The 72089-nt window shown below is 36.1% G+C and overlaps 2 protein-coding genes and 2 long non-coding RNA genes across 8 annotated transcripts; 2 read left to right on the top strand and 2 right to left on the bottom strand.

Moving 5' to 3' along the window:
• Nucleotides 1-14185: 14185 nt before the first annotated feature.
• LOC130051018 (uncharacterized) lies at nt 14186-16980 on the bottom strand. Its single transcript, XR_008799403.1, has 2 exons — nt 16898-16980; nt 14186-14267 (listed from the first exon to the last, which is right to left on the bottom strand). It is a non-coding gene; the product is annotated as an uncharacterized LOC130051018 (long non-coding RNA).
• LOC125664356 (E3 ubiquitin-protein ligase TRIM71-like) lies at nt 15437-18188 on the top strand. The gene is made up of 2 exons (XM_056152149.1): nt 15437-15628; nt 15744-18188. Exon 2 carries the CDS (start codon nt 15771-15773, stop codon nt 17430-17432), a length of 1662 nt encoding a protein of 553 aa, XP_056008124.1. The 5' UTR covers nt 15437-15628; nt 15744-15770; the 3' UTR covers nt 17433-18188.
• A 1562-nt stretch (nt 18189-19750) lies between these two features.
• On the bottom strand, nt 19751-30973 carry LOC125664357 (uncharacterized). Of its 5 annotated transcripts, none has more exons than XR_007365850.2 (5): nt 30882-30973; nt 27422-28736; nt 27213-27316; nt 26411-26609; nt 19823-19862 (listed from the first exon to the last, which is right to left on the bottom strand). It is a non-coding gene; the product is annotated as an uncharacterized LOC125664357 (long non-coding RNA). The 5 variants fall into 5 exon arrangements; XR_008799399.1 differs by lacking the exon at nt 30882-30973 and adding an exon at nt 30783-30870; XR_008799396.1 differs by lacking the exon at nt 30882-30973 and adding an exon at nt 29268-29506.
• A 10542-nt stretch (nt 30974-41515) lies between these two features.
• LOC125664358 (LHFPL tetraspan subfamily member 2a protein-like) lies at nt 41516-71345 on the top strand. Its single transcript, XM_048897073.2, has 3 exons — nt 41516-41922; nt 59713-60119; nt 71025-71345. The coding sequence occupies exons 2-3, from the start codon at nt 59747-59749 to the stop codon at nt 71234-71236; spliced, it is 585 nt and encodes a 194-aa protein (XP_048753030.1). The 5' UTR covers nt 41516-41922; nt 59713-59746; the 3' UTR covers nt 71237-71345.
• Nucleotides 71346-72089: the final 744 nt, after the last annotated feature.

Genomic DNA, 72089 nt, shown 5'->3' with positions numbered 1-72089 from the left:
AGCAATTTTACATTCTTTATTTGTCTTATGATGTATCTAACGACAGCTAGAATATGAATCCAGTTCCCCCTATCTCCTTTGTGTTCATATAAATACTCTATCTAATACTGCTTACTGAAGACCTGCATTCAATCTATATCACATTTAACTAATGTATAAAATTTTCATCTTATTTTTTAGATAAACAGTATAAATATTAGATCGTAGTATCAGTTCCAAAGCAACTTGTAAAAGTTTTCTAAGCTTTAATTCTTGAATTTGGACGTTGTAAAAAACGCCGATGAAATTGTAAGAGAGTGCACTAGTACTGGTGGCCGGTATAAACAGGTTTGACTGTATCTGCAGCGTATCATTGTGGGGGTTATATAATGACCTTATTTCATTGAATAAAATGCAATACTAAAATGCTGGAGATGTATACATCGACTCCAATTAAACAAAGGAAGCAAAACCTTACTTAGTATGATAAAAATAGAGAAAGCACGATCCTACTTGGTGTGATAAAAACACGGCTTTACTAAGTATGATAGGAACACAGAATAGAGAGGATATTTAGAATACAGTTGTTATAGGTCACACACGTGTCTACGTATATAAACATCCCGATGTTGATTAAAAGCAAATAGATTCGTGTGTCCTAATAAATTACGGAAAACACATGACATGAAATATATATTTCTACGGTCACCTGATAAAGTATCACAAAACACCCTGTAGACAGCCCAGTCAATACAACTGGATGACAAAAATGTAGTTTAGTTCTGAGGTTTTTCCAAATGACCTCACTTCCGGGTCATTCATGGATGAAGGACCAGAACACGAAAACGATAAACTATGTTTGTGTCAAGGATAAACTTCCCATGCCAATCTACTGCTGCAAAAGATGTGTCCCGGGCAGTAGGATGTAGCTAAGATAATTATTTCTACTTTCATTTACTTTGGCCCTGACCATATGTCTTTAGTACCGAATTAGGAGAAATCCTCTGCTTATAGTCCACTTTTGGTCTAGTTATGATATTTCTATATGTCCTTGAAATAAAGTTGATAAATACCTGGAACTCCATTTTTAAGTTTTAAAATGTTGACATCGGTTCAGGGTCATGACCAACTTTCTTGTCACAGGCCAAGTATGAGCTGAAGTTTCGGGAGTAAGGAATATTTCTGCTGACTAAAACATCAACTTTCTAGCCATAGGCCAGGTATGAGCTGAAGTTTCGGGTATAGGAATATTTCTGTACACTCAACATTTTCAATTTACAAGCCAAACAATACCACTACGGACTGAAACCTCTGGCCCCGAGGTTATAATTCTGGGAGAGGACTTGTAGTTCATATTAGCTATGAATACATAATGGGAGATATACAACGTAAGGCTTGTACAGAAATCAAGATTAACATCCATAATGAGATATACGGTTTGTACAGAAATCAAGATTAAACAAATTCAAAATTTCGTTTGAGATAAATATATTACTCATGTAAAACTTATACGGTACCAATTTTGATGTACCAGATGTGCATTTCGACAAATAATGTCTCTTCAGTGATGCTCAACCCAAATGTTTGAAATCCGAAATCACAATGAAGTTTTAGAGCTATTATAGCCAAAAACAGCGTGACAAAAAGTGGAGTCAAATTCGCCTAAGGATAAGAGCTGTGCATGAGGGAGATAATCCTTAATTTTGAAATGAATTTCTAAATTTTATAACAGCAATTAAATATACATCCGTATTCTCAAGCTAGTAAAGAAGTACTTAGCTACTGGGCTGTAGAGACCCTCGGGGACTAACAGTCCACCAGCAGAGGCCTTGACCCAGGGGTCATAACATGTTTGCTATTTGAAACAGTTTGGTATATCCATATAAATTCTGGATGCCCTGAAAAAACAAAATTCGGGTCTAATAATAATACAGACGTTATTTGTACACTTTATCTGACCTTGACCTACAAACTTGTGGAGAGAATTGAAATTACTGATCAAGCCAAACTTGTAAAAAGCGGAGAAACAACTGAATCAAGTTTTACGTCATTACACGAAGTTTATCACCGACATCTGACGTTTTGGACCCACGCTCCCTTCGATCCTCCCCTCTGTAATGTATAAACAAAACTAATAAGAAATACTTCATGGAAAATCGTGGATTCTTTGTCGGTTTATCTATTTAATTTTTAATTCCTAAATGTTATTTTGCGCTTTTACAGGACGACGAGAAACAAATTAATGTAAACAATCAAAGACTTTAAATTCAACATAAATAACACAGGCACTTGTTTTTGTAAATAGCTTACGACCTATGTATACCAATAATAACACAGGCAATTGTTTCTGTAAATAACTTACGACCTCTGTATACTAATAATAACACAGGTAATTGTTTCTGTAAATAACTTACGACCTCTGTATACTAATAATAACACAGGCAATTGTTTCTGTAAATAACTTACGACCTCTGTATACTAATAATAACACAGGCAATTGTTTCTGTAAACAACTTACGACCTCTGTATGCTAATAATAACACAGGCAATTGTTTCTGTAAATAACTTACGACCTCTGTATACTAATAATAGCACAGACACTTGTTTCTGTAAATAGCGTACAACCTCTGTATACTAATAATAGCACAGACACTTGTTTCTGTAAATAACTTACGACCTCTATGTACTAATAATAACACAATCACTTGTTTCTATAAATAACTTATGACCTCTTTATACTAATTACTTACGACCTCTGTATACTAATAATAACACAGACACTTGTTTCTGTAAATAACTTACGACCTCTTTATACTAATTACTTACGACCTCTGTGTACTAATAATAATACATACATTTGTTTCTGTAAATAACGTACTACCTCTGTATACTAATAATAACACAGGTACTTGTTTCTATAAATGACTTATGACCTCTGTATACCAACGATAACACAAGATACCTAGCTTCAAATGACTCCGAATGGCACCCCCTGAGAATGTCGGTCTTTTGAGCTTCCAGGGAATATGCTATGTAAATGTACTTACTACCGTTCTCTTGTACAATCATTCAATTAAAAAATATACATGTATGGCATGATTGCAATCATTGACTATTATAATTATCCGAAAACTGCAACAAAACATGGTGTCTACAGCTCGATTTTCTGTTTTATATACCACGAAGTGCTTAAAAATAAAGTTTCATTGTTCAATTATTACAATGAATTGATACGATGTTTATTACCAAAACAATTTCTTGAAAATATTACTTTGTTAACAAAATAAAACTTTTGAATTGAAGACGCTGTACGCTATTTTTAGTTACTGAAAAAAGCCAATTAAGCTATTCGTACGTTTCGGGATTTTACATCTTGTCAGAAGATAGAAGCTAAGACTTCCCGAATGGATAATTAAAAATATTTTGGGTGGGAATCATTTCTGATGAAGATGATAATGGAATTATGACTTACTGAAAATACAACTTCGTTAACTAGTATGAACAAGATGTGTTGTGAAACACAAATGCCCCCGATAATGGCCAATTCCGAAGATGGCCAAGGTCACAAGGGCAAATATCTTGGTACCAGTAGAAAGATCTTGTCAAAAGAAATGCTCATGTACAATATAAAAGCTCTAATATTTACCATTTAGAAGTTATGACCAATGTAAAAAAAAAAATTAAAAGTAGGTCAAATGTCAAGGTCAAAAGGTTTAATACCAATGGAAAGGTCTTGTAACAAGGAATACTCATGTGAAATATCAAAGCTCTATCTCTTACTGTTCAAAAGTTATTAGCAAGGTTAAAGTTTTCAAAAAGTAGGTCAAACTCCAAGGTCAAGGTCACGGGGTCAAAAACGTTGGTACCCACGGAAAGGTCTTATCACAAGGAATACTCATGTGAAATATCAAAGCTCTATCTCTTATTGGTCAAAAGTTATTAGCAAGGTTAAAGTTTCAGACAGAATGACAGACAGGACAAAAACAATATCCCCCCCCCCCCCCCCCCCCCGATTTTCGATCTCGGGGGCACAAAAATATTTCTGCCAATTGCATATATCATGTAGATCTATGGAAAATCAGTGAAAATGCAGATCAAAGATTATTTGGAAGTATGCAAAATAGAACAAGAAAAGTTTTTATTGATGGTTATTGACTTTGTGGTATGTATTGATGTGACAAGTACCGAAGTCTTATGAAACCCACCACAAAAACAAAGAACGCTGCAGGCACATAAAAATGTTTTTCGAAGGGAACTGCTCCGGCTACCCTTTTAATTGACAATGAACATTACCTGCTATTTTCATATATGCATATGAAGATATATTGCGAGACTGGCCCCTCCAATATTTTCTAATAGTACTGCGTAGTAGTGAATGAGAAGATATTAATACATGTGTAAACTTGAAAGTTATAATTTGAAGCCCTGTAGCAAAGGATGAACCACCCCCTCCCAGTCTGAGGGAAACTTTTTTAACCCACAGCAATGACGAACACTATAACACCCCCACTGATAAAAGTTCTGAAGATCTTTATCAGGACTATTATATTTTTATTATTGCCTGTCAGGAAAAAAAAAAGGCAGGGGCAACTTCCAATTTCTCCGGTGCTCCCCTCCCTAATTTTACGGAAATGTGCCGATATGGAAAAATTCACAAGCATCTGAAGTATGGACACCACAACCCCTTTCTGATTTTTTTGGGCAGCGATTATTTCTCCGAAATGTGTGGATTCCTAATTTGGATTTATGTAATCGTGAACACGCTTTTTGTAAGCCGTATACATGTTTATAAATCTGAGCATTTTATAATACCAGTCCAGTAGAAGGCCAATTTCTAAAACTTATAAAAAGCGTGAAACGACTACATCAATCGAAAGTGGGATGAGACAGAAAAGGAATCAACATAATTTGAAAAAATTGTCACCGCAAAAAAAAAAAAAATAATAAATTAGAAGGGGTTAGTTGTATCTACATGTGTATATATCAGGTGTCTGTAGAAAAAATGGGGGTGGGGCGGGGGGTGGAGCCCCTTTTATATTTTGAAGCATTTCTCCCATAACGTTAGTAACTAAATAATTTAAAATACATGTAACACCCATTGTGGTCAATGGTCACCATTAAAACTATCCAAAAGCTGTTATCTTCAATTCATCTTTCTATAAATACATGTAACTCTAAAGGATTCCAAACTGAATTTTAGAAGAGCGTGCTAACCAGTCAAAATCGCGCACTTCAGTATAAAGCACTTCGTGGTATGAATCGGAAAATCGAGCTGCAGACCCATGTTTTGTTGCAGTTTTCGGCGATAATAGGCAATGAATGCAGTAATGTCATACATGCTTTTTTAGTTGAATGATTGTACTAGAGAACGGTAGTAAGTACATTTACATAACATATTCCCTGGAAGCTCAAAAGGCCGACATTCTGAGGGGGGGGGGGGGTGATATTCGGTGTCATTTGAAGCTAGGTACCTTGTGTTATTATTAATATACAGAGGTCATAAGTTATTTACAGAAACAGGTGCCTGTGGTAAATAAACTTCGATATACAAATTTCCGGTCAACAGAAAGTCACAGGGATGTAGCTTGATTGGTCTGTGGTTATTAATATTAATCAGTAGCTCTTTGGTCTATCCCCTTTATATCCCAGAGAGCTACAGTCTGCACTGCCAGGGGCGGATCCAATAATTGCGGTTTCGGGGGCGCCACTTTATACAAATTTCATAGAGCTTGAAATATGTCCCCTATTTAGTCATTTGGATTATTTTCCATCATAAATAAGATGAAATTAATAAAATGACGCTAATTTTAAGGCTTTTGGATGATATATACATTTATTTAGCAATATTCCATTATCACCTGCATATGGTGTTTATATATCTCAACTGATTCGATATGCAAGAGCTTGTTCTGGGTATAGTCAGTTTTTAAATCGAGGTAAGCTACTGACAAACAAGTTGATGGTACAGGGATTTCAACAGTCTTGATTGAAGTCAGCATTTCGCAAATTCTATGGTCGTTATAACGATCTAGTTCGTCAATACAACCTCGCATTGGGTCAAATGCTGTCTGACGTGTTTCATACCGATTGTTAAGGCGTTCTTGGCACACTGATTTGACTGCGGATAACTCCGTTTACCTGATCAGGATATGGGGCTCACGGCGGGTGTGACCGGTCAACAGGGGATGCTTACTCCTCCTAGACACCTGATCCCACCTCTGGTGTGTCCAGGGGTCCGTGTTTGCCCAACTATCTATTTTGTATTGCTTGTAGGAGTTATGAGATTGATCACTGTTCGTTATCTTCACCTTGCACAGACTAAATGTATAGTTAAAGAAAGAAGACAGCTATATTTCATGACTGATATGTTTATCAATATGATTTCACAGCAATTAATTTAATTCAAGCACAGCTGTGATTCTTGGCTTCTTTTCGTATGTAATTCTAAAATTGTATATTTGTATTTCAGAAAATGAGAAAGATACATCCAATGAGATTAAAGTAACTGAAGCAATATTTGTCGACTCACTGGAATCTATAACCAAGGAAAATGATGGTAATTATTATCTTAAAATATCGTGTATGGTGCGCACCATCAGTATTTGATGCGCAAATGTAATCCTATGTATCGTAGACATCCACAAAATAACGCAATGAATAAAAAATCACGGTCAAAATGCTACAGAATAAATGAAAACTTTCCTCATTTTTTGCATTTGTAAACACACTTGTGGTGATGGTAATAACAATGAAAGCTATGTCTCTACTGCATTATTTCTATTTGTAATAAATGTTCAATGAAAGCTATGTATCTACTGCATTAGTCTATTTGTAATAAATGTTCAATGAAAGCTATGTCTGTACTGCATTATTTCTATTTGTAATAAAATGTGACGATATTTAGATTAGAATCTATGTACAAAGGAAACACTAAATATATCATGTGTTTCAAAATGGTAATAGACATTTAGTTGTTTGACCTGTTATGTTTCTACCAAAAACATAAAGAATTATTTTCATGCAGCTGAATTACGTTAAAACATTACTAACATTCCTTGAATTATGTCACAAAAGATTTACATTGAAAAGAAAGTGCTGCTAGGAGATTGGTTCCTCAGGTCGTGAGTTCAACCCCGGGTAGGGGCGGAAGTGGGTATTCAAATAAAGTTAAATTTCCTGTGCTTTATATCCAATATTTCTTCACTTTCGATTCAATATTTTGATAAATGGCTAGGCTCCGTAGAACTAAGATTAAAGATGGATACCTTCACAATTGGTACCGTATAAGTTTTACATGGAGACGCTTCGTGTCGTTGCTAAGTGAATCATCGCGCGGCTCAGTTGACTTGTATTTTTCCGATTTTATCACAACTTTATGTACATTTTGATAATCGAAGGTTAGCATCTTTGTCTCTTGTATTGAATTATAAGGAATGACTTTAAATTCTGGGGCAAGTTATACGAGTATAACCTGGTTTGGGTCAATTTACGCTTTTTTATAATCCGCTTCGGTTAGGAATCATTATAAAACGTACAGTGTACATAAAGAGGGTTTTCTTGGGGGGGGGGGGGGGGGGGGGGGGGGTTACCATATCAGAGAAAATGGGGTTTGGATCAAGCTAAAGAAGTTTATTAGACGGAATAAAGCCCTTCTGCATAACTTACGCGTTGTTCGTGTTGATTTTCGTAAAGCAGTGATTTTACTGTGGAGTTCTAGAGAAGGGCTTTATCCCGTCTAATAAACTTCTCTAGCTTGGGCCCCCAAAAGAAACCAAGTCTCATTTTCTCTGATACGATACCCCCCAAAAAACCCTCTTTCCGGGGAAACTTCCCCTTTATATACATTTTACATGTATATTGATTCTTAAACGAGGAAATACGAATCATCGCCCTATATTTGCCCATGGTATTTGCAACGCTCTATAAGATAATCGGTGATTTTACTGTGGAGCGTTGCATGCAACGCGTGAGTTATGGAGAGGGGCTTTATTCCGTCTAGTAAACTTATAAAGCTTGATCCACCCCAAATAAACCAAGCCCCGTTTCCTTTGATATGGTATCCCCCCCTCCCCAAGAAAACCCACTCCCCGGGGAAATTTCCCCTTTATGTACATGTTGTATCGATTCTTAAACGAGGAAATAAGAATCGTCGCCCTATATATACTCCTGTTATTTGCAACGCTGTACGGGGAAATCGCAATCTGATTAAAATCAGCTCCTCGATCCGCTCCTTTATTTCTTTTGATTTGTCGCTCCTCGAGTAGCGACAAATCAAAAGAAATAAAGGAGCGGATCGAGGAGCTGATTAGCGACAAATCAAAAGAAATAAAGGAGCGGATCGAGGAGCTGATTAGCGACAAATCAAAAGAAATAAAGGAGCGGATCGAGGAGCTGATTTTAATCAGATTGGGGAAATCGGGGATTTTAATGTGCAGTGTTGCCTGCAACGTCTTGGTGTTAAATGCTGGTGTGTCCAGAGGTCTGTGTTAGCCCAACTATCTATTTTGTATTGCTTATAGGAGTTATGAGATTGATCACTGTTCGTTATCTTCATCTTTCATCCTATAATAGCATGATGGTAATGTTTCAATTTTGTAAATAATATTTATAATAATTAGGGCACATGTTTTGTTAAAATGTTGATATCGACATGTACATTTGAAAGAAAAAAAAAAGAATTGAAAGAGAAATTGTACAACGGAATAAGCCGCTTGAAGCATACGATATTGTTCATAAATCTTTCTATATTTTAGACAATTTCCTTGATATTCATAGAATTATTTTTTTGTCAGTTTATTCTTTTATACAGAGAGTACGAACTCGATGTATATTTTGGTATCGTAATCTTCTCGGGATTTTAATACCCCAAAACGTATACGCAACGAGTTGCAGATAATAGTATATAGCCTAAAGTATATAATAAGAAATATTGATTGATTGTATCTTGCTTAACGTCTCGCTCGATAATTTTTCACTCATATGGAGACGTCAAACATTTTAAAAGAAAAAGAACAAGAAAAAAATAAATAAATAAACAAATGGACCAACTCATAAAAAATGAAAAAAGTCTAGAAAATCGAATCAACATCAGACATTCCCGTACTGATCATGTCTAGGGTAGATGTGTAAAAATAACAACATAGAATCACGGAAACTAATGAATGGGTTTTACGCATAAGGAATTGGTTATGAAGGTCACCGCAAAAGAGTATCACAATTGATTGCCCTAAAAACCTGTCTTCGGTGTAAATAGGTTTGTCGATTTAGTGTAGCTACGCCTATGTCTACGTTGCAAACTTTAGTAACATTATTCTGTAGTTTATGTTTTGATATTATTCTCTGTTAATATTGACTACATTATCTAATTCTCTTTGTTTGTCCAGAAAAAGGGACAGGTCATCCCGAAAATTTGACAATCTGCTGGTTTGTATCGTTGGTCATTGTAGTGCTTTGTAAAAAAAAAACCAACAACATGCATTTGACCTTGTATTCACATTATGGATCTATATATATCAATCAATCAATCTATCTATCTATAATTAAATAAAATAGCAGGAAAATATGCAGTTCCAAAATATATTCAAATGAAAAGTGAATATATTTTGGAGCTAGTAATTTGAATATAATTTGGAGCTAGTGATTTAAATATACATGTATTTTGGGACTACATATTTTCCTGCTTTTTTCTTTAATTATTTTGCACTCTTTCTATTTGGATTATATATATACTCGTGTGCCAAAGTGCGATTGTCTAATACGCCATAGTGCGATGGTGTGACACGCCAAAGTCCATTGGTCTGTAAACGACACAGTGTTTTGGTACAGACTGAGCCAACCCCGTGTTCTTTTCCACATTAAAATATCAGTGAACAAGAGGCCCATGGGCCACATCACTCACCTGAGAAAAAGAGTGTTTATGTTTTAAACCCAACATGGCAGGTGTGACCAGAAAATCAATAGGGGGTCATACACGTTGTAAATATGTGCATTAAGTGTGTAATTATAACAATTGAATGCCCTTCAGTCAAAGATTTTTGGTGCCAAGATTAATGATATTCACCAAGTTGTTCAAAAGGAATCAACGGCGAGTTTTCTTCTTCTTAATTTATAAATGAAGACAAAAATGAAATTATATCACTAGATTTATTTGGATGCAAAATTAACAAGAGAAGAAAAGATTGAAAATTTATCTACATTTTTTCCTATATATTCCCATGTAAAATTTCTTAAACACTCCTCCTTATATATTCCCATGTAAAAAAAAAAAAAAAAAAAAAAAAATCAAAAAAAAAAAAATCGATCTTCTATGTGGCCCCAACCTTCGCCAGGGGACCATGAATTCCACAAATTTTAATCTGCACTACCTGATAATGCTTTTACATTAAAATGACTAATCATTACTATGCTCTTCTTGAGATGAAGATTTTTGAACATATATTTTTTTAAATATTTCAATGTCAAACTTTGAACCCCTATTGTGGCCCCTCCCTACCCCCTGGGGGCATGACTTGAGCAAACTTGAATTTACACTACCTGAAGATGCTTCCATATAAATATGATTAATCACAGCTTTGCTATTCTTGAGAAGAAGATTTTTAAAGATTTTCCCTATATATTTGTGTGTAAAACTTTGATCCCCCCTTGGGGCCCCATCTTATCCCCGGGGGCCAGGATTTGAACAAACTTGAATCTGCACTATGTCAGAAAGTTTTCATGTAAAAATCAGCTTTTCTGGCTCAGTGGTTCTTGAGAAGAAGATTTTTAAAGATTTTTCCTATATATTTGTATGTAAAACTTTGATCCCCTATTGTGGCCCCATCCAACCCCAGGCGCCCATGATTTGAACAAACTTGAATCTGCATTATGTCAGGAAGCTTTCATGTAAATCTCAGCTTTTCTGGCTTAGTGGTTCTTGAGAAGAAGATTTTTAAAGTTTTTCCCTATATATTTGTGTGCAAAACTTTGATCCCCCCTTGGGGCCCCATCCAACCCCAGGGGCCCATGATTTGAACAAACTTGAATCTGTATTATGTTAGGAAGCTTTCATGTAAATCTCAGGTTTTCTTTCTCAGTGGTTCTTGAGAAGATTTTAAAGTTTTTCCCTATATATTTGTATGTAAAACTTTGATCCCCCCTTGTGGTCCCATCCTACCACCGGGGGCCATGATTTGAACAAACTTGAATCTGCAATATGTCAGGAAGCTTTCAGGTAAATTTCAGCTCTTCTGGCCCAGTGGTTCTTGAGATTTTTAAATGACCCCACCCTATTTTTGTGATTATCTCCCCTTTGAAAGGGACATGGCCCTTCATTTGAACAAACTTGAAAGCCCTTCACCCAAGGATGCTTTTGGCCAAGTTAGGTTGAAATTGGCCCCAGTGGTTCTGGAGAAGAAGTCGAAAATGTGAAAAGTTTACAGACAGACGGACAGACGGACGCCGGACAAAATGTGATCAGAATAGCTCACTTGAACCTTCGGTTCAGGTGAGCTAAAAATCCATGCACAAAAATAAAAAAAGGATAAGGACATATTTCATTACCATTTAGATGTAATATTATTTAACACAAAATTTTCCAACACGCAATCGTATAGACTGTTTTGTATTATAGCATACCCCCGGAATTTATTACGTGTACGTCAAAGTAATAAAAGATCGTGAATTAAAGAATGTTTGGGCGATGTAGATAGTTCAACAACAAATGTACTTTGCAGTTCTCACTATCTTCAACAGTATAAACCTTGCCGTTGCTGTCATCTATGTTGCATTTCTTCGGTTTTAATTTGAAAGAAGTTAAGAATTACGACACAATTACGTGACGTCAAAAACGTTTCTGAACCCCGCACCATCGCACCTTGGCGTCCGTAACGTTAACAAACCATCACATTTTGGCGCAGACCATCGTACTTTAGAGTCTTGCATATATATATCTCCAAATTGTGTTTTAAAAAATCACAGTGCCCGGTATAAAATATTAAAAGAAATAGAATAAACAGTACACAAAGTTAAAATTTTAACGCAAGCGCTTTCATTTTATAATCCTCAGGATATTTAGAGTTACACGGATATATCTGATAAAGAATTGTGCAATCCTTATCTAGAATACAGAGACGTTTGTTCAAATTATGATCCTATTTTTAAAAGTTCTCCCAATGAAGTACTTCAAGAAAACATTTTGTCGTTTATTTCTATAGGAGTGGAAGAAATCATTGCCTCTTTTATCGTTTAGTACATTTTTCTAAACATACCACGATTTACGTTAAATTTGAAAATTTTAGGGGGCGCGCGCCGGCTGAGCCTCCTCTTCAATCCGCCCCTGACTACTCCACGTACCTGACAGTCGGAACCAGGCATGTAGTAACGGGAAAAGCTGTGTACTTCGTTACTAGCTTGAAAATACGGATGTATATTTAATTGCTGTGAAATTCATTTCAAAATTAAGGATTATCTCCCTCATGCATAGCTCTTATCCTTAGAGTTCTTACTCGTTTATTGTCATTTCGGCTTGAGCATCGCTGAAGAGACATTGTTTGTCGAAATGTGCATCTGATGAATCAAAATTGGTACCATATAAGTTTTACATTATAATTATTATTATTTTATTCATTTATAAAGCGCAAAATTACATATAGTTTCTATGCGCTGTACAATGTTTATGGTAATAATCATTGATAATATACTAATAAAAGACCTGCAAGAGTTATAAAGAAAATGATAAAACAATAGAAAGAATTAAAATAAAACATGGTAGTAAAATGACGAAGTAGTTGACTTTGACAAGATACAATTGGCATACATGTATTCGTATGCTGGATCTTGCAAGAGATTGCACATGGAATCCTTGATATTACACCGAATTTTACATTCACAGGGCATATTCACGCTTGAACAAGAGTGTTTTATAAATAAATAAATTTATACATTATAAACAATGTCTTATAATGGACTGAGAAACAAGACAAAACTATATTAATCTCACTTTAGATCTCAAACTAGTACATGTAATATAGGCCAGTGAACATTTAAGTTCGAACCCTGATAGATCCCCCCCCCCCCCCATCTCTCTGAGGGAGAATGCTATGTACCTGTTTAAGTATCATGCAAAATTTAATTATCTAATAGACTTTCTCCCAAGCAGAGTTCTCGAATTTTCCATGGCCAATGCGCATTCAAGTACGACTAGTCCCCACTATCTTAACAGTAACATGAGGGATACAAAATTATCGCATGATCTGTAGTTGGAAGGTATTTTGAAGTTTTAATTTCTTTAAAGAATATCAAGATTTTTATACACAGAGAAAGCTGCATAAAAAACCCGAATACAATACAATATTTTAACATGATTATGATAGACCATGACACAAAAAGAGCGTGTCTGTTTATAAAAGAAGTAGTTTTCTAGCCACATGAAATATACACCCCGAGGTTTTGTTTCAATATTCTGACAGCATGCTTTCGTTTCAGAAATACGTGTTGATAGAGAAACTAACGCTATATCAACTTTCAAAAACGTGTGATCTTGTGTAACGTACATTTCAAGTGTGAATTTACTTGCTAGAGGGTGCTTATGTTTGACATTGTGTAAAAATAAAACAAACGACAATTACATGCAGATAATTATATTTCTCTCTCCTGCAGCAATTATTTGGCTATATGAAAAAGTACAAAAGGGCAGTTCGGGAATTCTTTATTTTTTCAGCAAATAGATTTGTGAATTGTCAACATTAACTGAGAATGGGTGTATAGCAATAGCATATTGTACTGAGTTTTCAAAACTAGCATAGGCCAGTGAAAATTCAAGTTCGAACCCTGATGGATTAATACCCCCCCCCTTTTTTTTTTTAGGATCTGAAGGTTTTGATTCCTTTTATTTTACCTTATCAATTTTTTCAGACCCCCCCCCTCCTTCTTCCCGAAAAAGGATGTTATGTACCTGCTTAAAGTACAATGCAAAAATTATCTAGACTTTTCTCTAAGTAGGGTTTTTGAATTACTTATGGCCAATGCATTTTGGTACACTATGAACCAAACGTTTGTGCGTTGATGTTTCAGAGGATGGTTGTCTTCGCCGAGTATTTGTAATTCATCCCATGTCTCCATTGTTTTTATACCCTCATTATACAAACAACCGAGTATTAAATATCGTTGTTCTAATTCACCAGTTCTAGAGAACATAAAACTCAAACACATAACATACAATTAGCTCGCATGCGCGAGTGAAACAAAATTTTAATCATACACGCTGTATGTACATAAAATATCTGGATGTTCATTGTCCCAGTCAACCCAATCTACAACAAAAACAAAAAATATTGTTATATTACGTTACAAATTTCATATATTTCTAGCGTTATTTAGTGATACAAATCGTTAAAACAGTTTCTGGTTTGTTGCACTGTCGGCAAAGTCTCTGATACATGTATAGGGAACAAAACCGATCGCATGTGTAAAGCCGAATATCCTTCCGTAATCACTTGTAAAAACAAACAAAACCAAAAAAAAAAAAAAAAAAAACCAAACCAAAATACCCTTACATAATCACCTGTAAAAACCTAAAGCAGAATATCCTTACGTAATCACCTGTAAAAACGTAAAACAGAATATCCTTACATAATCACCTGTAAAAACCTAAAGCAGAATATCCTTACGTAATCACCTGTAAAAACGTAAAGCAGAATATCCTTACATAATCACCTGTAAAAACCTAAAGCAGAATATCCTTACGTAATCACCTGTAAAAACGTAAAGCAGAATTTCCTTACCTGATCACCTGTAAAAACGTAAAGCAGAATATCCTTACCTAATCAGCTGTAAAAACGTAAAGCAGAATACCCTTACTTAATCACCTGTAAAATCGGAACAGTCCATGATTTCTCCGTAACTTATATCAATATGAATGAAGACATTCTATTGAGAGTGATTACACAGGGTGGGTTAGAGTATCGCGCTCAAAATCACACGGCCTCTCACCTCTAGTCGGCTCCCGCTCGCACCGGTAAGTGAGAAAAGTTTCCCAGTTTACTTTCGGAAGGTCGGTGGTCTCTTCCCAGGTACATTGTATTCCACCAATAAAAACTGGGCTCCACCATATAACTGAAAATTTGTTGAGTGTGGCGGAAAACATCAATCAATCACAGGGTGCAAGGGACATTACATTATATAGTGTATATACAAGAAGAAAAAAGTGGTGGGGGGCTTTTTATTCTTTATTTTTTTTCTTACACAATTTATCATTAAAATTATCTGATGATGTTTCTCTGTCCTTCTTGAAATTGTATTTGTTTTGAAACGATAAAATCAATAGACAGAGAATATTGGTATGATTTTAATTTTGGTCTCTGAAGGTAAACAAGTATGTACACTGGGACAATTTAAAGTTTAAATCTTATCTAGATGGCGTATACAAACTGTCGCCGCGCATTGAAATCACATCGCCGCGCATTGAAATCACAGGACTAAACCTGTAGACGGAAGGTCGAAATATCGGGGAGGCCATATTGGATTTACGGGTGTGACAAACATTGCAGTGCCGTAAAATTGTTAAAACTGAATAAGATAGTTGTTTAAATGATCAAAATATAATTAATGTGAAAGATCTGCTCTCACTGATCATAATGTATGCAGTTTAGATGAAGGAGGGGCTGTATCTTTGGTATGTATTACTGATCATGTTTTCATTGTATTTAAGAAAATTAGATTTATCACGTTGTAATTATAACTTGTATATTGTTTAACCTGTCGACATGTTCAATTTTTTACATTGACAGTGAACTTGTGCGAGTCAGATACTAGAAATGCTGCACCCCCGGCGCAGTGCCCAGACCGTCCTACTGTGTGACCTCTGTGAAACTGTCGACCTACATAGTCACTGTGAACTTTGTAATGTACACTTATGTAAGGCCTGTGTTGAGGAACACCTTTCTGATTCATCTAAAAAACACAATGTCGTGTACTTTTTACACAGAAAGTCTACTCCTAGCTACTCAAAATGTCCGACACACGCGGATAAACATAGCGAACTTTACTGTGAGGAATGTGACGTTCCTGTCTGTTCTACCTGTGTCTCAAAAAAACATAGAGGGCACAATTTATGTGATGTTCTGGAAAAATTCAGCTCTAAAACGGAAAATTTACAAAAAGATTTAGAAGAACTAGAGAGCAGAATTTGTCCCCGATATGAAGAAATGGCGTCCGATGTCCAAACTGAGAAATCCGAGTTACAAACGAAATACGGGAAACTGACGACAGATGCCGACCAACAAGGAGAAGTCTTACACCGGGAGGTCACCGCCATTGTCAACCAGCGGAAATCCGACATCCAGGAGATGAAAACTAAACATATGGCCGCTCTAGATAAAAACACAGATGAAATTACACAGAGAATTACAGAACTTAGAAAGATCATTGAGGACCTGAAGAAAATACTGAACACCAAGGACGTCTCTCTAACGTCTACTTACAAATCTAGGAATGGCGAGTTCCGACAATTACCTCCTAAAGTCCGAGTCACATTACCGAGTTTATCTCCTCAGAAAATAAACACAGAAAAGCTCCGTGAAATGTTTGGTTCTCTGTCGCCATTATCCATTAACACAGAACAAGGCGACACAATGAAGTCAGCAGAAGCTGTATCGTCTCCTCCAGTCAAACCACTGCTTGATGAACCGCGCGTCACCGCCACCATAGACACTGGGTATGGTATGTGCAGACTATTCAGTGTTAGCTGTCTGAGTGAAGATCAAGTCTGGACACGCGGGGATAACGACACCATGAAGCTGCTCAACCTCCAGAGTAAACTACTGACATCAATACAAACCAAGTCAGGGAAACAACCACAGGACATAGCAGTGACACGGGACGGAGATCTTGTTTATACTGATAGTAACAATATAAACTTAGTTAAGAATAAACAGATACAGACCGTGATCACACTACAGGGGTGGAGACCTGGCGGTGTCTGCTGTACCGCGGGTAACGACCTCCTGGTTATCATGTACAGTGATGATGGAGAACAATCCAAAGTCGTGCGTTACTCCGGCTCCACAGAGACACAAAGCATTCAGTTTGATGATCAGGGTCGTCCTCTCTACTCATCTGATGTTTTATATAAATACCTCAGTGAGAACAGGAACCTGGATATCTGTGTGGCTGACTGGGACGCTAGTGCAGTAGTGGTGGTCAATCAGTCAGGAAAACTCCGATTTAGATACACTGGTCATCCCTCTGATACCGAGCAATCATTTGATCCACGCGGCATCACTACAGACAGCCAGAGTCACATCCTGACAGCAGACATTGACAATCACCGTATCCACATCCTAGATCAGGACGGACAGTTCCTCCGTTACATTCACTGTGGTTTACGCGCTCCATGGGGTTTATGTGTGGACATCAGAGACAACCTCTTTGTGGCTGAGTGTGGCACTGCTAAAGTGAAGAAAATCCAATATCTATAAACACAGTGTTAATTACACAGCTCTACAGTGTTAATTACATCTACCAACACAGTGTTAATTACATCTACCAACACAGTGTTAATTACATCTACCAACACAGTGTTAATTACATCTAGAAAATCTGTCAATTACATCTCTAAACACAGTGTTAATTACAGTCGTGTGTTGATTACAGCCCTGTGTTAATTACAGCAGTGTGTTAATTACAGTTCAGTGTGTTAATTACAGCAGAGTTTGTGATGTGTAACTAACCTGTGTATTGACACAGTAGATTTGTGGTGGTTTAATTGTGTCTGATTGAACATTTATCTGTTTGTTAATTATGACTTTTATTGTTTGATCATGTTTTATTGTATATATAATAGATAAACATTATTCTGTGTGTTAATGATGTCTTTTATTGTTTGATCATGTTTTATTGTATATATAATAGATAAACATTATTCTGTGTGTTAATTATGTATTTTATTGTTTGATCATGTTTTATTGTATATATAATAGATAAACAGTATTCTGTGTGTTAATGATGTTTTTTATTGTTTGATCATGTTTTATTGTATATATAATAGATAAACATTATTATTATACTTTCATTTAAAAGACTCGAATCTGATTGGTCGAGAAGCATTTGAAAAAACATATTGTTACCCCCTGAGAACAGAAAGAACGCGCCCCAGGGTGATAGTATCTAGCAATGGGTAACAGTACTTGACAACGGGTGATATTATAAAAAATTATCACATGCGTCAAATTCATGCGCGTACGGTTCGCCGTAGATTGTTAGACGACGTCGTTTGAGAGTTTGTAATAAACAGGAATACCTGCATCGATATACGAAATGTTGTATGACAGTGATTGATCAAATGTCAACAGACGTAAGTTTGTCTGCTTTCCTGTTTACATAACATTCAGTATAATAAAACAAATATTGCATGTAGTTGAGGGTAACATTGAAATTTTCACCCCTCAAGAAACCATTGTCAACCTTGGCTACGCCTCGATTGACAAAGGTTTTCGCAGGGTGAAAATTTTCAATGTTAACCTCAACTACATGCAATATTTAGATCTATATATTCTGTGTGTTAATGATGTCTTTTATTGTTTGATCATGTTTTATTGTATATATAATAGATAAACATTATTCTGTGTGTTAATGATGTCTTTTATTGTTTGATGATGTTTTATTGTATATATAATAGATAAACATTATTCTGTGTGTTAATGATGTCTTTTATTGTTTGATCATGTTTTATTGTATATATAATAGATAAACATTATTCTGTGTGTTAATGATGTCTTTTATTGTTTGATCATGTTTTATTGTATATATAATAGATAAACATTATTCTGTGTTAATGATGTCTTTAATTGTTTTATCATGTTTGATTGTATATATAAGGCCAATGCAACTTAATTAGTAGATTATCATCCAGGGTCAGCAAAAAGTATGGGGCAGGTGGGAGGATTTTATTTTTTAATCTTTATTTTCTGAGAAAAATATTAAAGACAAACGAGTTTTTTTCCCCCCAACAGATCCGCATCATTTAATGGCAGATGGATATCAATCTATGCTATTTTCATGCACTAATTCCAGGTTAAGCTTTAATTTAAGGATATAACAGAAATATTCCTAACTTCTTCAATATTTACGTCTGTAAGAACGCGAGAAAGTAAGAAAACCATATAAATCTATTTTCTGCACGTGACTTTTCACGTTCCTATACCGGAAATGTAAACAAGAAGTGTAAATACCGGAGTCGGACATGAAAATATTCCGGAAATCGCAAGTTTCGCAAAATTAAAAAAATTCGGGGCGGGCCAATTTTTGAGGGGCGGGCGGGGATGATAATCTATCAATTAAGTTGAATTGGCCTAATAGATAAACATTATTCTGTGTGTTAATGATGTCTTTTATTGTTTGATCATGTTTTATTGTATATATAATAGATAAACATTATTCTGTGTTATAATGATGTCTTTTATTGTTTTATCATACTTTATTGTATATAATAGATAAACATTATTCTGTGTGTTAATTATGACTTTTATTGTTTTATCATGTTTTATTGTATATATAATAGATAAACATTATTCTGTGTGTTAATGATGTCTTTTATTGTTTGATCATGTTTTATTGTATATATAATAGATGAACATTATTCTGTGTGTTAATGATGTCTTTTATTGTTTGATCATGTTTTATTGTATATATAATAGATAAACATTATTCTGTGTGATAATTATCTGTTAGTTTCAATGTATATACTATTCATAAACATGATTTAGAGCACAGTCTTACATTATTATTAAGTACTTACTTAGATTTGTAGTACAGAAGAGATAATGGCCCCAGTGTCCATTGTTCATCATAGATCTTCAGACTCAGGGTCGTTCATCATCAATACCATCACTGCTTGTATCGAAATATTCCTACAACATCAACACAGATAAATAGAAATCATGCTAAACAAAGTTGTCAAGAATTGTCTGCAGTTAAGGATTTATTTATATTATTAAGCCAACTTTGTATTTAGACTTATTGTTTTATGTGCCTTTGAAAATTTTTCACTCAAATTGAGACATCACCAGCTGTAGGTGAAGTAACACAAATTTAGACCTATGCTTAGCGCTCAGGGTTGTATTAGTGAGGGTTCTTTATCGTGTCAACGCCTGCCATGACACGAAAACGCCATTGTTAAGACCTTCGAAATGTCAAGCATTTGGGAAAGGTTCAATTACTCTCTATCTTCACATTTTCGCTTTGACTCGGCCAGGGGTGGGAGGTGAGGGTGGGGCACTAAAAATACAATCTCACGGTTACGAAGCGAACACTCTACCACTGGCCTACCGCAACCAGTTGTAGAGACTAGAATTAGTCATTCTATAATTAATGCCAAAATCATGAATTGTAGGAAATATCATAATTTTGGGCATTTTCTTTTTTGCATTCGTTTTTCTTTTATATTTGTGAGGGATGGATAATCTACAGAATTAAGTAGATGCTGTCACAAGATAGAAATACCCACATGCAAGTGTTTGCCTTTATATATATACTCTATACCTATATATATATATATATATATATATATATACACACACATTCTTGCTGCATATGTCAAGATGTATTCTGTTAGAGAATTCCTCTAGGGTTATCCCTAACCCTATACTATAATTATTGAAATATACTTTAAACTCGTGAGGTTCTGACCACTAAACCAAACATGTATATCATATTCCTGCTGTACATATCAAAATGCATTAAGTATCATGACAGGCAAGTACCTAGGAGTCATCCCAACCCCCAGGGTCATCCCAACCGGACCCCCATCATTTTTAAGTCAATCGAGTAAACTCAGGTGACCTATTGCAATTGGGAGTTGTGCGTTAACAATATATTGAACATTTTTAACTTCTTGATAACTACTATATATTCCATTCTTTTCAAATATGGTGTGAAGAATCTTTTGGACAATGGGAACACATCGTAAATTTCAGAACTCCTGCATCCCTGGGGCCCTAGGAGTGGGGCAAAAACTGTCCAAAATTGACCAATTTTCAAAAATCTTCTTCTGTAGAACCGTACATGTTTAAGAAAAACTAAATGTTTAGTGATGTAGAGCAGAAAGACCTTTACCAAAATTGTAAATTTTATGATCTGCGGGGTAGGGGTTCTGACGCCAGGGTGGGGCCAAACTTGGTATATACTGTTTATGTATAAAACACTTATATAACATCTTCTTTGGAGTTATTGGTACTAAATTAAAACAACATGGATATTTACAAAGAACAGGCAGTCCTTTACAAAAATTGTAAATTTGATGATCCCAGGGATAGGGGTTTTAATATCAGGGTGGGGCCAAAATTATTATAGTGATTATTGTCTTTATCACTTGAAGGACTTCTTTAAATTTGACGATACAGTATAAAAACTAAATGCAAATTTAGGAAAAGGAGAAAAGGATGTACAAAACAAGAGGCTTATGGGCCGCATCGATCACATGAATCACCTTAGCCCTACAATTGATCAGCTGTTGCGATTTTTAAAAGATTTTTTTATTAATCTTTATTCCCATGAAAAATTTTGATCCCATATTGTGACCTCAACCTAGCCCAAAAGGATCACAACATAACTGAAAATGAATTCACATAACACAGAAATGCCTTAAAACTAATATGACTAATATGATCTTACTGTTCTGGACAAGACCAAGGTCACAGATCATGGCATAATACAAAATTTATACACAAATATGAAAGCTTTAACTAAACTAGTAGAAGAGACATTGAATTGTCAGATTTTTATTAAAAGTAGGTCAAATTTCCAGGTCAAAGTCAAACCTCACAAAATATTGTCTTGCCATAGAGATCCACCGTATATACTCGCCCATAAGTCGGATTTTTGGGAGTCAATTTTTGGTCCAAAACTCTATGTCCGACTTATAGGCGCGTTTTTAGAAGATTGGTATTTTTCTGGGCGGCGTAATGTAGTGTTTTTATTATTTTAAACAACTCCGACGATTATCATGGACTACCACACAAAATGAATGATTATCTAGACATATTGTATTGTTTATGTATTTTAATATTATGTATAAATACAGGTATTTGCATATTTTTATCTAATTAAAAATTATTTACATACCGCTATGATTAATACTTTCAATATTCAACTAATCTATCGTTTACCGGTAAAATTGAATTACGAACCCGATTTAATATTGATTTAATATTGAAATATTCATACCGGTATGCATACCGGCTGAAATATATTTCATAAAAAAATGAATATTGTTAACAGATAATTTAGATCATCATTCTTGACTCTTAAAATTGTTGATACAATTAATTATACCGGAATCCCACGATAACAGTTTTCGCGAGGCACGTGCCACTAAGTAAACACAGTGTCAGGTACTGGTAATTAGGGGCTTAGGTAAACAAGGGATCATTGCCCATAATAGATCAAGGGTTTCGTTGAAACCCCAAACAGGTATGGCTTGGATATTAATTATTAATTTCTCAAATTATTTTTTGAAACATAGGTAAAAACACTACAGCATTGACTTGAAATTGTCGACCGACTCTGACAAAAATTTGTACCGACTTATAAGCGGGTCAATGGCAAATTCCTACAAAATAACCTTAAAAAATACAACCGACTTAAAGGCGGACCGACTTATAGGCAAGTATATACGGTATACACAAAAAATGAAAGTCTGCCTAAAATATCTCTTGAGTTATATCTAATTTGAAAAGAATTGGACTGGTAGTTATTAAGAAGAAGTTAAAAAGGTTCAATTGTTAATGCACGAAGAGATGACAACCAATTGCAATAGGTCACCTAAGTTTACTCAGATGACCTAAAAATGAAAGCCTGTTTTAAATAGCTCAGGTTTTATCTAATAGGTTGTGTTTTCTCAAAAGTAGTCAAACTCCGAGTTCAAGGTCAGACGTCATGAAATGAAATTAGCTGTCTTACCATAAAAAATGTACATACAAAATATGAAAGATCTATACCTACAGAATATATTGAGATTTTTTTTTAAAGTAGGTCAAACTTTCAGATCAAGGTCACATGATCACACACCATTGCATCATATAAAAGGTCTTTCCGTAAAGAATGTATATGCAAAATATGAAAGTCCAAGCTTAAATAGTTCAAGATATGTTTTTAAAGATTTTTGTTATATATCAGCTTTCAACACCCTGATCCCCCATTATCACCCCACTCTAACCCCAGGGACTATGAATTGCACAAACTTGGTGGATCTACTCTATGTCAGGAAGCTTTCATGTAAATTTCCACTTTTCTGGCCCTGTGATTTCTGAAAAACAGATTTCCCCTTTATGCTCGTGTGTAAAACTATTATGGCCCCACCTTACCTTAGGGGGCCATCAGTTTTACAAACTTGAATTTGTACTATATCAGAAAGCTTTCAGGTAAATTTGAACTTTTCTGGCCTAGTGGTTCTTGAGAAGATTTTAAAAAGATTTTTCCTATATTTTCCCATGTAAATCTGATCCTCTATTGTAGCCCCACCCTACGCCTGGAGGCTATGGTTTTAGCAAACCTGAATTTGCATGTTGTCAGAGAGCTCTCATGTAAATTTAAACTATCCTGTCCTAGTGGTTCTTGAGAAGAAGATTTTCCCTATATGTATATTTGTACGTAAAATTTTGATCTCCTATTGTCGCCTTACACTACCCTCTGAGGCCATGATTTTAACAATCTTGAATCTGCACTACATCAGGAGTTTGGCATGTAAATGTAAACTTTTCTGGCCCAGTGATTCTGGAGAAGAAGATTTTTAAGATGTTCCCTATATATTTGTATGTATAACTTCGATCCCCTATTATGGCCCAACCCTATCCCCGGGGGCCATGGTTTTAACAAACTAGAATCTGCACTATGCCATGAAGCTGGCATGTAAACTTTTCTGGCCCAGTGGTTCTAAGGAAAAAATATTTTCCAGATATATTTGTATGTAAAATTTTGATACCCTATTGTGGCCCAATCGTACGCCCGGGGACCATGATTTTAACAAACTTAAATCTGCAAAATGTCAGAAAGCTTTCGTGTGAATTTGAAGTTTCCTGACCCAGTGGTTCTTGAGAAGATTTTTAAATGACCCCATTATCTTCCCTTTGAAGGGGACATGGCCCTTCATTTAAAAAAACCTTGAATCCCTTTCACTCGTGGATGATTTGTACCAGGTTTAGTTGATAATGACCCAGTGGTTCTGAAGAAGATGAAAATGTGAAAAGTTTACGGACAGACAGACGGATGGAGATGACAGACAAAAGGTGATCAGAATATCTCACTCGAGTTTTCAACTGATCCCGCTCCTGGTATATCCAGGGGTCCGTGAATGCTCAACTCTCTATTTTGTATTGCTTATAGGAGTTGTGAGACTGATTACAGTTCGTTATCTTCACCTTTCATCAGTACATGCACTTTTGAGGGCATCAAAGTTTTAAGATTACATCGTGTTTTACATTGTTGCTAAATAATAGAATTTAGCTTATATATTCAGAACAGGATTTTTTTTCTCTAGATTTTATAGCCCGTGGGAGTAGTGATACTTTTAACTAGTACTCAGGTGTCCGATAAGGCCTGTGGGCCTCTGGTTGATTTTTCATCTACAGTACAATCCGTCTATACCGGCTATGTGTGGTTCTAAAGAAATCAGCTGGTTTACGCAGAGTTCAAAGTGCAGAATGTTTGCAAGTACAAGAGTTACTCCCCTTGTATTTTTATTTTAAACTGATCATGACTCATCGCTATTCTAACTCTTCTAATTACTTGAGGCTCCCCTTGAGACACCCTCTCAGTCTGTGTATACTGCGTGTCGAGAAGTTTAGGTCATCGTGGATTAGATTACGAACAGTTTGGATCTCAGGTAAACTGAATACGATGGACCATGAAAATTAGTTAGGGTGTCATCGAGTGGCAGTTTACGCAGGATAATTAAAGTTAATAGATAGTAAATGGGACTGTGCAAGCCGGCCAATATACAGAATACACAGTATCCAGAGTACAGGGAATTGTTGATAAAGGATTTGTTAAAGAAAATGTCAGGGACTATATTTTGTGGCGGGAATTGACAGAACACCGGAGTACTCAGAGGCCAGTTTGGACAAATTATTCCGTATCTTTTAAAATGGTTAAGATTCCAACCTTTAAAGCAAATATATTCTTGTTGCACATGACAAAATGCACTAAGCACTGTTCATCAATTCTCCACTCCATTTGCCCCTCAAGGCGAAAAAGAAAATTCTTAAAACTAATTGCACATTGGCTACAGAATAAAATGTAAGAGGAATTCTGGGAACCAGGATTTTCTATCAACTTCAGTTTTTGACCCCCTTTTGGCCCCCAGGGTGAAAATTGAAAATTTGAAACCTTAGTGCATCTATAGGATACCAACAATTATCTTCCAAAAGATGATTTGCATTAAATGTAAGAGGAGTTCTGAGAATGTTTTATTTGTTGAGGAAAAAAACCCCATTGTTTTTTACCCCCATTTTGGGCAAAGGATGAAAATGAAATATCCACAAACTTATTGCTCATCTAAAGGACACCATCAATCATCTTCCAAAACATGATTTGACTACTGCGTAAAATAGGAAATCTGGGAACCGAGTTCTTATAGAAAAAAAAATCTTGTTTTATTTACCCGCATTTTGCCATGAGTTGTACCAAGTTTGATTGAAATAGACCCAGTGATTCTGGAGGAGAAGATGGAAATGTGAAAAGTTTACAGACAGACAGATAAAAGGCAATCAGAATAGCGCTGACACTTGAGCTCGCAGATCTGGTGAGCTAAACTTATTGCTCATCTACAAGACATCATCAACTTTCCAAATATAATTTGCCTACTACGTAAAACGTAAGAGGAGTTCTGGGAATCAAAATTTTGCAGGAAAACATTGTCTTTTTTACCCGCATTTGATCCCCAGGGCGAAATTGAAAGTTCCAAAACCTTATTGCACATCTACAGGATACTACCTATCATATCCAAAAGATAAGTTAGACTTGGTTACTGCTTAAAATCAAAGAGGAGTGTGAGAAAGGAGAAAGTGTGACAGACAGATGGACGGACCAGGATAACAATAATGTACCTGAGATTTCTTTAGAAAGTGCTGGTATAACAAATCAACAAACAGCAAAGTCATCTGACATAGTTGATAACTAAAGCTGTCCTATAGTTCAAATAAAATGCAGTATAGCAATTTTTTTCCACGGGTTCAAAATTTGGCGATTTTCTGGCTCAAAGGTATACTAATAATTTTACCGGAATAAATTTTGGAGGGCAGAGAAGAGTTATCTCTCTTACATATACCGAAGTAACAGTTGGGTATATATTTAGAGAGTTAAATTTTGGCGGAAAGCTATCTAACCGCTAAAATAAGCCAAATTTATCACCTCGCGAAAAAAAAACCACTATACGGTATAAAACTCCTAATTGTAAGACTACCCAATCACTTGGCTGGTCCATACTGTTCATCAGTGATTTGGTATGTGGTCGAATAGGCAGGGCATTAAATACTACCAGCATGAATCAGTTGGAAGTCCAGCAGTATGGGTCCTGGGATTTGCGAAGAACTGCAACTTCAATCACCTTACACTTTTACTTTGTTCTTCATGCAGTCCAGTTTGACCACAATCCTTCACATCTATCAAAAGAAAAATTGTTCACTGTATCACTTGTCATATAAGATCTTGTAATGTCAAAATTTCGAACACAATTTAAGACTTTTTTTTAAAAATGTGAGGTTTTGAAGATGTCCCTGGACTTAAACAAATATTATTCTAAAACAAATTCAAATAAATCATTGTGATTTGAACAAACTTGAGTCTGCACTATGTCAGGAAGCTTTTATGTAAATGTCAGCTCCTCTGGCCAGTGGTTATTAAGAATATTTCTAAATGACCCTACCCTAATTTTGCATTTCTGTGATTATCTCCCCTTTGAAGGGGGCTTGGCCATTCATTTGAATAAACATGCAAGCCCTTCACACAAGGATGCTTTTTGGCCAAGTTTGGTTGAAATTGACTCAGTGGTTCTGGAGAAAAAGATGAAAATGTGAAAAATTTGCACTGACAACGCCGACGACACCAACAGACAACGGACAAATTTTAATCCGAAAAGCTCACTTGAACCTTTGGCTCAGGTGAGCTAATAATACACAGACTTCCTCAGTTGGAGACAGTCATTCTTAGACAACATCAAGTTCCTACTGCACGTTAATGGGAGGGGGACACCCAGCCACACTTACAGTCATTAAGTCCTACTGCATGGTAATGGAAGGGGGTGTTCCCAGTCATAGCCAGTCTCCTCTATACATTTTCTACATTCCATAATCACATTGTGATCTTGAATCTATAAAGAATGAAGATGCTTGCAAATCAGTTATACAAATTGGGTTCATGGTATGAACTGAAACCGTTTCATATGCAAAAGTTAATTTTATTCCAATTATCTCACCCTGGAAGGAAGCATGATCCCTTTATTTGAAGGAAATAACCCGATTCTCCCACATTTAAGATAATGTGTGCCACAGGTGAGAGAAATTAGCCTTGAATCAGAAAATATCTTTTAGGTGGAGTTGAAAATGTAAAACATCCTAAATTTGAATATCTTGGAATCTGCACTATATCAGGATGGATGCATATTAATTTGATTAATCACCATCTTACTCTTCGGAAGATATTTAAAACTTATTTCCATTTTAAAACCTTGAATCCCTATTGTGACTCAACCATGTCTCATGAAATAAATAATTGAAATAAATTAGAATGTACACTATCTTAGAACTTTTTACAGAAAATTTCATCTTTTCCAGCCCAGTGATTCTTGAAAAGACAATTTTAAACAACTGCACCACATTTTTACCTTCTTTTTTTAATTATCTGCCCTATAAATCTTATCAGTTTTGAAACCCTTTACCTAAGGATGCTCTGTGCTAAGTTTGGTTGAAATTGGCCCAGTCTTTCTAGAGGACACAGAAAAGTGTAGTTTACAGAAACACAAACACACGGATTACAGAGTATGGATGATCAAAAAAAGCTCAGGTGAGCTAAAACATTTTACTAGTTCAATACCTGGAAGAATATTATCTAAAGTAAATTAACATTGTTTGTGCTGCTGGATCATATGTCCCTGTCTGTGATAATGCTGGATTTTTCTGTATTAAACTGGTGGAATTTCTGTCACTAAATTGGCCAGATACTCCGTCACCACCTGCAAATCAACAACAGTGAACCTAGAATTGAGACAAGAATTATTCTAGCACCTCTCGTATGTCCAGGGGTTTGAGGTTTTGTATGAGTTTCTTATAGGAGTTACGACATTGATCATTGTCTGTTATCTTCACCTTTTCATGACACGAAAGTTTACCATATACTATAAAGGGTGATTGTGAGTGGTGCCAATTCTGTATACTAGATCACCAATTATCTACAACCATAAAAAATACTGAACTTCACTGTGTCGTCATACTGCCCAAATATCAATCTCCAATTTAAATGCTTTGCTCTAGATCTTAATTTAAATAAAAGACTTTTAAAAATAGGTTGATCACCATATTTAAAACCAATAAAACAATCTAATTAAAATCAGATCCTTTGATCCACTCACATGTATGACTACACAATCAAATGATCTAATATTAATTAGATTGCCGATGAAATTATTGTCTAAAAATCTCTGTGTGGTTGTGTATACTCCCCTGTCTGAGATATAAGATAATTTATTCGTCTGTGATGGAATTCTAGTCCATGATTTGATACACTGTCATCGCCTGCAAATAGATAGAAATGAAATCAGAATTTTGACATAAATTCGGTTAATGATGCTAGAATGCATTGTATGTGGAGCAATTACCTACCACATGTGATCCAAGAATGGTGGATTTTCATTACTAACCCCAGAAACCACACCATTAAGCAGGGAGTAATTAAAGGGACTCTTTAGGAAATATTTCCCACCTTTGTGTAAATTAAGTTTAGTGTATGTACATAATACAGATCTTCAAAAGGACAGAGTGTTTCTTATAAAGTAAATTAATTTTCAGTTTATGAGCCATAAAACCCATTCTTAATGTTGAAACTTCTAACCCATGGGTTAAACAATCTGATTAAAATCAGATCTTTGTTCCGCTCCAGTGATTGTGCTTTGTGTAGTGACATAATAATACCTAAGGAGATTAAAGATCTAACTTTAATTAGATTGGGGGTTATGAATTTCACAGTTTTCCTCCTTTATACCCATCATAGCTATGCACCAAGTTTGTGTGCTAACAGTTAAGATTTAGAAAGAAAGATATTTTAACTTGGCCTATCTGATTTCCTTCCCTGGAGGTTTAAATGTCCATGATATATGAGATTCACAACATTGGTAGAGGCAGCCTTGTCCTTGATTAATAGGCCTTAGCACCAGTACGAAGATGAACAACTGTGGAAAATTCCGAAATAAATTCAGTCTTCTTTTGCATTCAGAAGTATTAGATAAGTACAGACACAGCGTTCTAAATTAACCACGGACCGATAGACCAGGTCTACATGTATGTCAAATACACCAAAACGTCTATGCCGATTTTAGGTTTAAAAAATTACATTAAAGAAAAGCATAAAAATGATAATAACATTAAAATGAATTTTTTTAAAAATATGAAAGTTTTCTTAATTCTTGGTGAAAACTTACAGCATGCCAAGAGAAACTAATGTTCCATGAATTGCTAGTTTTCGTGACCATAACTGTCTAAACATGTCGAGTCAATCATAACTAGCTTGTGTTCATTGTGAGTATTCTCACCTACGCTAACCGTAGTTCCTTCTTGTGTTATATAAATAAAATGATAAATCATCTTCTATAAGTGAATTATTCCAAACACAAACGAGCTGTCTTTGTTTTAAAAATGAAAGGACAATGTTTTAAAATACATGTATGCAAAGTTGAAGTATCTGGAAGGCGCTCAGCTGGGATTGAAGGAAAGTTACCCCAATGGACGCTGGTCAGTCAACATCTGATTAACGTAATCGTTATGAGGAAAAGAGGATATTGTTATGGAAATAAAAATAAAAGATGCTTTTTAAGTACATTAGAAGTAGATTTCAATGCTTTACATTTGTGTTATTTTTATTCAATGCTGTGGTCTATGCCAATTAATTGATGAGGTCTATGTCATCTTATTTTGGCATAGATTCCCTTGCTTGACATAAGAGGCGACTGAATGGGGATGGTCCTTCGGATGAGACCGCAAAAACCGAGGTCCCTAGTCACAGCAAATGTGGCACGATAAAGACCCCTCCCTGCTCGAAGGCCGTGAGCGCCGATCATAGGCATTAATTTTCAGCCCCTCACCAACAATGGTGACGTCTCCAATTCTCAAGAGGACGTTAAACAACATAAAATTAATCAAATACATATGGTGGCATAGCCACGTGTCAGATATATATATAATTATGCCGACTTGTCAGATCTTTTTGTTGACTTGTCACTTATTCAAGTATTTAAAAATTCAACATGAAAACGTGTCCATGCCCAGTTTGTGCCTTCCAGTTAACAGCATATTTTTCTGACAAGTCGACATAAACATCTGACCAGTCGACATAAACATCTGAGAAGTCAACATAAATATCTGACAAGTCGACATAAACATCTGACAAGTCAACATAAATATCTGACAAGTCGACATAAACATCTGATGAGTCGACATAAACATCTGATGAGTCGACATAAACATCTGATGAGTCGACATAAATATCTGAAAAGTCAATATAAAGATCTGATGAGTCGACATAATATTATCTGACAAGTTTTGGCAGAAATTTGCCACCATACTTACATGATTGTATATTTGCTTCCAGAGTTATTCAGATTTTGTTCAAGTATTTCAATCTGTATTCAGTAGATTAACAATATACCGAGAAATTACAATTAGTACCTCACAATCAATAGCATAGTGCTCCCTTCGATACTTCAAATTCAGCGCGCATTACCCGATGATAAGTAGCCTAATCGTCCATTTTAGATGGAGATGCCTCTGTCGTCTGATTAATTAAGAAAGACAACTTGTGTACATTTGTTGTGACGTTGTAACATGCAAAACCTGCAGGAGTTGCAATTCTTGAAACATCATTTTGTCCCATTTAGCTAGTGCAGGGGTAATTTAAATTCAAAATCTCAATCCATTGTATAAACTGAACCCTACCTTGAGAAAACTGTCAGAAAAATGCCTCTTTCAATATATCTTTTCCATAAACCTGATTTTGTTTTCTTTTCCCCTAGCTCTATATTACTATTCCAGTCATATGTATATGGATGTACATATATGTAAGTGGAGTCCCACAAATATTGGCCGAATTTCCCGAGCAGAATTTGAATAAACTTCAATCTGCACTACCCGGGGATGCTTACACACTAATATCACTAATCATTAGTGGTGGATTTAACGGGGGAGCCCCCCTCCCCCCCTAAAATTTTCAAATTAAAGGTAAATTATGGTATGTTGTTTAAAAAAAATGTACTAAATGATAAAAGAAGCAATAATTTCTTTCACTTCTGGAGAAATAAATGACAAAATATTTTGCTTTCTTGAATTACTTTATTGGGAGAACTTAATTTTTTCCAAAAAACTCTTAAAGTTTGCGTCATTTTATTAAATTAATTTCACCATTTTCAAAATGATAGAAAATAGTACAAATGACTAAATACGAGAGATATCTAACAAAAGTATTTCAAGTCCTATAAAATCTGTAAAACCCAGGAGCTTCCGTAACCGCAATTCCTGGATCCGCCCCTGATCATTCCCTCGCTACTCTTGAATGAAAAAAGTGAAGAGAACGATTAAACGAACAATCAATCTCGTAATTTCTATAGGCCTACAGAATACAACATTAGGTGCAGTGCAAACACGGATCCCTGGACACACCAGAGATGGTATCAGGTGACTAGGAGGAGTAAGCATCTCCTCTTGACTGGTCACACCAGAGATGGTATCAGGTGCCAAGGAGGAGTAAGCACCCCCCCCCCCCTTCACTGGACACACCAGAGGTGGTATCAGGTGCCTAGGAGGAGTAAGCATCCCCTCTTCACTGGCCACACCCGCAGTGAGTAAATTTGTCACAAGTTGAATGTTTCAAGAAATGTTCGCCGTGCCGGCGTGAAGCGTTGCAAATCATGTTCACTCAAAAAGAATTATTTATATTTTACTTTCATTTCTATCGAAATTCCCAGCCGTTGAAAAAAACTTATTTTAGTTATATTTATCAAGATTCATACACGCATTGTTCACATGCTACATCAATCGCAGTCAGGAAGATCGCTGTATTATGATTTGTAGAGATATCAAATACGTAAAGGTTGAAAATGAAAATATTTGTCCTATCATTAAAAAATTCTATCTGCATTATTTAAAAGCTCCGTCCTAAATTTTGCGGTTTATTATTTTTCAGTATATGTCCAGGTGCAAATTCAGGCGGGGGAACTCCCCTGAGAGAGAGAGAGAGAGAGAGAGAGAGAGAGAGAGAGAGATCTTTATATCAGCCGCAACTATAGCCACCCTCCAAATCCCGGTATCCGACAGTAAGGTAACAGGGGGCACAATTCGTGTTAACTGTACATTGTGTTTTTACTATACATTGCTCCCTTTTCCGAGAATACACTCGAAACACCACTCTCATTGCGTGGAATCGATGATTTGTAAAAATGGGTTTATCTAATGACTGACTGTCTTTAGGACAGGTTCATCAAGAATTGGAATCCATGTCATAGATAGGCCGTGTGTTCGTCACGTAGTAGTTGTTGCCAATGGCAATACAGTTTTCAGGATTCCCAAACTTTCCATAAAGTAAAAGAAAATGACTATAATTATGTTCAAGAAGCATTTTGTTTGCATGTACACCCGATGTAATGGCTCAGTGAAGGCTTTGATGCAATGTCGTTAACGTATAATCGTCGGCAGCCACTGAATTAATGTTTAGTTTGTCGCAGACTACATGAAATATCGGGGCATGAGACCATCACTACTACAAGCTTAATGTTGAAGGAAATGCCTGTTCCATGGCTGTGATTGTCACAGTAGCATTAAGATCACCGACATATTTTAAAAGTGTTATGTCATGACCAAAACCAGTTTACAGGTGTAAAACTAGTAGGCAGATACGTAGATATATAGAAATATCAATGCTTTGAATTATATTAAAAATTCCAAATGTTTGATTTTAGCGCAATTAATAGACCACAACTTGGCTGACAACCAACAATGTCACTGTCCCGGTGTAACATACATATGTAGGTAGAAGGCGTATTTGTTAAATGAATAAAAACCTTCATTTTGTTTACATATCAAGGTTACACGTGAAATGTCGTTAGTACAAGATCGATGTACTTTTAAAAGTTTTGTCATATACCGTCAACAAAGTCTGAAGGCTAGGCTTGCTATTGGTCAAACGTGCAAGTGTTATACTGCCTACGTCATAGCTACATGTACTTTGTCATACTGCCTAAAACGTAATTAGTTTGGAAAAAATGAATATTTGATTGGAATTTTACTAAATTCGACTTTTCCCATTATATGTTTTAAACATCTAACATACGATGAACATTAGTGCACTTGCATGAGAAATATAGGCAATACAGTGTATCGGCGATCAATGGAAGGAGTAATGTGATGGTCTGTCAATGCCATCGGTCGTCTCTTCTTTTCTCATGTTTGGCGGGAAGAGACATTACAGAACGAAAAGTTGATAGACAGTCAGTTTGCGTCTCGTTGACCATCAATAAAGAAACACCGGCTCAACGGTAAGATGGAATTCTGTTGTCTTTTCGCCTGGTGTCCTCTTTAAGCCACGATACTTTGTAACCTCTGAAATGTCACCCTTTTGTTCCACAACCGCTTAAAAGTTTTCTCTTCGTATTTCTCCCCACAAATCAAAATATACACGACATCATTGAGGTCTATTCTGTGGTGTAACCGTATCTACATATTTAGGATTTTCCTTTTGTACTTACCAGATGCCATCAGAGATCCTAGCGCTTAACCCCTTCCATGACAGAGAAATCTGTGTTTCTTGTAAATTAGCAACATATGACCAATGTATTATCTCTGTAATTTTGGTATTATTTACCTATGATAAAGAATATATTTTCTTAAAGGTTAGATTGTGAACTATCTGAAAAGGACATTTAAAAAGTGGTTTTTTTTGTTGCCATGGCAACAAAAACTGGGTAATGCTGTGGAAATTCATTCAGATAGCTATATTCTAAGTTTCATTTCCTATATATATGAAATAAATGGATATGGAAAGTATTGTGGGGACACTATAAACAAATATAGTGCAGAGATGATATAGTTGCCATGGATATAGTGAAAATGTGAAGATAACGAATAGTGACCAGTGAGTTCTCATACTTCTGTTGATTAGCGTGAACTCGAGCCGAATGAAGTCAAACTACTATTCATAATAAGCTAATATGGTCACAAAATTAAAAAAAAAAAAAAAAAAAAAAGGTTAAATTTGATTTCATTTTTCATTGAAGCTGAGTTTTTCTCTTTTTTATTTAACACAATATTTTATAGAACGAAATAAAATGGAATACTTTATAACATTTTAAAGAAATTATTTACTCAAAACAATATAATTCACACATTCATGTCCAAGTAAAATGCTCGGAAGCATTGCTCACAACACCAATGCCTGTTATACAACTAGCACATACGTCTTCCTTTTCTCGCCCTTAGTACACCACTGACAGTGGATCTTGACTGATCCCGATGAAATATTTTATGACACATGTTGACGATGGCGTAGTTTTCGTTCAAGTACAGTAATATGATATTCCATTTTAGATATGTAAAAAGGAATAAGATCCTGTGTTATCAAGTTAATTAATTTTAAATCATGTATGTACCGATTTGCTGATTTCATAACACGTGTCATAAGATAGATATGCAATATTACGATGATGAACTGTCACGTAAACCAATGATAACAATCGGCACTGTTTTCCAAAAGTTTTTTTTTTTTCATCAACTACAGTCTGTATATTACAAACAGCTGTGTGATCTTTTGCAATGTCAACTTTATTCTGATTTTATGACTTTTCACACAACTACATGTATATGAAAACGGCACAATATCTAGCGAATGCGGTATATAGTGCGAGGTCAAAATTATCCCAAAAATTCAATACTATTTGATTAACCTATTACTCCATGAATTAAAAAAGATTTATAATATTTATCATAAATTAATCAGAAATTTTTTTCTTTCTTATTTATTGATTTTTCCCTATATTTGAATGTTATAACCCTTATTTTTAGACTTTGAATAAATCGTCCACATACTCTATCGAAGATGCATAAAAATGCTTATCTGCCTTGTCAATGAGGAACTCCAGCATTTTTTAAAATATCAACTTCAGATCTCAGGCAATTGCATCGCTTGGGGGTCGAATTTACTACTCTTTATATAGTAAATTCGACCCCCAAGGGATGCAATTGCCTGTGATTCAGATTACTTGTGCGTAGATTAACAAAGTAATTTTTTGAATGACTGATATTGATATTGTCTTTTTTCATTTTTGTTCAAAAAGCAACTATCTATGATACCATTGTCGTACTCAGTGCAACACATATCTGAATATTAACGAGTCTGTTAACCTTCGATGATAAGAGTCGTGGTAAAATCGTACAAAAATTCAATTAAAAAAAATAAAATGCACAGATCTAGAAAATGATTAAAAACATTGTCGCACTGTAACACAAAGTTTTACTTTCATGAAAGTGTAGGTCATGGTAGGGTCAAAGATCAATACTGACTTGTTTCTGCTACCAGAACAAATGGAAGCATAGTCATCAAATCTTTGTTTTCCCATATGTTATTTGTACACAGTACTTCACCAAAGTTTTCAGAAGACACAGTACCCACCTAAATCAATTGTAATATAAAGCATTGTTCACAACTCATCAACACAACAAGGCTAACGTCATTTAGAATGGTCACTAACCCAGATAATTCCGAAATGGGAGGTCTCTGACCCAAAATGTCCAATGGCACCTGTATCTCTCTCCGTACAGGTGAAACAGCGACAAGGGGATGTTTTCTACATCTGGACGTTGAGTAAAGTAATTTTGCGAGATCATGGAATCCAGCACACACATCTTTGGTGCGGAACACTCCTGTGTAATCTGCGACTCTGGACTAGCACGCCAGAGATCAGGGGAGGTAATCCTCGTGGTCAGCCCTGGTGAGATACAGGAACCTGCTTGACTGTAGCCATGGCGCTCTATATTTATGAGTAGTTGATGGACCTGTTGAAAGTCATGTGGGTTTCTATAGAGAGCCGGCGAGCGGGAGGGTTACTATGGAGAGACGGTGAGTGGCCGGTGAGTGGGAGGGTTTCTATGGAGAGCCGGTGTGCGGGAGGGTTTCTATGGAGAACCGGTGAGTGTGAGGGTTACTATGGAGAGACGATGAGCGTGAGGGTTACCATGAAGAGCCGGCGAGCGGAAAGGTAACTTTGGAGAGACGGAGAGCGTAAGAGTTTGTATGGAGAGCTGGTGAGCAGGAGAGTTTGTATAGAAAGCCAACGAGCGGGAGGGTTACCATGGAGAGTCAGTGAGCGGGAGGGTTTCTATGGAGAACCGGTGAGCGGGAGGGTTTTCATGTAGAGCCAGTGAACGGATGGGTTTCCATTGAGAGCCGTTGAGCATGAGGGTTTCTATGGAGAGCCGGTGAACGGGAGGGTTTCTATGGAGAAACGGTGAGCGGGAGGGTTTCTATGGAGAAACGGTGAGCGGGAGGGATTTTATGGAGAGTCGGTGAGCGGGAGGGTTTCTATGGAGAGCCGGTGAGCGGGAGAGATTTTATGAAGAGCCGGTGAGCGGGAGGGTTTCTATGGAGAAACGGTGAGCGGGAGGGTTTCTATGGAGAGCCGGTGAGCGGGAGGGTTTCTATGGAGAGTCGGTGAGCGGGAGGGTTTTTATGGAGAGTCGGTGAGCGGGAGGGTTTTTTATGGAGTGTCGGTGAGCGGGACGGACGGTATCCCGGCTTTACCTGCGCTACTTTACTTTTATTCTGAGTCTTTTTACATTTTACAATATATTCATATTTGGCTAAATCTAGAATAATTTAAAATGATACACAATCGTCATAATCCTCGATCAGACGTTAAGCAAGATACAATCAATCAATCAATCAATCAATGCAGTGGTTTTAGACAGGCTCTTCAGATATCAGTTTGATCTCAAGACTATTATATGTTGGTTACGAATGGGATCATTGTACAAATCAGCGAAACACTGTTTTAGAATTATATATTTCATTACGTTTAGTAAGCTTTACCCTAGCTTGCGCGAATATTCACATTTCATTTTACTACATGTATCGACATTTACGGCACCTTATCGGCGTCCCTCTGCGATGTACATAGATATTTCGTGCATATGGCTCCCACTGCGTCAAATTCTTATTCGGAGAACATCGTCTTCTGTCCAAGGTTAATGCTGTTTGGAATCTCTCTGGACTAGTCCGTTCCTCATCTACATGTGAATTCTCACGAGATGCTTCCCGCACTTTCTTACTTTATATTCTACAGCGTTATTTTCCATTTGTAAGATCTTGCGTCCTTTCCGGCGGTCCCATGAGAGGCGTCCACATTGTGTAGATAATTTCCTGCAAATAGAGTATTTTCTTGAGAAAATGGCTGTAGATTTAGGATGGGGTGTTGAACGTTATGAGTATTGACGTGCTGAGAATTAGTTTTCTAACGCCACTAACCGTATTATCCCTAAAACAGAAGATAGAGTCGGCAGTGCGCGCCTCTAATGAGTGTGTAATTCTCTCATTATCGATTCCGCCTCTCAGTCGTAAAGACATCGTGAACATTGCTTTTTAAATATGTTTTATTTTTGTCCAGTAGAATCTGTTTTTGACGCGACATTCATTAGAACTCCATTTAATACGGAGTCGAGTGTCTACATTGTGAATACCAATTTTCCAGCTCACTTCTTTGTGTCTTTTGACTGATTAGTATAGTTTTGTTAGAGTCCTGGCCGTGCTTGTATTCATATGCATGGTCGAACTTGAGATTTTGTGATATGGAGTGACTCGGAGCTGGGCTAATGTTAAGGATGGAATGGAAGTTATAGACTTTTTTTTTTTATCATAAGTTCATTTTAAAACAATAAACAGGTGGAGATAACGAACAGTGATGAATCTCACAAATCCCGTAAAAAATACGCAATTAAGAGGAGGGCGAACACGGACCCCTGGGCACACCCGGAGTACGTACCCCCTGTGGACCAGTCACACATTCCTCACTCTAGAGCCGTGGAATTAAAACTACAGTTAATTCAAAATAACATGGCCGAACATTTTATAGTGAATAAGCATAATGAAGCTGCATCTACTCTGATTTGACGAGAATTCGTGAACAGAAACAGATTTTCTAACCTCTCTAAATGAAGACGTTGTAACAAAAGGTCCTAGGCTTAACAGACAGAAATAAATGAAGGTCGAGTGTGAAAATTACATAACAGAGGAATAACATATTCTTACGCGCAGAACACTCTGATTAACTTCTAAATATATGGTATCTGATCGTTGCTGAATCACAGAACAAATTCAAGGAAAGCCCGCTAAGTCTGTATTGCATCAGATATACAGAAGAAAAAATGGGAACTTTGATGAAGTGAGAATAAATCTTTTCAGCAAGCCCTATTTCTTCGATTGATTTCTGCCATCGAGGCGATAGTTTGGCTTGCGTCAAGTTGACGGTCTGACAGTGAATCGGTCTTCTGCGTAATGTAATATCAGACGTTGGTCAATATCAAAGTCCACGTGTATCAATTTCTTCCTATCGACCGCGCCCTAAGACGATATATGAAGTGCAAACAACACCAAAACACATTTATTTGAAGGGCCTTCAATTCCAGGGATATTTTGTCATTAGATCGGATGAGAGTCTTCCTGTTTCAGATCGAAACCCTAATTCTTCTAATAAGGCTAGGCCGATATAAATAAAAAGAAATCTAACTTTATTACATACTCCAGACAATTCCCCAACCAAATAAGATATTTAGACTTAATATTGTTTTAAGGAAAGAAAACAAATCGGTCTTGCGTGTGTTTTCATTATTCTAAGGTGAATTGAATATTAGACAGGGTGCGTTTGATTTATGATTCCTGGTGATGCTGGGGCGAGGGGAATAATTCTTATTCCTGACTAGTTGTGTCTACGTATGATCATCGCGGTATGGTTAAATATTAAGGACCTACCAACTATGCCAAGATTTTGGTCCAATGCGATTTACCTTCCAATGCGATTTACCTTTATCAGAATTTTCAAAAATCCAAGTCGGGTTTTTGAAATTTATTTTTAAAAATGGGTGGGTCTAAAGTAATTTACTTTGCGTAGAGGAGACTGTTTCGAAAATAAATACGACACAGGTTATCATTAGATTATCCGTAATGAAATCAGTGAATTCAACACAAATCCTCACCGGCGATGAAGAAACACCTAGAAATAAAACCGCTGCTTCAACCCGATATCACCGCCGCTAATAAAAGTTATCAACCCTCCCACGGGGGACCTCATATTTACTAATGTAAGTTATCAACCCTCCCACGGGGGACCTCATATTTACTAATGTAAGTTATTAACCCTCCCACGGGGAACCTCAGCCTTACTAACGTAAGTTATTAATCCTCCCACGGGGGACCTCAGATTTACTAATGTAAGCTAACCCTCCCACAGGGGAACTTAGTCTTACTAATGTAAGTTATTAACCCTCCCACGGGGGACCCCAGTCTTACTAATGTAAGTTAACCCTCCCACGGGGGACCTCAGATTTACTAATGTAAGTTATCAACCCTCCCACGGGGGACCTCAGATTTACTAATGTAAGTTAACCCTCCCACGGGGGACCTCAGTCTTACTAATGTAAGTTATTAACCCTACAAAGGGAAACTTTGGATTTACCAATGAAAGTTATTAACTCTCCCAAGGGGACTCATATTTACCAATGAGTTATTAACCCCCCCCCCTCAAGGGGGGTCTCATATTTATCAATGAAAGTTATTAACCCTCCCAAGGGGACTCAGATTTACTAATGAGAGTTATTAACCCCCCAAGGGGACTCATATTTATCAATGAGTTATTAACCCCCCAAGGGGGGGTCTCATATTTATCAATGAACGTTATTAACCCTCCCAAGGGGACTCAGATTTACCAATGAAAGTTATTAACCTTCCCAAGGGGACTCAGATTTACCAATGAACGTTATTAACCCTCCCAAGGGGACTCAGATTTACCAATGAAAGTTATTAATTCTCCCAAGGGGACTCAGATTTACCAATGAACGTTATTAACCTTCTAAAGGGGGACCTCAAATTTATGAATGTAAGCTATCAACTCTCCTGAGGAGACCTCATATTTACCAATGAAAGTTATTAAACCTCCCAAGGGGGACCTAAAATTTACGATTATAAGTTACTAAACCTCCCATGGAAAACCTCAGATTTACCTATGTAAGTTATTAACCCTCCCAATGGGGACCTTAAATCAAATTTACTTAGGTCCCGTGACGCGGCAGGCATTGGCACATTAAAGAACTCTGAGCGCTAAGCATACATAATGTACGTCTAAATGTATGGTACCTCACCTACAGCAGTTGACACCTCAATATGAGTGAAAATATTTTAACGGGACTTAAAACAAACTAGGATGATCTTTTATCTAATCATTATAATGACCTTTGCATGGAATGCCATGATGTTTTCCTACTGTTATTTAAAAGATGAAAGGGGGAAACAAGGAACCCTGTTTAACCTCTGTAATTTGGACTGTGAATAACTTGCACATCTCAGCAACATGGAAGCGCTATATTTTTGTATACAATGTTCGTGATGGCCGTAAATAGGTGGAGTGCCGTAGCTGTACAAAAGCTTTCATAATCATTGCTGTCTAGATCATTAAGCGCATTTCTTCTCCTGCGTAATGAAGTGCGGTCCGTTCTACCTAGCCAAACACTCCTCATTAGTGTGCAATTTACCAACATATTTTTTGCGCATTTGTATTGTTAATAAACTTATAAAGCGATTTCGCAAAAAAGGGATATTGGTTTGTGTTTGATACAACACAAGAACTTAACGAGCATCCTTAAAATCCGGATTGTGTCATGCAGTTTCCCGCGTTCAAAGAATTATATGACATGCAACATTTTTCTTTCTCGGCGATCAGATAAAAACTAGTTAATTACGTAATTCAGGAATAAAATAATGAACTTGAAATGCGTGTATCATCGTCGACTCAACAGGTAAACGTGAAAAATGGCCCATAAAACCCCATTCCACGATGGGAAAAAACCCGACCGTCGCTATTCGCCGAGGAATCACTTAAAGGTATATAAATCATGCAACGTCAATATTTGGACAAAGGAACCTATCGACCATTTATTATCGAGTGTAATTGGTGTAAAATCTCCGATTACAGACCAATTCACGTCTTTTATTGTATTAAAAGGGGATGTTTAATTAATAAACAATAGCACTCCCTCTTCTTTCAATCGATGAAAATAAACTAAAACTATTCACATTTTTCAAGAACGTAACCGCTTACGCGCTGCGATGTCGAATCGTTTTTACAATTTACTAGTGGAGATTTTCTAATCCACCTTTGGGAGAAGACAAATGAAACGACTGCTGTGAATTTGATATTTTCTTTTACATATTATCCAATTTGGCATTTCCACTGTGCACAATCAATCGGAATTATGCTTTTATTTATCGCTTGTCTATGAATAGGAGTATTGATTGATTGTAACGGGACTAAAAGGCAAGGAATGAAGTAGCAGAACTTCAGGAGTTTTGTGCAACAAGTGCCCGAACTGGTTGGGTGTTTGTGATAACGAGCTTTAATCTCAGAACTATCGCTGGGACTGTCAACATCCTTTATCGGTACACGTCCGCCGGGACTACGGGGTAAGTTCTCTATCACTTCCTGTTCCGGGGGGAGCATGCATGCTAGGATGTGGTTTGGTAGTTTTCCAAATTCATTTACAAATGCAACAAAGGTAACAATGACGTAACTAGAATCAACATTCGATCAAGATAAAAAAAAATTTTCTGGCAAACAGTCAATCGAAAAATCATGAAATGCTGTAGCTTGAAAATTTTCGTAGATAGATCAAATGACTTTTAGAAAAATAATAGTTACACAAATTCTAATATATAATTACTTGTGTGTATATTGATACTGACTAAGTCTTATATTTAATTACTTGTGTGTATATTGATACTGACTAGGTCTTATATTTAATTACTTGTGTGTATATTGATACTGACTAAGTCTTATATTTGCGCCTACAGATATCATGTTCACTAAAAGGGTTAAGAGAGAAAGCGAAAGGGAGAGAAAGTCAAATAATTTCTCAGCTTTTTTACTCAACGCCACATTTATCAATAAAAATACTAATGGATTTTATTTTATAGGCTTTATAATTCATAAAAACATTTTACCCGTACGATTTAGAAGATAGACAAACAAAAAGTAACACGGATTTTTATCCGGAAATCGTTAAGAAAATTGTTTTGATTTTATGTGTATCATGCAATAAGAGTATGCATATTAGTTACAAGACTGGTTTCTGTTGTTCCGTGCTTAGGACACCGGGGTGGGAGTCTCAGCGCCCCGTTATAACATGTGGTGACTGTTCATTCCCCGAGCACCCAGTATTAGAAGTGTTGGGCACATTGTTTTGGGTATGACCTTAAAAATGGAAGCCCCTATTTATGTTAGGCTTCAGCCCCCTTACAGATAAGGTCTTGAGCGCCTTGCATACTTTTTATGGTGAATTTTTGACACTTCACATGGCGATGTCACTCATTGAGAAAATGTAACTGTTACACAATATAACACCCCAACCCCTAAATCAGTAAAAATGGAGAAATAAATGTACGCCATGTAGATGTTTATAAACAAAAGACCTATCTACTGCAGCAGGAGCAAGTTCTGTGGAACATTTCACAAAACCTGTTACCTTAATCAGATATTACAAGAAATGTTACCTGAATCAGATATTACAAGAAATGTTACCTGAATCAGATATTACAAGAAATGTTACCTGAATCAGATATTACAAGACCTGTTACCTGAATCAGATATTACAAGAAATGTTACCTGTATAAGATATTACAAGAAATGTTACCTGTATAAGATATTACAAGAAATGTTACCTGTATAAGATATTACAAGAAATGTTACCTGTATAAGATATTACAAGAAATGTTACCTGAATCAGATATTACAAGAAATGTTACCTGTATAAGATATTACAAGACCTGTTACCTGAATCAGATATTACAAGAAATGTTACCTGAATCAGATATTACAAGAAATGTTACCTGAATCAGATATTACTAGAAATGTTACCTGATTCAAGTATTACAAGAAATGTTACCTGAATCAGATATTACTAGAAATGTTACCTGAATCAGATATTACAAGAAATGTTACCTAATTCAGATATTACAAGAAATGTTACTTGAATAAGATATTACAAGAAATGTTACCTGAATCAGATATTACAAGAAATGTTACCCAAATCAGATATTACAAGAAATGCTACCTTAATCAGATATTACAAGAAATGTTACCTGAATCAGATATTACAAGAAATGATACCTGAATCAGATATTACAAGAAATGTTACCTGAATCAGATATTACAAGAAATGTTACCTGAATCAGATATTACAAGAAATGTTACCTGAATCAGATATTACAAGAAATGTTACCTGAATCAGATATTACTAGAAATGTTACCTGAATCAGATATTACAAGAAATGTTACCTGATTCAGATATTACAAGAAATGTTACCTGAATCAGATATTACAAGAAATGTTACCTGAATCAAATATCACAAGACCTGTTACCTGAATCAGATATTACAAGAAATGTTACCTGAATAAGATATTACAAGAAATGTTACCTAATTCAGATATTACAAGAAATGTTACTTGAATCAGATATTACAAGAAATTTTACCTGAATCAGATATTACAAGAAATGTTACCCAAATCAGATATTACAAGAAATGCTACCTTAATCAGATATTACAAGAAATGTTACCTGAATCAGATATTACAAGAAATGTTACCTGAATCAGATATTACAAGAAATGTTACCTGAATCAGATATTACAAGAAATGTTACCTGAATCAGATATTACAAGAAATGTTACCTGAATCAGATATTACAAGAAATGTTACCTGAATCAGATATTACTAGAAATATTACCTGAATAAGATATTACCAGAAATGTTACCTGATTCAGATATTACCAGAAATGTTACCTGATTAAGATATTACAAGAAATGTTACCTGAATCAGATATTACAAGAAATGTTACCTGAATCAAATATCACAAGACCTGTTACCTGAATCAGATATTACAAGAAATGTTACCTGAATAAGATATTACAAGAAATGTTACCTAATTCAGATATTACAAGAAATGTTACTTGAATCAGATATTACAAGAAATTTTACCTGAATCAAATATTACAAGAAATGTTACCCAAATCAGATATTACAATAAATGCTACCTTAATCAGATATTACAAGACCTGTTACCTGAATCAGATATTACAAGAAATGTTACCTGATTCAGATATTACAAGAAATGTAACTTGAATCAGATATTACAAGAAATTTTACCTGAATAAGATATTACAAGAAATGTTACCCAAATCAGATATTACAATAAATGCTACCTTAATCAGATATTACAAGAAATGGTACCTGAATCAGATATTACAAGAAATGTTACCTGAATCAGATATTACAATAAATGCTACCTTAATCAGATATTACAAGAAATGTTACCTGAATCAGATATTACAAGAAATGTTACCTGAATCAGATATTACAAGAAATGTTACCTGAATCAGATATTACAAGAAATGTTACCTGAATCAGATATTACAAGACCTGTTACCTGAATCAGATATTACAAGAAATGTTACCTGATTCAGATATTACAAGAAATGTTACTTGAATCAGATATTACAAGAAATTTTACCTGAATCAGATATTACAAGAAATGTTACCCAAATCAGATATTACAAAACCTGTTACCTGAATCAGATATTACAAGAAATGTTACATGAATCAGATATTACTAAAAATGTTACATAAATCAGATATTTTATTTTTGCTGTTTCTCTAGGGACGGCAAACGTAAGCCGATTTTTTTTTAGCTACGCACAAAAACATATGCATGTTCTGAAAATATGTATGTCATGGCAACTAAATATCGATATAATTCGATTAAATTAGTTTGCATACTGAATTATTATTTCTATCATGTGAAATTAGTGATATTATTATTACATGCAACCAACTACCCCCCCCCCCTAATTTTACCCCCCCCCCCCCTAATTTTAATGATTACACGTTAACATTGTTGAGGAATACATATAGATTAAAGTCATCCTATGTGGACGTTTTCTGTGGTACATTCTATAATAAACGAAAGAACGGAAACTTCATAAATTTGTAAAATGAATTTATTCACATATATATTACCCACTAAAAGCTACTCCACCATTCAACAATATTTGAGGGACACCTTTATTGACAAAAGGAATTACGTTTGTCGTCCTTAATTTTACATCTATATCCAAAGGTATCTGTACGGCAAATCTAATGTGTAACCGGTAACTATTATACTGTAAATCTAATGTGTAACCGGTAACTATTATACTGTAAATCTAGTGTAACCGGTAACTATTATACTGTAAATCTAATGTGTAACCGGTAACTATTATACTGTAAATCTAATGTGTAACCGGTAACTATTATACTGTAAATCTAATGTGTAACCGGTAACTATTATACTGTATAACTTACAGTTAATGCTCGTGTAACTTCTTATCCCGTAATTGTGTACAATGAAAGACCCTCGTTAGGTTTCCTTTCGATTTCAATATATGTATAAAAAATGACAAAGAAATCTAAGGACACGAAGAAGTACACGTATGTAAATAGTTTTGGAAAATCACAGAGATTGGTCTGAGGGACATGACTGTTTGTGAAATGGGTCCCTGAACCACAACAATGAATACAGAGGTAAACCGAAAAGCGGTAAACCAAAAAGAGGTAGACCGAAAGAGGTAGATTGAACACGGCAGAAACCGTGTTGGTAGTGTTGTATTGTTGATTTTTTCGTTGTTGATCAAATGTGTCTTTATTTGTAATTTTGGTCATGTTTGTGTATTTGTGTGTGTGTGTGTGTGTGTGTGTGTGTGTGTGTGTGTGTGTTTCTTGGATGGTGTATCTTAGGTATCATTCATTGAGGGTCTCTAAGCCCCTGAATTTATTAAATGAATGTAGTAATAAATTCCACATACTAAATTCAGAGTGACAATAAGTTCGGCAATGTTCTGATGTAAAAGTTTATGACAAAGGTAACACTAATCTTTGGATGAAGAATGAATGGTTGTAAGGTTGGTTTATTCTTAGACGTCAAATCCATATAGAGACGGCACCAAATTTAGGTGAAGTGCTCATCATAAGGTAAAATTTCAATGATTTTAACAATTACACACGTGATAAACAACTACACACGTGATTGATTAACAAATACACACGTGATTGATTAACAACTACACACGTGATTGATTAACAACTACATGCGTGATTAACAACGACAGACGTGATTGATTAACAAATACATGCGTGATTGATTAACAAATACACGCGTGATTGATTAACAACTACACACGTGATTGATTAACAAATACACGCGTGATTGATTAACAACTACACACGTGATTGATTAACAAATACACACGTGATTGATTAACAACTACACACGTGATTGATCAACAACTACACACGTGATTAACAACTACAAACGTGATTGATTAACAAATACACACGTGATTTATTAACAACTACACACGTGATTAAAAACGACACACGTGATTAACAACTACACACGTGATTGATCAACAACTACACACGTGATTAACAACTACAAACGTGATTGATTAACAAATACACACGTGATTTATTAACAACTACACACGTGATTAAAAACGACACACGTGATTAACAACTACACACGTGATTATCAACTACGCATGTGAAAGAATCAACATATAATTTTTTGAAATTATTTAAGCTTTACCGTATACAGTAATATTGAAAATACTGATTTGAACAATGGCCAGTTGTAGAATTACTATCCATATAAAGTTCTACGAATATTTCAGCACTAGAACTTATGAATAGGGGCAACGACCGAAAAAAAAAAAAAAAAAAAAAACCGAAAAGAAAATGAAATTCTAAAGACGGACTTCTGGCCATTAAATGGAACACCTTTCTGTCCAAAAAGACGGGGAGTGTAAAAGAGTTTCTAAAATCTTACAAACCGGTACCAAACGCAGAACGAAAACCAGTATACACAGACGGGTAACCGTTGCTGACCGCCAAGGATATAAATAAATAAGGAATTCGTCACCGACCACCACCAGTATAAAACTAAAATACCGGCATAAAACTAAAACACCGGTATAATACACCGGTATAAAACTAAAACACCGGTATAATACAACGGCATTAAACTAAAACACCGGTATAAAACTAAAATACCGGGATACAACACCTTTTATTTCACAAGCGAATGGTTCTATTTGTCTGAAACTTTAGAATCAGTGGCGTGGAAGGAAACGGATATAACAGTGTATAACGAATACCAAGGACGGTAACAGTTACCGATATACATGTAACAGTGTATACACGAATACCAAGGACGGTAACGGTTACCGATATACATGTAACAGTTTATACACGAATACCAAGGACGGTAACGGTTACCTGTATACATGTAAGACTCACTAAAGCTACAATAACAGTGTATACACGAATACCAAGGACAGTAACGGTTACCGATATAGATGTAACAGTGTATACACGAATACAAAGAACGGTAACGGTTACCTGTATACATGTAAGACTCACTAAAGCTACAATAACAGTGTATACACGAATACCAAGGACGGTAACGGTTACTGATATACATGTAAGACTCACTAAAGCTACAATAACAGTGTATACACGAATACCAAGGACGGTAACGGTTACCTGTATACATGTAAGACTCACTAAAGCTACAATAACAGTGTATACACGAATACCAAGGACGGTAACGGTTACTGATATACATGCAAGACTCACTAAAGCTACAATAACAGTGTATACACGAATACCAAGGACAGTAACGGTTACCGATATACACGTAACAGTGTATACACAAATACCAAGGACGGTAACGGTTACCTGTATACATGTAAGACTCACTAAAGCTACAATAACAGTGTATACACGAATACCAAGTACGGTAACGGTTACCGATATACATGTAACACTCACTAAAGCTACAATAACAGACTCAATAAAGCTACTATATCAGACTCACTGAAGATACTGTCACTTATACAATATACTATATCATACTTACTGAGGGTACTGTCACCTATACAATATACTATATCAGACTTACTGAAGGTACTGTCACCTATACAATATACTATATCATACTTACTGAAGGTAATGTCACCAATACAACATACTATATCAGACTTACTGAAGGTAACGTCACCTATACAACATACTATATCAGACTTACTGAAGTTACTGTCACCTATACAACATACTATATCAGACTTACTGAAGGTACTGTCACCTATACAACATACTATATCAGACTCACTGAGGGTACTGTCACCTATAAAATATACTATATCAGACTTACTGAAGTTACCGTCACCTATACAACATACTATATCAGACTTACTGAAGGTACTGTCACCTATACAACATACTATATCATACTTACTGAAGGTACTGTCACCAATACAACATACTATATCAGACTTACTGAAGATACTGTCACCAATACAACATACTATATCATACTTACTGAAGGTACTGTCACCTATACAACATACTATATCAGACTTACCGAAGGTACTGTCACCAATACAACATACTATATCAGACTTACTGAAGGTAACGTCACCTATACAACATACTATATCAGACGTACTGAAGTTACTGTCACCAATACAACATACTATATCAGACTTACTGAAGATACTGTCACCTATACAACATACTATATCATACTTACTGAAGGTACTGTCACCAATAAAATATACTATAACAGACGTACTGAAGTTACTGTCACCTATACAACATACTATATCAGACTTACTGAAGGTACTGTCACCTATACAATATACTATATCATACTTACTGAGGGTACTGTCACCTATACAACATACTATATCATACTTACTGAGGGTACTGTCACCTATACAACATACTATATCAGACTTACTGACGGTAATGTCACCTATACAACATACTATATCATACTTACTGAGGGTACTGTCACCTATACAATATACTATATCAGACTTACTGAAGATATTGTCACCTATACAATATACTATATCAGACTCACTGAAGATATTGTCACCTATACAATATACTATATCATACTTACTGAGGGTACCGTTACCAATACAACATACTATATCAGACTTACTGAAGGTACTGTCACCTATACAATATACTATATCAGACTTACTGACGGTAATGTCACCTATACAACATACTATATCAGACTTACTGAGGGTACTGTCACCTATACAACATACTATATCAGACTTACTGAAGGTACTGTCACCTATACAACATACTATATCAGACTTACTGAAGGTACTGTCACCTATACAACATACTATATCAGACTTACTGAAGGTACTGTCACCAATACAACATACTATATCAGACTTACTGAAGGTACTGTCACCTATACAACATACTATATCAGACTTACTGAAGTTACTGTCACCTATACAACATACTATATCAGACTTACTGAAGTTACTGTCACCTATACAACATACTATATCAGACTTACTGAAGGTACTGTCACCTATACAACATACTATATCAGACTTACTGAAGGTACTGTCACCTATACAACATACTATATCAGACTTACTGACGGTAATGTCACCTATACAACATACTATATCAGACTTACTGAGGGTACTGTCACCTATACAACATACTATATCAGACTTACTGAAGGTACTGTCACCTATACAACATACTATATCAGACGTACTGAAGATATTGTCACCTATACAATATACTATATCATACTTACTGAGGGTACCGTTACCAATACAACATACTATATCAGACTCACTGAAGATATTGTCACCTATACAATATACTATATCAGACTTACTGAAGGTACCGTTACCAATACAACATACTATATCAGACTTACTGAAGGTACTGTCACCTATAGAATATACTATATCAGACTTACTGACGGTAATGTCACCTATACAACATACTATATCAGACTTACTGAGGGTACCGTCACCGATACAACATACTATATCAGACTTACTGAAGTTACCGTCACCAATACAATATACTATTTCAGACTTACTGAAACTACTGTCACCTATACAACATACTATATCATACTTACTGAGGGTACTGTCACCTATACAACATACTATATCAGACTTACTGAGGGTACTGTCACCAATACAACATACTATATCAGACTTACTGAAGGTACTGTCACCTATACAACATACTATATCAGACTTACTGAAGGTACTGTCACCTATACAACATACTATATCAGACTTACTGAGGGTACTGTCACCTATACAACATACTATATCAGACTTACTGAAGGTACTGTCACCAATACAACATACTATATCATACTTACTGAGGGTACTGTCACCAATACAACATACTATATCATACTTACTGAAGATACTGTCACCAATACAATATACTATTTCAGACTTACTGAAACTACTGTCACCTATACAACATACTATATCATACTTACTGAGGGTACTGTCACCTATACAACATACTATATCAGACTTACTGAGGGTACTGTCACCTATACAACATACTATATCAGACTTACTGAGGGTACTGTCACCTATACAACATACTATATCAGACTTACTGAGGGTACTGTCACCTATACAACATACTATATCATACTTACTGAGGGTACTGTCACCTATACAACATACTATATCAGACTTACTGAAGGTACTGTCACCTATGCAACATACTATATCAGACTCACTGAAGATATTGTCACCTATACAATATACTATATCAGACTTACTGAAGGTACCGTTACCAATACAACATACTATATCAGACTTACTGAAGGTACTGTCACCTATACAATATACTATATCAGACTTACTGACGGTAATGTCACCTATACAACATACTATATCAGACTTACTGAAGGTACTGTCACCAATACAATATACTATATCAGACTTACTGAAGGTACTGTCACCTATACAACATACTATATCAGACTTACTGAAGGTACTGTCACCTATACAACATACTATATCAGACTTACTGAAGGTACTGTCACCTATACAATATACTATATCAGACTTACTGACGGTAATGTCACCTATACAACATACTATATCAGACTTACTGAGGGTACTGTCACCTATACAACATACTATATCAGACTTACTGAAGGTACTGTCACCTATACAACATACTATATCAGACTTACTGAAGGTACTGTCACCTATACAACATACTATATCAGACTTACTGACGGTAATGTCACCTATACAACATACTATATCAGACTCACTGAAGATATTGTCACCTATACAATATACTATATCATACTTACTGAGGGTACCGTTACCAATACAACATACTATATCAGACTCACTGAAGATATTGTCACCTATACAATATACTATATCAGACTTACTGAAGGTACCGTTACCAATACAACATACTATATCAGACTTACTGAAGATATTGTCACCTATACAATATACTATATCAGACTTACTGAAGGTACTGTCACCTATACAATATACTATATCAGACTTACTGAAGGTACTGTCACCTATACAACATACTATATCAGACTTACTGAGGGTACTGTCACCTATACAACATACTATATCAGACTTACTGAAGGTACTGTCACCTATACAACATACTATATCAGACTTACTGGAGGTACTGTCACCTATACAACATACTATATCAGACGTACTGAAGATATTGTCACCTATACAACATACTATATCAGACTTACTGACGGTAATGTCACCTATACAATATACTATATCAGACTTACTGAAGGTAATGTCACCAATACAACATACTATATCAGACTTACTGAAGATACTGTCACCAATACAACATACTATATCATACTTACAGAAGTTACTGTAACCTATACAATATACTATATCATACTTACTGAAGATACTGTCACCTATACAACATACTATATCAGACTTACTGAAGTTACCGTCACCTATACAACATACTCTAAAAGGAATAACACCGGTACACGACACACTAAAGATATCACTGATAAAAGACACTCGGTAAATTATACCGCCGCCGATACAGGTACAATAAATGTACCAACATCAATAAAGGTACAATAAATGTACCAACATCAATAAAGGTACTATAAGGGTACAATAACGATACTATAAAGGTACTATAAAGATACAATAAAGGTACTATAAAGATACAATAAGGGTACTATAAGGGTACAATAAAGATACTATAAAGGTACTATAAAGATACTCTAAAGGTACTATAAAGTACTATAAAGATACAATAAAGGTACTATAAAGATACAATAAAGGTACTATAAGGGTACAATAAAGATACTATAAAGGTACTATAAAGATACAATAAAGGTACTATAAAGATACCATAAAGATACAATAAGGGTACAATAAAGATACTATAAAGGTACTATAAATATACTATAAAGGTACTATAAAGTACTATAAAGGTACAATAAAGATACTATAAAGGTACAATAAAGATACTATAAAGGTACAATAAAGGTGCAATAAAGATACTATAAAGGTACTATAAAGTACTATAAAGGTACAATAAAGATACTATAACGGTACCATCACCGATACAAGGTGCAAGAATCTCTTCTGAAATTCATCAGGATATACAGTATTCACATTTTTTCTCTCAATGTTTTTGCCTTCGATATCTTTACCATATAAAATGATAACGATTTCCTCATGAATGTGAAAAATGTGCGTATGAATCGTAATAGATTTACACGTGGTACGACTATTCTAACGGACGGAAATATTACGACAGAAATGAAAGGAAAATGTAAACATAAAATCATTAAATTTCGTTTTTGAAAATAAACAAAGGTTTGAATGACAATGCTTAATAATAGCTTAGAGATAACGCACTTCATGAAGTACGCCTGCGTAAATGCCTTTGTGTATTTTCAAAGATGGAATTTATTTCTTGAAAATCAATCTGCAAACATCTGAGACACAAAAAAGCCAGTCAGACAGACAAATGCACGATATGGTGTATATTCAGAGCATGCTAGTCTAGATTCCTAATCGTTATTGGTATGACATCCTTCATTGTTACATTGATAAATGGTAACTAAATATCTAGATAATGGTACCCAAGGGAGACCAAATTTCCAGTTTTCACGTAATAAGTCAAGATATTCATGTCAATGGTTTTGAAATTGAATTTATGAATATCATAGTAATAATGGCATACAAAATGTCAACCTGAAATTGGCATATTGTTAGTACAACATAACGATGTTACCCCGCTGATTTACTAAGTGCTTGCTGATACTGGAACTCTCTAAGGGGGCACCTGTCGAGTCATTAGCGGGGCAGAAAATTCGCTCTTGCATTATTTATGCAGTGAATTCAAAATAGAAACACACTAGAGCTTGCTTTCGTGCAGATATAAAAATGCAAAAGGTTCAAGGATGATACATTTGTGGGTATACAATGAAGGAGAGAGAGAGAGAGAGAGAGAGAGAGAGAGAGAGAGAGAGAGAGAGAGAGAGAGAGAGAGAGAGAGAATATCTCATCTACATAGAAAAAAGGAATGCCGTCGTTAAAGGATTTTCCGGAAATTGCATGCTATGGGACACTTCTTACTAATTCGTGCATTATCGGTTTATTCAAGATTGACCGGGCATGAAATCAAAACGCCCAAGTGATTATGATGTGGAGAGCGCAGAATTATCCTTATTTCAACAATCAGGTCGTAGATGTTTTGTAAAAGCTGCGACACAAAAAGTATTTTACGAAACGCATTAAGAAGATTTTATAACCAAAAGACACATGGTTATACATGTAGGTATACATGATGGGTTTGGATTTAATGCTGTTTCACACACACTTTAATGCTACATTTTCTCTTCAAGTTCGATGTAGTCAACTTGAATGATATATGGAAATAATGTTTGGGTAGTAAACATTTTCTGAATTACTTGAACGCACGACATTTGCCAAGGCGAGGGTTGAATTGAGAAGGCGAGGGTTGAATTGAGAAGGCGAGGGTTGGGTTTACAAGGCGAGGGTTGAGTTGAGAAGGCGAGGGTTGGGTTTACAAGGCGAGGGTTGAGTTTACAAGGCGAGGGTTGCGTTTACATAAAGGTGTCCCATAATGTAAGAGATAAGAACTTCTAATAGCGGTTTTCATTATCACCATTTAATTTTTTTTTTTTAAGACTTGTTCAGCATATTGTGGAAAATACTAAATTGATAAGTTTCCGAAAAAATACAAAATAAAAATCCACGAATATTGTACTTGAATTACAGCAACTAAATTTTTCATTAAAATTGAATGCTACATTTTATTCATAATTGCTACAAAGCTGTATTTCTATGGAAACAAATTTTAGTCTATTGTAAGTTTTCTCGGAGAAATGAGATTCTTCAACTTTTTTTTTTAAAATTGGGGAGTCAAAGCGCGACGTCGTTTTTTGTCGAATTTTTATTTGATCTTTCAAAAGTGTTTGTTTTAGTATAACTTCAAGAGATTTGTTAAGGAGGATGTGATTCCGTTACTATGGAAACCGTCTCAGTATTTGGTTGAATAGTGATATTGTATTTTTTGTAGGGAATTATTACAACATTTGTTCGACATGTTAACAAGTTCAAGTACATGTGCAATTAAGTAATAAAGTACAAATGCTAAATCTAAAATTCCTGAAATTCTTGGGATTTTCATTTCAATGAAATTACAATTAGTTGATGAGCCGTATGATACATAAAACCATACTTCTCTGTTCCGAATAATGAAACCGGACGAATCGATGGTCCGGCAAAACAAGACTGGATCGACTAAAAGAGCAATTTTTGACATACAGCATAATCGAGATCCCTTAGGAATGAATATAATATCTATACGAATATTGATCAAACCTAGTAACATTAATAATCGAAAAGTTTTACAAGAAGCGAGCACAAAAGATGAGCGAGGGCTTAGGATCGGTACGTATGTTTCTTTTGTAGAGGGCTGACAGCATCAATAAATGTAATATCTCACTAACTCTTTATCTGTGATCCACTGCTACGGTCAAATATAATTCCATACTTTTGTGATCAGCGTCACATGTCTCCCTCTCTATACAATGACTGTGTGCCAACGTATATATACCATGCAAAAAGTTAATCGAGTGAGTATTCTCCTTTTTCTTCCCGCATTTCATTTTTTTTTTTTTCATGCACAAATTAGCATTGCTACCCGAAAATGAATCCATAGGCATGTGTAGCAAAGTGTGGAATGCACAAAGTTACGGCAGCCCATTAGGACCTATCAACACATTTTTGAAAATCTTTTTACAAGCAATTCGAACTTCGTTAAAGAAAAAGTGAGGATAACGAACAGTGATAAATCTCATAATTCATCTAAAGAATACAATATTAAAAATTAGGCCAACACGGACCCCTAGACACACCAGAGGTGGGATCAGGTGTCTATAGGAGGGATAAACACCCCCTGTTGACCGGTCACACCCGCAGTGTCTCTGTATATTTCAAAGTTAGGGTTTCCTTGAATAATAATGTTTTTGTAAACAAGAGATTCATCACTCCCGCTGTCTTCTGAATCTTATCAATGACAAAATGAACGTGTTGCTGTGGCCGACTGGACAAGGTGGGTATTAGCTTCGTATTCGGGAAGTCCGGGGGGGGGGGGGGGGGGTTCGATTCTCAACCCCGGTGTATCACCAAAACTAAGATGTTTCAACAAATCAAGATAGTTATTGTTTCTACCCCCAAGCGGCCGGCATTAAATGATCTTTCGGAAGAAAATGTTTATATAACGAATAGTGATCAATCTCATAAATTCCATAAAGTATACAAAATTGAGAGTAGGACAGACATGGCCCCTGAACACATCAAAGAGCCCTGCATGGGTCAAGATTGTGGCCTTTCGCCTATAGCTGATGACGTATTCAGGTGATGACGTATTCAGGTGATGACGTATCAAAGTAAGTAAAGCATCTCGAAAGGGACATCAAAACACGGAAACAATGTCAGTTCAATTTGTTGCATATTTATGGTGCACTGAATTCATCTTCAAACCCGGGGAGTTGGATGTCGTTTTCGTTTAATTAAACAGATTAATGGCCTGGGCACAGACCCTGCAGAGTTGATCTCATACCAAGCTTACACAACACTTATATAGGTGAAAAAGAACATTAAGCCAAATAATTACTAAAGCGTAACCTTGAACAAATATTTCTGACATCTTTGACGATAGCCTTAACATTTTCGAATAGACCTTCATCGCAGATGAAAACAGTCTGGCCGTTAGCATTTCTTGTGAAGTTGTGTAGTGTGTGTTTCTGCAAAATCACGGCCCTTACAGTTATTTCTATTTTTCTGATTTTGGACAAATGACCTTGAGTCAGAGTCACGAAACATAATTCATGGTAAAGACAGAAAGAAGGATCCCTTTTATTATTAATTTACAGTATAACGGTTTTTTACGGTCGGAAACTTTTGCTATCTGAATCCTAAAAGGTAACAAATTACAATGTATATTCTAAATTTCCAATTTATGCAGTTGCATATTTCTTATCTTGCTTCTTTAAATTATGGATATTTTATGTGTAATTATTTATGCTGAAGACGGAACCATGTGATAATATGTACGAGTATATTAATGTAACAAAGTTCTCTCTCTCTCTCTCTCTCTCTCTCTCTCTCTCTCTCTCTCTCTCTCTCTCTCTCTTTCATCTTTTGGCTTCCCGAGACCCAAAATTGGATAAAGTATATTTATCATAAAGTCGACATGCGTCGCCCAACTTAAAAAAAAACTTATCACGGTAGACTATGTATATGTGGTTATTAAAGAATATATTTTCATGTTTTTTAAAGGTAAACACAAAAAAGTTCTCATGAAAGTGGATACTTACAAGTGTATGTTGTATATCGTAAAACAAATTGTATTTACAATGTATTTTTCAGTAAATTAATTCTAAATGAATTCCCGAGAGCGCGAAATTTTCCTTAATTCAATAATAAAGTCGTGGCGAATAAAATTTGGTTTACCGTAACGGGGCTCTGAACCTGGCTCTCAAACAAATCGTCACTGGGGAAAATACATCACGTGTTAAAATTCATGTGTCAAATATAGATTGAAACTTCGCATATCTTTATTTGCATTTATTTGAAAGATATTGCCTGACATTACATATAGAAATCCAGGACAACATATCATCGGTTTTATAGAGAACTGCCAGATATCGATGTAGATATCGATGTAGATATCGATGTAAATAACGATGTATATATCGATGTAGATAACGATGTATATATTGATGTAGATATTGATGTAGATATTGATGTAGATATTGATGTAGATATCGATGTAGATATCGATGTAGATAACGATGTAGATATTGATGTAGATATCAATGTAGATATCGATGTAAATAACGATATAGATAACGATGTAGATATTGATGTAGATATCGATGTAGATAACGATGTAGATATTGATGTAGATAACGATGTAGATAACGATGTATATATCGATGTAGATAACGATGTATATATTGATGTAGATATTGATGTAGATATTGATGTAGATATTGATGTAGATATCGATGTAGATATCGATGTAGATAACGATGTAGATATTGATGTAGATATCAATGTAGATATCGATGTAAATAACGATGTAAATAACGATGTAGATAACGATGTAGATAACGATGTAGATATTGATGTAGATATCGATGTAGATAACGATGTAGATATTGATGTAGATAACGATGTAGATATCGATGTAGATATCGATGTAGATATCGATGTAGATATTGATGTAGATATTGATGTAGATATCGATGTAGATATCGATGTAGATATCGATGTAGATATCGAGATATCAATGTAGATAACGATGTAGATATCGATGTAGATATCGATGTAGATAACGATGTAGATATTGATGTAGATATCGATGTAGATATCAATGTAGATATCGATGTAGATATCGATGTAGATATCAATGTAGATATCGATGTAAATAACGATGTAGATAACGATGTATATAACGATGTAGATATTGATGTAGATAACGATGTAGATATCGATGTAGATAACGATGACATCCGGTGTAAAATTGTACTTGTGTTTTCGTATCAGTTTCCCGTTCATTATCTTGCATTAACTATACGTTTACAAAACTGAGCTTTTTGTGATAATTTCATTGCGGTTTTCTACATAAATTGACTGGAATTTTATGATATAAAAAGTGTGGATTACTGCAAATTAGAAAGTTTTGAAACTAAATATATTCGCTTCTAAATTGCATTCTATAGATTGACATTGATATAATATTAATGACCTTGAAAGTCATCAAACTCTTTACCTCTTCATCATGTTCATAAAAAAAAGTAATGTCGCATATGCAAATTTCAATCAGTTTATGTAATTGAGAGATAAACGTCTGCTAAACTAGAAAAGCAATCCGGACAAAGGCTTTTGAGATTGTCTAACGTACAATTTATAGTGCTAATTTAAGTGGATGATATTAAACATATTTGTTACACATCATAAAATTGTCTGAACTTCCTGTTTTCAAACTCCTAACCCGAGTTTAATGACGGTAGATACTAAACAAGAGAAAATGGTACGGATTATTGATACATTCTGTACAGTATACTAAAACACCCGTCATGAAATTTTGAATACATCCTCTATTTTCCTGTATTCTGACCTAAAGCTGAATGAAAAGTGAAGATAACGATTAGTGTGATAAATCCTATCCTTTCATGAAACACATACATTTCGTGTGTTTATGATTGATTTACATTGTTAAAGAAACCCTTTGCTATAGTCAGGTATGTAGTTTTTTCTTAATGACCCGATATTTCCCTTTGCTGCAGGGTACAATATTAGTATGTGTACATAACTGATGATACATGTATCTCAAGGTCAGAATTCCCATGGCCCTAATGTTTACCACCCACCCCAATGACTTTGTTAGTCTAGTCTGGACCCCCCATAGTAAGTAAGTTTGGATTTTTTCGTCCCTTGCAGATTACGTTTTCACTATACATCCACCAACGTGTTTGTTAATTATCCTACTACTACTTCCGGTTTCTATTGAACTGAACCTTCGCTCAGCATTGAATTTCAACACTCTGTACCATTTTCAAATCTATGAATTATTGAACCAAATTGTTACAATTGTGATATTCACGACACAAATTACGTAATTATATTCGTAATGAATGCGTTTCTAACAATACTACGTTTTTGCTAATCATTTGCTCAATACATGCGATTATAAACTTGAGTACCGTTTTCAGGCTTTGAAAGATGACAAGATGGTGAGGTGTTGATATGAACTCCCCTGTTTTACTGGTATGGACCTTTCTTGCAATTCTGGTCTCCGCCCTCGGAACATACTCCTTCATCCAACCCATCTGGATTGTCACCCCAAATCAAACGGAGACATTCGGACTCATCAGCACGTGCGGCACGGTCCTGGACGTCACCAGTCAGGATTTCGGCAGACAGAGATGCGAGTTTTATGGAGGGTACTTTAACCTGGGTAGCCTGCCGTCGGGGGCTTGGCAGGCCGCCTGCACGCTGTTCGGGGGAGGATGTATCCTGTTGTGCTGTGGGGCATTTCTCGCCGTCTGCACGTCCTGTATTCCTAACGAAGTGGTCAAGTCCGTTACTGTCATGGCTGGATATGTCCAGTTTATAGCAGGTAAGGAAACTGTCTTTCTTGAAAGCTTAATCAAGGGCCACCAAGTGTTTTTTTATTTCCCCCTTTTTCTTTCCTTGCTTACATGTACAAAATAACATTTAACACTAAATTGGAGTCGACAGAACTTGATTCATGGGGGACTATATTTTCTGCAAAATTAGCGACGTAGTAGAATATTTCTTTATTTCCTCTGAAGGCATAATTTATCTCGGGATTCTCCAGTAAAATAGTATCAAAGTAAACATGAAAATAAGTTATTGCTGTCAAAAGTATCAGATATATAACATGTGTGAGATAAATCAGTATCAGAATATATAACATGTGTGAGATAAATCAGTATCAGAATATATAACATGTGTGAGATAAATAAATATCAGAATATATAACATGTGTGAGATAAATCAGTATCAGAATATATAACATGTGTGAGATAAATCAATATCAGAATATATAACACGTGTGAGATAAATCAATATCAGAATATATAACATGTGTGAGATAAATCAGTATCAGAATATATAACATGTGTGAGATAAATCAGTATCAGAATATATAACATGTGTGAGATAAATCAGTATCAGAATATATAACATGTGTGAGATAAATCAGTATCAGAATATATAACATGTGTGAGATAAATCAGTATCAGAATATATAACATGTGTGAGATAAATCAATATCAGAATATATAACATGTGTGAGATAAATCAGTATCAGAATATATAACATGTGTGAGATAAATCAGTATCAGAATATATAACATGTGTGAGATACATCAATATCAGAATATATAACATGTGTGAGATAAATCAGTATCAGAATATATAACATGTGTGAGATAAATCAGTATCAGAATATATAACATGTGTGAGATAAATTAGCTCCCTTCTGGGGCCGTTTTAGATACATGTACAGTACCTTTACCTCATAATAGATAATGGAAATCTTTAAATTTCATCGTTCTTGCTAGATCGGGATTGGTGTTGTTGGACCCAGTCTATTTATATGAAGGCATACTGTGGTTAACATCCCCTTCATTGTTATAGAGATGGCTTTTTCGTCACGGTCTCTCTCCTACCCCCGTGTTCACGAAAGCCAGCTTTTGATAAATTAACAACATTCTCTGCCTCATACAACATGACATCTACATCTACTTGGACATATTGGGAGGAAAAAGGCACCGTCATTTCTTTTCCAGACACTTAGGGAAAAAAAAAGATAGCTTATGATCGTAAAGCGTGTCATGACCATAATTAATGATAGTTTGTGATCGTAAAGCGTGTCATGACCATAATTAATGATAGTTTGTGAAAGGAGAAGATCACACAGGACTAAGCTATGACCCATTAATTTATCATCGCGTAAATTAGCAAGAGCCACAACCCGTGAAGTAAAATTGCTAGCTTTCACATTGTTGAAATGTATGAAGTCTGATCAACAGCCTAATCGCGAATTCATGTTCTCGTGAACTCACGTCTCCTATTAGGACAAATCTGATTAACTTATCTTGTCATTAGCCGAATAGATTTAACTTCCATGTTCTAATTTTTCATGAAATCTATATATAACCGGGTATTCCACTAATTTACACACATACACGTGTTGGGTAATTTTAGTAACACACACTTGCGGGGTAATTTTAGTAACATACACGTGCGGGGTAATTTTAGTAACATGCACGTGCGGGGTAATTTTAGCAACATACACGTGCGGGGTAATTTTAGTAACATACACGTGCGGGTAATTTTAGTAATACGTTTAAACTGGAAATTGCCTGTGACTAGATACACGAACGTAAATAGCCTGTCAAAGACACCCCCCCCCCCCCCCCCAACAGAATATTCTGATACTAAGTAATCGCCTCGAACTCTCCAGCAGAAAATCCTGATACTAAGTAATCGCTTCGAACCCTCCGGGAGGTGGAAATAACACTGAATGCCAATTTATCTGTCATATCGAAGCAAAATATAGATGTATTTGTTAACGTAAATTAAATCTGATTCAATTACAGACGCCTGGCGGTATAGTACTATTGCCTGTGATATATGGCTTAGAAATATTACTTGATGTATTTTCTGTCATTAGCTAGGATCTTTTTTCTGGTATTGTTTCCAAATTTGTGCGGGAATCAATGTCTTAAACAAATTAGACTTGTATTGGTTTTTCTCGGTATTTGTGTATTCAAAATGACAACTAATTACAGCTCCGTAATAAACAGCCAAGCGATCAATTTCATATTCATTGCGGATATAGAAACACAAACCTCACTGAAACAATCTGTTATGATATTATCTGACGTCAGCAGCTGTTTAAGGCTGTTCCCCTCAGTAGGAACAAGAGATGGGCATGTTCTCAGGTATCTGTTCCATTGAAACCGTTGCTTCCTAGGTTAATCTTATTTGCTTGTAAAATACACACCTTCACTTTTCTTGAGGCCAACAAAAACATACAGCATCAATACAATACTATTCTGATACAATACATCGTCTTTATCAGCCGTTTGTAACCCCGTGTTGATAAGGAAGGTGTTCAGCAAACATTTTTGATGAAACGCGTCTCTCATCTGTGATTAAAGCTGTAATCGCCAGAGTTGTGTCTCTTTGAGGATGAACACCTCTCAGACCATTTTATTTCGCATTTCATCACTGTCTTAATTCATACTGGGGGCCTCCGTGGCCGAGTGGTTAGAGCATCGCGCTCAAAATCACACGGCCTCTCACCTCTGGTCGGCGCGGGTTTGAATCCCGCTCGCGCCGGTAAGTGAGAAAGTTTCCCAGTTTACTTTCGGAAGGTCGGTGGTCTCTTCCCAGGTACATTGTATCTGGGTTCTCTCTTCCACCAAAAAAAAACAAAAAACAAAACAAAAAAACTGGGCGCCACTATATAACTGAAAAAGTGTTGAATGTGGCGAAAAAACATCAACACAATCAATAAATCAATTCATACTATGAAAAAGAAGATGCAGTAAAATTAACCCGGTCTATGATAGCGTGATGTCATTTCAAAGGAATTTGTACATTATGCTTATACTCGCCGGATCCCTAGGGAGACCACCGTCCGTGATAACCGCCCGTGATGTTTCCCCAGGAACATAATCAACATTGGTGTAACCTCTTTTAGGAACATCGCAACCAATGACACCTCCCTACTGGAACATCACAACCAATGACACCTCCCTACCGGATCATCACAACCAATGACACCTCCCTACCGGAACATCACAACCAATGACACCTCCCTCCCGGAACATCACAACCAATGACACCTCCCTACCGGAACATTACAACTAATGACACCTCCCTCCCGGAACATCACAACCAATGACACCTCCCTACCGGAACATCTTCACTATAGATATATCATACACATGGCTTATTTCTAAGAGTGAGCGCGAACTTTAGACTACTATTTCGTTACTTTTATGTTATACTCCCAGGAATTAAAAAAAAAAACTGCCATAAAAATTACATTCGTTGAAAACAAATTAAAACCCCACGACCTTCTTGGATCGACCAAACCCTTGTGTTAAAAATTCATTCAAAAGTATTGAAATTTATTTTAACATTCAATCCACATATTTATTCTATGGATATAAGTGACGATAAAGAATCCGTTAGATTTAGATGAGATTTCAATGCTGTTGATGACTTTTTACTCACAAATGAAATTATAAATTTACAACCAAGGAAACTTTTTCCATCTATAAGTCATTTTTGTTTCAGTGATGGCACTAGTTATCCCCCTTGTAGAATGACTAACGATGTACTTGTTTGTGAAAATAGTCATCAAACCAGGCACGGTGATGATTGAACGTTGCACCGTGTGTATAATAGAGTCCATTTTCAGGTCAAAGTAATGAAACTCCCAATAAAGACTACGAACTTCGGTGTGTTTATCATTTTTTGTATTCATTCACTGAGTTTTGGAAAGACTGCTTATACATTTTTTAAAACGTTGTATTTTATGTGGCTGAATATTTCATTTTTCACAAGAAATGACTTCGTGTTCTGATTAAAACTTACAGTGTGGTTTGCAAATATCGATGGAAGCACAAACTTTAATGTACTCCCCCCGGTTTCACGGTATCGTTTTATGTGATATTTATTGGATCTCTCTAGAAATGTGTACATCATTGGTTCATACAGTTCTGGAGCGCTAAGGAATATATGCCACTTCCTTTGGATTGAGTGGATGTTATCAAAGGACAGAAGTTCGATCAGTGGAGTGTCACGGCGTCACCGGAAGTGTGGTGACGATTGATATCAGGCGCCGTCCAATTCCATGTTCTGCGAGGAAATCTAGATACGCGGACTTTTATTGGAAGACTCTGTTATGATTATCCGTAACTAATTAATTATTTCTGTCTCACACTGTCCACAGATAACAACTGATCTCTTTATTAACAGAAAAATTATAGATCACTTCCATTCATCTACGCGACAGATGAATTAAAAGTTGTTTTTTTTTTCAAACTGTTTTGACTCAGAATGGTTGTTGCGATGTTATATGGTGTTCTAGCATATTGTTTTATTATCTGTTATTTTGAAATGGATCATCTGCCCCAGAACCCAGAATGAATCATATTCTACAGAATCAACATATTTATTTATTCTACACAATCAACATTTTTATTTATTCTTCACAATCAACATCTTTATTTATTCTACACAATCAACATTTTTATTTATTCTACACAATCAACATCTTTAATTATTCTACACAATCAACATCTTTATTCATTCTACACAAGCAACATTTTTATTTATTCTACACAATCAACATCTTTATTTATTCTACACAATCAACATCATTATTTATTCTACACAATCAACATCTTTATTTATTCTACACAATCAATATTTTTATTTATTCTTCACAATGAACATCTTTATTTATTCTACACAATCAACATTTTTATTTATTCTACACAATCAACATCTTTATTTATTCTACACAATCAACATCTTTATTTATTCTACACAATCAACATTTGTATTTATTCTACACAATCAACATCTTTATTTTCTATCAAATGCAAAAGAATGGACATACCAAAGTCTTTTGGAATAATGTAACTATATTATACATATGTAAGAAAGAAATATTATTTTTGAAAATAAATGAAGGTATGAACTTCGACGCATTACGCCGACATAGTACACGAAGCGTGTTAGCTCCTGATGAACCGACATACTACACGAAGTGTGTTAGCTCCTGATGAACCGACATACTACACGAAGCGTGTTAGCTCCTGATGAACCGACATACTACACGAAGCGTGTTAGCTCCTGATGAACCGACATACTACACGAAGCGTGTTAGCTCCTGATGAACCGACATATTACACGAAGCGTGTTAGCTCCTGATGAACCGACATACTACACGAAGCGTGTTAGCTCCTGATGAACCGACATACTACATGAAGCGTGTTAGCTCCTGATGAACCGACATACTACACGAAGCGTGTTAGCTCCTGATGAACCGACATACTACATGAAGCATGTTAGCTCCTGATGAACAGTATGCTGGCGCGAAGAGATGCTGTTCATACCCTCATGTACTTTCGCAAAAGAATTTTATTTTGTATATTTACATATTTTCATTTCCACCGGAATTCCCGGTCGTTAAAATAGACGTGCTATATTTATCAAGATATATACGCGGATTGTTCACCACCTCAATACATTCATGAGGGAATGGCTATCATTACAATTTATAGAGATAAAGAGATTATTGGAAATGGAAATATACATATGTAACCCCCCACCCCCTCACACACACATCGTTTCACACTTGCTGAAAGCCATTTAATTACGTTTAGATGCTACAAAGCACGGGTCATTGATTTTTGAAGTTAAGACACGTCGTTTGAAGAGGGATAACTCGAGCTACACTTAGTCGTTGAATCGTTATAGATGAGAATTTGATTAATTCAGGGCCGTAAATTACATGGAGGCGGAGGAGGCAGCTGCCTCCTCCAACTTTTGAGCCAAAAAAAATTAAAATTTAAAGTTCATTAGAATTTATGTTGTTTCCAATAACTAAGAACATGATACCTCCCTTAAAAAGCATTCCAAATCTTTCTTTTAAAATGAGTTAGTCAAGTAACATCTTAGAAGGCCCTAGAATCAAGGATTTTGCACGAAACGTGTTCAGTGTGCACAAAATGTGCTCAGCGTCTGGGGGCCTGGGCGGCCCCCAGACTCCCGCCTAATTTCCTGCCTCCTCCAAATTGAAGGTTAATTTACGGCCCTGTAATTACATGTATGCCCTGTCGCCTATAACATGGCTACTTTAAAATAAAATTGATTGATTGTATATGATTTAACGTCCCTTTTAAGAATTCTTCACCCATACAGAGACGTCACCATTGCCAGTGAACGTCTGCAAAATGTAGGCCTATGCTCGGCGCTTACGACCTTTGAGCAGGGAGGGATCTTTATCGTGCAACACCTGCTGTGACACGGGACCTCGGTTTTTTGCGGTCTCATACGAATAGTAGGCGGCTTTTACGACAAATAAGGGGGTACTGAGGACCTATTCTAATCCGGATCCCCTCGGGCTTACTTCTAAATTAATATTTGAGAGGAGTTTTACAATATCCGTTATATTCATTATAACAAAAGACGTAAAACTAAAATTGGGATTTGCTTTTCGTCATTTCGAGAATTTTATGCTTATTTTGAGACGTCACACGCTGTAGGTGAAGTGCCACAATATCAGACCTTTAGAAGCTCTCAGGGCCGTAACAGTGAAGGTTATTTAATGTCCCAACGCCTGCCTCGACACACGGGACCTCTGTCTTTATCAGACCTTTAGAAGCTCTCAGGGCCGTAGCAGTGAAGGTTATTTAATGTCCCAACGCCTGCCTCGACACACGGGACCTCTGTCTTTATCAGACCTTTAGAAGCTCTCAGGGCCGTAACAGTGAAGGTTATTTAATGTCCCAACGCCTGCCTCGACACACGGGACCTCTGTCTTTATCAGACCTTTAGAAGCTCTCAGGGCCGTAACAGTGAAGGTTATTTAATGTCCCAACGCCTGCCTCGACACAGGGACCTCTGTCTTTATCAGACCTTTAGAAACTCTCAGGGCCGTAACAGTGAAGGTTATTTAATGTCCCAACGCCTGCCTCGACACACGGGACCTCTGTCTTTATCAGACCTTTAGAAGCTCTCAGGGCCGTAACAGTGAAGGTTATTTAATGTCCCAACGCCTGCCTCGACACAGGGACCTCTGTCTTTATCAGACCTTTAGAAACTCTCAGGGCCGTAACAGTGAAGGTTATTTAATGTCCCAACGCCTGGCTCGACACAGGGACCTCTGTCTTTATCAGACCTTTAGAAGCTCTCAGGGCCGTAGCAGTGAAGGTTATTTAATGTCCCAACGCCTGCCTCGACACAGGGACCTCTGTCTTTATCAGACCTTTAGAAGCTCTCAGGGCCGTAACAGTGAAGGTTATTTAATGTCCCAACGCCTGCCTCGACACAGGGACCTCTGTCTTTATCAGACCTTTAGAAGCTCTCAGGGCCGTAACAGTGAAGGTTATTTAATGTCCCAACGCCTGCCTCGACACACGGGACCTCTGTCTTTATCAGACCTTTAGAAGCTCTCAGGGCCGTAACAGTGAAGGTTATTTAATGTCCCAACGCCTGCCTCGACACAGGGACCTCTGTCTTTATCAGACCTTTAGAAGCTCTCAGGGCCGTAGCAGTGAAGGTTATTTAATGTCCCAACGCCTGCCTCGACACACGGGACCTCTGTCTTTATCAGACCTTTAGAAGCTCTCAGGGCCGTAGCAGTGAAGGTTATTTAATGTCCCAACGCCTGCCTCGACACACGGGACCTCTGTCTTTATCAGACCTTTAGAAGCTCTCAGGGCCGTAGCAGTGAAGGTTATTTAATGTCCCAACGCCTGCCTCGACACACGGGACCTCTGTCTTTATCAGACCTTTAGAAGCTCTCAGGGCCGTAACAGTGAAGGTTATTTAATGTCCCAACGCCTGCCTCGACACACGGGACCTCTGTCTTTATCAGACCTTTAGAAGCTCTCAGGGCCGTAACAGTGAAGGTTATTTAATGTCCCAACGCCTGCCTAGACACAGGGACCTCTGTCTTTATCAGACCTTTAGAAGCTCTCAGGGCCGTAGCAGTGAAGGTTATTTAATGTCCCAACGCCTGCCTCGACACACGGGACCTCTGTCTTTATCAGACCTTTAGAAGCTCTCAGGGCCGTAGCAGTGAAGGTTATTTAATGTCCCAACGCCTGCCTCGACACAGGGACCTCTGTCTTTATCAGACCTTTAGAAGCTCTCAGGGCCGTAACAGTGAAGGTTATTTAATATCCCAACGCCTGCCTCGACACACGGGACCTCTGTCTTTATCAGACCTTTAGAAGCTCTCAGGGCCGTAACAGTGAAGGTTATTTAATGTCCCAACGGCTGCCTCGACACACGGGACCTCTGTCTTTAAGGTCCTATCCGAAAAACCCGGCCGCGACTCTCACTTCTAAATACCAAGCGTTTGGCGAGGGAGGGTGTAGTCACTACCCATTTTGACGTCTTATGTTGTAGGAGCGGGGTTTTAACCCACGACCTCCCAGTCAAGAAGCGAATGGTCTTAGTCTACACACTGTCACTGTGCCGATCTTAAAACGTAATGTTGCTAGTCATCGCGAAGATATCGATTAGAGCACGTTTGGCTAGGGGTGTGTGTCTAAGATGTGTGAATTTCTGTAACCAATCTTTACGGAGGAGCAATGAACAGCTGAAGCAGGGCCATTTGTATAATTTTTACGGAGGAACAATGAACAAGTCACAAAGGCTGTCTTCCTTTTAAAACTTGAACTAAAATACATATCAGCGATATATGCACATTCCTTTTACGGTAGCTCAGTTAGTTAATGTGTCGACTTTTCAATTTCAAAATATTAATGTACATATCTTCCAGTTTCCTTCCATAAGAGATTCCTTTTATTTCTCCTTGTGAATAAAATGTACAATGCAGTTTTAAAGAATAAGTAACAGAAAGTTATTGTAAAGTCCAGTCAGTTGACCGACACATGTAACACTCGCTAAATTCTCACCACTTTAGGGAATGGAGTCTTCGTATCACGTGATATCTTGTGTGGTTCTTGTTACATCAATTTGACAAAAATAACCCAATCTTAGTGAAATGTCCCCGAATTCAAAACTCAAAACACGTTTTTCATGGAAGGACATTTCATTAAGTTATGTATAGACAAAATAACAGAAACTCTACTTATAAGACGTTGAATTTTTAATCAATAATCTGAATTTCAAAATGTCACTAGAAATGAGGGGAATTCTGAGGCCCCGCCCTCATCCCTGAAGTCAACATTTGAACCAAGTTGATTTTTACACGCACTGCAATCGAACTTGATTCCTCTGACACCGGAGGTAGGATGCATGCGTTTTGACAATTTTTCTGACCCTCTTTGAAAGAATACTTCCATAAAAGTTAAGTCTATTCACTAATGATAACTCTGTGAATTAATCTGTTTTAAATCAACTCGATTTTCTCATGTCAACTTTATTACCATCAACCTTCGCCAGTCTTTATCCGGACGGGGATAATCTATTCCGCCAACTCTGGCAATTAAAGCCAATTATACGCAACGTTTCACATTATAATGTATTGTGATTGGCTCAGAAGTAGCCAAGAAGTGAATCACCATCTCGCAGGGGGCAGCGGAATGCGGGGAGAAAAAGCAATGTGTTGCTCAAAATCATCTTTCATTCAACAAACTGTCGCTTATTTAATCAAAATCTCCATTTCCGAGAACTCAATGCAAATCCCCGGGGAACTTTTAACGCTTGCGAAAAATTGTGAAAATATTTGACGATAATTAGAAGGACGAATCGACACCTGCATCCGATATTTGTCGCGAATAGAATGGATGACATCAAAATGATGAGGTATACCCTGTTTTAGTTTGTCTAAAGGCTCTGAATGAATTGTGCTCACTCGATGTAACGATGCGACAGGACTGGTCCAGTAAAACGGACTATAATCAGCACTGACTCATGGGATTGATATGGAACACGTGGACATCAACCAATCCAATCCCAGGGGACCCATTTTGTGACGAGAAGATATTATAAGGGGATAAGAGAAAAATTGCTCATTTTAACCTTAATTGTAAATTCGATGATTCAATTAGAAAAAATGAGCGAAAGAGTTAAAACAACGGCAAAGTAATGGTTTCCTTCCTCGGGTTCTGACTCACTTAATGTGTTCGGTTAGCTAATCTTGGCCACTAATCTCTTTCCATAATTCATACCAGTAATTTTTATCGTTTTCTTCAAATTGCAAAATATCGATTTTTTAAGGTTTTGTTTAATTAGTTCCGAATTATTGGGAGTTATTTGATTTCTTCTTGCTCTGGAATTTTTTAGCTGTTATGTCGTGAAATCCAACGACCTGTAGAAAGATTGCTGTGGTTATTGAAACATTTCCCGGTATATAAAACTATTTTATTAATTGATACTTGCATGTATTTATGAGTGCTTTAGGAAAACACAGGAGTGATTATGATTATCGTATTTCCTGTTCTAGAATTGTGGGATTCTGAGGTGAACACGTGACATGTAAATACTCTGTCCTTATTACGGATCTCAATCAGTAATTAAGGACGAATGTATATATCTATGATATTGATAAACTCCCTTCAGAAAGGATGATTTCTCCTCTATATAACCTTATCTAATTCACATTTTTGAGAATTCATTAAATTTTGTGTATGATAGTTGCTGTATTACGCAAAAATGAATGAAATATGTCGATTGAAGAATAGTGAAATTTATTTATTTATTTTTTGATGATGCCAAGACATTAAGAATTGTTATAATCAAAATATCATTTTAATCTCCATTTTTTTTCCAGTATTGGTGATGATTGCTGGTCTATTTATTTACCCCCTGGGATTTGATTCCAAATTTATCCGGAAATATTGCGGCGACAGTTCCACCATGTACAGCAGTGGGCGCTGTGAGGTGGGCTGGGGCCTCATTCTGGCCATTGTGGGGACAGCCCTGGCAATGTTCTGTCCAGTCTTGTCCCATTACACAGACATGCAAACCACAGATCTTCTCTGACGCGGAGCCATGATAATGTAGATCATATTGCCATTATACATTCCATTTGTGCAATCTCTGTATATACTCGTTATATATTTCATTAAATGTTAGATAATTATATATAATTTATATTCGTTTGCTGTCTATTTATTCTTGTACAATCAACATATTGTTTTGTTTATAAATGGAATTGATATTTAAAAAGTTAAATTTAGGGGGATTTCAAATCAGCCCATTCCTGTAAAGAGTGCGTTCCTAGTGACCCATTCAGTCAGAGTCAGCTTATCTGGCTTTTCAAATCTTTATCCAAGTGCACACAATGCATACTATTTGATTATTCATGTACATACAAGTTTGGTGAATCCATTGCTTTCCGTGGCAGATCCAATGTTTAGTCGTTATCACGAAAAGGTGAAGATAACGAACAGTGATCAATCTCATAACTCCTATAAAGGTGAAGATAACGAACAGTGACCAATCTCATAACTCCTATAAAGGTGAAGATAATGAACAGTGATCAATCTCATAACTCCTATAAAGGTGAAGATAACGAACAGTGATCAATCTCATAACTCCTATAAAGGTGAAGATAATGAACAGTGATCAATCTCATAACTCCTACAAAGGTGAAGATAACGAACAGTGATCAATCTCATAACTCCTATAAAAGTGAAGATAACGAACAATGATTAATCTCATAACTCCTATAAAGGTGAAGATAACGAACAGTGATCAATCTCATAACTCCTATAAAGGTGAAGATAATGAACAGTGATCAATCTCATAACTCCTATAAAGGTGAAGATAACGAACAGTGATCAATCTCATAACTCCTATAAAGGTGAAGATAATGAACAGTGATCAATCTCAT

The sequence above is a fragment of the Ostrea edulis genome, chromosome 1 (genome assembly GCF_947568905.1).
Source record: "Ostrea edulis chromosome 1, xbOstEdul1.1, whole genome shotgun sequence".
In the NCBI taxonomy this organism is placed as follows: Eukaryota; Metazoa; Mollusca; class Bivalvia; order Ostreida; family Ostreidae; genus Ostrea; species Ostrea edulis.
This window is presented reverse-complemented; position numbering and strand designations above follow the sequence as displayed.

What these genes read in the sequence shown, in the direction of transcription:
- LOC125664356 (XM_056152149.1), top strand. Translation starts at nt 15,771, where the DNA reads ATGCTGCACCCCCGGCGCAGTGCCCAGACCGTCCTACTGTGTGACCTC.
- LOC125664358 (XM_048897073.2), top strand. Translation starts at nt 59,747, where the DNA reads ATGAACTCCCCTGTTTTACTGGTATGGACCTTTCTTGCAATTCTGGTC. An exon ending in ATATGTCCAGTTTATAGCAG is followed by an intron (nt 60,120 to 71,024) that starts GTAAGGAAACTG and finishes TTTTTTTTCCAG; the next exon opens with TATTGGTGATGATTGCTGGT.